Source organism: Sardina pilchardus, chromosome 23 (genome assembly GCF_963854185.1).
Source record: "Sardina pilchardus chromosome 23, fSarPil1.1, whole genome shotgun sequence".
Classification (NCBI taxonomy): Eukaryota; Metazoa; Chordata; class Actinopteri; order Clupeiformes; family Clupeidae; genus Sardina; species Sardina pilchardus.
The window spans coordinates 589,201-644,200 of record NC_085016.1 but is presented as its reverse complement, the minus strand read 5'-3'; the positions used below and the strand labels follow the sequence as shown (position 1 = coordinate 644,200).

The following is a 55,000-nucleotide window of genomic DNA, read 5'->3' as shown; positions in this document are numbered from 1 at the left end:
GAGAGGTGGGGCAGGTAGGGTGAGAGGGGAGAGATGCAGCACAAGAGAGGTGGTGCAGGTAGGGTGAGAGGGGAGAGATGCAGCACAAGAGAGGTGGTGCAGGTAGGGTGAGAGGGGAGAGATGCAGCACAAGAGAGGTGGGGCAGGTAGGGTGAGAGGGGAGAGATGCAGCACAAGAGAGGTGGGGCAGGTAGGGTGAGAGGGGAGAGATGCAGCACAAGAGAGGTGGTGCAGGTAGGGTGAGAGGGGAGAGATGCAGCACAAGAGAGGTGGGGCAGGTAGGGTGAGAGGGGAGAGATGCAGCACAAGAGAGGTGGTGCAGGTAGGGTGAGAGGGGAGAGATGCAGCACAAGAGAGGTGGTGCAGGTAGGGTGAGAGGGGAGAGATGCAGCACAAGAGAGGTGGTGCAGGTAGGGTGAGAGGGGAGCGATGCAGCACAAGAGAGGTGGGGCAGGTAGGGTGAGAGGGGAGCGATGCAGCACAAGAGAGGTGGGGCAGGTAGGGTGAGAGGGGAGCGATGCAGCACAAGAGAGGTGGGGCAGGTAGGGTGAGAGGGGAGCGATGCAGCACAAGAGAGGTGGGGCAGGTAGGGTGAGAGGATGGCTCCAGTGTTGCCAAGTCATTGCACCGCACATTTTAACCAGCAGGTTGTCCAGGGTCCTACATGCCCTGCTTGGGCAACTTGCTCGGCCCAGGGCTGACCCTGTCAGTGACACTAGGACGGTTATAAACTGGTCGATAGAGGTGGGGGACGGTCACAGCCAATCCGTTCAGCCCCGGTATCATTTGAAAACTAACTGCTGAAGCATAAATGGAAAAAAAAGTAAATTTATGTTCACACATTGTATAATAAGTATTTATTCATGAGTCTTGAGAACTATCAGACATTACCTCATTATCAGGGTCAATAAGTGGGAAGAGTGAGTCCATGCTCATATGATATTTTTAGGATTTGGTATAAGTTCATGTTCTCTGCAATTTGCGTGTCTGTTTATTCTATCCTAAGAGGTGATATGTCACATCCTCAGAAAAAGTAACGTGTGAGTGAGCAGGACATCTTATGACATTACTTGACTTATTTCTCATATCTATCCCTCCTTCATTCCTCCATCCTCCTATCGTTCCGTCCTCGTTTCATTCACTAAATGAATTATAAGGAAGGGTTGGGACAGGAGGAAGAAATGATTGGGACAGGAGGAAGGAAGGGAGGAAGGATGGACAAAAAGACAAATGATCTGTAGCCGAAGACTCATCTGCTTAGCACCATGGAAACCGGACATAAGCGCCGGCCCAATAGGCCTCCATGGCTCTGAATGGATTTACTTGGCAGCCTTCACACCTGGGCAGAGGGAGGTGTAAAACTATAGCTTATAGTGTTATGTAATGGATAAAGTCTTGTCCGCTGGTATGGTTAGACTGGCCGATCAGATTCCCGTTCTGGGAAAGATTCTGCAGTCCCTCCTGGTGCCCCCAGTCTGACCCTATCCCTGCACCCCAGGGCCAGTCTGACCCTATCCCTGCACCCCAGAGCCTATCCCTGCACCCCAGAGCCTATCCCTGCACCCCAGAGCCAGTCTGACCCTATCCCTGCACCCCAGGGCCAGTCTGACCCTATCCCTGTACCCCAGGGCCAGTCTGACCCTATCCCTGCACCCCATGACCCTATCCCTGCACCTGAGGGCCAGTCTGACCCTATCCCTGCACCCCAGAGCCAGTCTGACCCTATCCCTGCACCCCAGGGCCAGTCTGACCCTATCCCTGCACCCCAGAGCCAGTCTGACCCTATCCCTGCACCCCAGCCTGACCCTATCCCTGTACCCCAGGGCCAGGGGCCTGCTGAGATCCAGTTCCCTAATCCTGTGGAGTTGCAATTCTGGGGAACTAGGCTTGCCCACAAGCCTCCCTCCAGGGGACGTGGCTCCAAACTTCAGCCAGTTCCGTGGTCTGACTTTACGCCTCCTGCATGTCGCCAGTCCTGAGGTGCCTGCTCCTGTGCCCAGCCTCCGCCCGAGCTGGCCCCGCCTCCCAGTCACTGTTCCTGTCACTGTCTTAGTCACTGTCCCCATTACCTCCCCGTCTCTGTTCCTGTCTGTGTCTATGTTTTCACTCCCTGTGCCAGTTGTTGTCCCGGTCACTGTCCCTGTTACTGTCTTAGTCACTGTTCCCATTACTGTTCCATTACTGTCCCTGTTACTGTCTAGTCACTGTTCCCATTACTGTTCCATTACTGTCCCTGTTACTGTGCCCATAACTGTTTTTCTTTCCGTCTCTTCCCCTGCTCCTGCCGTGTCCGAGTCTGTCGTCCCCTTTCCTGCCTAACCCTGCCCAGTTTTCTGTCCGTCCTGCTCAAGACTGCAGTCATGGTTCCTGCTCCGCCTCGAAGGGTGTGGTTGTCCTGAGCCTGGCTGCTTGTCCCTGCCCGCCCGTTCCAGACACACGCACGCACGCAACTAGGCTACTTGTTGTCAGAGGTGGGCACAAATACATCAAAAACTATTTTGTTACAAAATACAAATACTGGCGTAGAAAATGTAACAAAATAAAATACAAAATACGGATGTGAAAAATGTATTTAATTAAAATACAAGTAATTAGTAATTAGAAAATACAAAAATACCCCCACAATAATCATGGTATACCAACTTTTAAAATAAACTACAAGAAATATTAGCTTTTTATTGGCGGACAGAGGCCTAAATTCTTTACTTTTGGCTGAAGTAGCCTGGTCCTACCATACTCTCGTACATTCATAATGTACAAAGAGTCTGGACACTTTCCATTGCCAAGCATGAATATCCTTGAATGCGGATACTCTGCTCAGAGCCTCTCAGATCTGCCATAGCCAATCGATAAACGTTTGGTCGTGAGGGGACATGCTCAAACTAGCGACCTCAACGTCATCGTTCTCAGCTACTCCCTCTGTTCGCTGATTGGACCTGCACATTTTTGTCTTGAGAAAACCTGTGAATATACCGCAGACCCAGACTACGTAGAGGAGTGAAATGAAAACTGAACGGAAGTACGTAGGAAGGCGGAGCCAGGCTACCCATGAAGTAGATCTAGTAAAAAAATGTAATCAGCATCCTATATCAATATACACGATGATTGAACTGACAACAAGCAGGCTTTGCAACAGTGGAATCAACTACCCACCATCATTTTCCGTATTCAATGAAAGTAGTACAACAGATTGAACAGGTTAGCCTTTTTAAATTGAAATGCATTTCCCTTTTTGTGCTATAAATGCATGCCTTTTGCCTTCATACATGACTGGCAACACGGGGGACAAATAAAGTAACATCCTGTAAGGTGTCTCAATATACAGAATTAATTAACTGGGAGGTGAAAACTCGAGACTGTTTCGCATTGTGGAGGTTTTTGCCTCAGTCTCCTCCATTATTTCTGCAGATCAGGACACCTTGGTTGATACAGTACCTTACATAAATCCTCATGTCATGGGGTTCATGTCCTAAAGATTCTGACCTTTGTCTCCCAGACTATGATCAGCATAGCATATTGTCATGGTTATACTAAGAGGTTATATTTAACTGTGTGATGAATTTTTGGCTAATTTGAGGGGGGAAATGATGAGATTTTTGTTAAGTATTTAAGTATTTTAAATACTCTAAATACAACCCCTCAAAGTATTTTGTTACAAAGTACTTTAGATTTTTTCCAATCCTGCAAAATACAAATTACAAAATACACTAAAGTAATTAAATACGTATTTAAAATACATATAATTGAAATACTGCCCATGTCTGCTTGTTGTTTTCTTTTACTTGGCTATTTATGGTTATCGGCACACAATGTGAAGCTAAATCACTAATTCAATACTCATGGTGGATATCGCGAGTTCTTTTAAAGGACGAAAAACAGAAAGAATGGAGGATGGAGGCAGCAAAACTAGAGGAGTTATTCCAGATGGGTAGTAACAAGGTAGACAATTGGTGTGTTTGTCTGAACGTTAGACTAGCATTACAACTGTTTAAAACCAGACGTTGATGGTACGCTAGAACGAAACTAAACGTAACTTAGCCTTACTAAGTGAAGGCTGTGTAACTTTGTCAAAATGAGTAGATGTTAGACTTTTTTGCTGAGCAATGCACAAACCTAAAACCGAGAAACGGACAAATATTGTCCAATATTAAAATATTTTTTTTTTCTTCTTTTTTGTACATACTAGATAGCCTACTTGACACGTGATACACTTGCCACTGTTCTTTTTGTATTGTATTGTATTTATTGTATGTATGTATTGTATGAATTTGTCTCTTATATATAACTTGCATCAGTGTGGTCAGCAATGAAAGAATCTCACTGCACAGAGAAGCTTGTTCTCCTTGCTGTACATGACAATAAACACTCTGAACTTATTCTTCAGTTAAATGCGCTGAGCATCTCTTTATGGATTTCAGTGGATCGTAAGTTTGTATTGCCGCCATTTTCTTTCAGTCTTCCTACACTCTCTTTTTAGCAAACACAGTAAACAAAAACAAATGACCTAATGTGCAATAATAATCATTTTAATAATGATTAACAATTTGGATGTAAATTTGGAGTTTCAGCAAACAGCACCTGTAATCCAAACAGCAGTGGCTTCACAACGGGCGGGTTGGAAATGCTGGCATGTGGTCTTCTCTAACCATTTCTAACCCTTTTGGCCCTCTCTGCCAATTATTGTCGTAGTCTGAAGCATGAGGGCAACCTTTCTTAACTGCGCATTTAAACTTGGTGATATATTTTAAATGCATGTATAATATCTCTCTATATAAGTGATCGTTTCTTGGCAGCGCTTATGGGCTTGATGATATTACATTATCGTCTTTAAAGGCTGGACTTGAGGAGTGTGTAGTAGTGCTTTCTCTGGGTTAAACCATTTATGACCACCAGAGGCCGCCAAAGACTGTGTAACTATCTGGAGTGTGACACTACAGTGAATTTGAAATAAAAGTTCTTAAACCTTTACACTTACAGCATATGCTCCCTTCCATATTTTCAATCAGGTGAGAGGTAACTAATGTAATCCAGCCTATAACATTTTTTTTTAGCCAAATCATTTGAATTTCATTGGTTTATTTTGAAAATGTGAACATTTCAGAATTATACAATCATGGTAAAAGCACCTGGCCTGGCCTGCCTTGCACCTGCACAGGTGCCCACAAATGTCCAGTGTGGGATAAACCCACCTGGCCTTGGCTGGCCTTGAACCGGCATACCCACAACCGACCAGTGGTATGAAAACACAGGTCTAGAACCTGCACAGGTACCCACCATAGTGTGGTCTATACAGTCGGTACCCACACATGTCCAGTGTGGGCTAGAATCACCTGAAACTGCCCACCAAACACCGACCATAGAAACCACTTGACCTTCACCTGCATAGATATACCACAAAAGTTTGGTTTACATTATTTTTGTCTCGCTCCTATTCACTGAAAGTGGCTCAGAAGTTTACCACCAGCTGCTCAGATGGCATGTAGTCTGGTCCGATTGTGTTGGTTTCTTACATCTGTCAGTTTCCTGTCAACTCTGCATGGTTTCGTGTGATGTCCTTGTAACCCTTTTTATGTAAAATCTGCACCGGCTCCTAACCTGATGAGCTGGCCCTATGAAAGGCGTGACACCAGAAGATGACATTGACTCACAAGCAGACCTGACGTCCAATTTCCTCATCAAAAATGCTCGCTGCAAAAGGAAGCCATTAATGAAGCAAATCTTTGTGAGTCTAGAGTGTATTGAGGAACGTGTAGGCAACAGCATCACTTCATGTCATATTATATCTGTATGTTTCAATGTGAAAAACTATTTTAGATGCATTAGAAATACAGGTCCAACAACTCAGGGTTGGAAAGTCAGTTACGGTGTGACGCATGTCAGCAGACCTTTATCATAGTTCCAGCCCAGCTCAGCAAACGCTCCTGGAAAGTCTGGAAAAGCACCCTACAGCAGCCTCCATTTGGCCTAAATTACAACCAACATGTTAGGCCTACAACAAAGCCCTCCAAACCATTGATCGCCATAGTCTTAGACGATTATGCTTTAAAATGTACCATAATGAGTGTCAAATGACTTACTTCTCTGTTTCCTCAATAAAAAGCGTGCGAAATAAATCTACAGAGAGGATCTGATTTGATGGGATCTATCTCCGAGGATTGCAGCTTCCAACCACCAGGGGGCAGTCAAATATATTTTAAAAAGCGAGGGCGCGTGAGCTTATGACGCATTTATGGGCGTGGTTTACAATAGCGTGACTGACGTTCTCGTGTGTCAGGTGACTTGTGCAAGGAAATGCAGTCCCCTGGAAAACTGCTAAGGATGAATCGCCCGTCGGTTTATATTTTGCTTGTTGTCTACGCAAGCATAATTAACGGTAAGATTTTGTGTTTTTTGTTACTACACAATGTTTGTGACTGGTGCTTATTCGGGCTGTATTAGCCTAGTATTCGATGCAGTATATTGTTGACCTGCGAAGGATGAAGCCTGCTAGCTAACTAGTTAGCTTGCTCTATTGAAATTATGCTACAAAGCCATACGAGTCACGGACATTAAGATAATGGTTTTCTGAGAGACGCATACATTTAACGTCAAAGTCTGTTCTGTGTGTTTATCGTTGACCTATCTATATTAGTGATCATACTGGCATTCACAGATGCGTATTGTCTGCTATTCATGCTGTGCGGTTCACGGTTGTGGTGGATGATGTCGAAAACTGAGTGTCATGTGACCGAGTCCTCCGTAGGATATGCGGGTTATTGTGTCATATGATATCGTAAACGTTTCGATGGACATTCTGTATTATTGCCATCCATCTCCGTGTTACTGTCGTTTACTTCAGTCCGTATTGCCACGCCACTATAATTTATCTAGCTGTCTAATTTGATTATTACATCCGCAACATCAGCATTCATATTCACAGTAGTGTTTAAGCCCCAAACCTCCACCTACCCCGAATAACTTGCTCAGTTGGCACCCCAGTGCCACGTGATGTCACCTGAGTAAAGTATCTTACACCCTCATGATAATTCTCCCGATGGCTTTTTGAAATGCCAGCCTGCTTTAAACATCACTTCTCCTTTAGAGCTGACATTACTGTTCTCTCTTTACTCCCCATCACCAGGAGCCCTGTTTTAAACATCACTTCTCCTTGACATTACTGTTCTCTCTCTTCCCCCTATCACCAGGAGCTTTGGGAGACCGGCTGACCGTGCTGCGGAGCCCTGACTATGTGAACTTCCGTGAGGGAGAATGGCCGGTATCAGGAGAGAAGATTCCGGACCTGGTGGCGCTCACCATGGGGTTCTCTGTCCAGGAGGTAGCGTCCCTGTTCCACAGATCGCACACATTCCACTACGTGTGTGCTGTTCTATTTGTGGCCGTCATGAAGGATGAGTAACTGTGTGTTGGTGTGTTCCAGGATCTGGACTGGCCGGGGCTGCAGGCCGGACCCTTGTTCCAGCGGCCCAGGGCCAACATGCTGGTGGTCATCCGGGGAGTGGACTCTCTGGACCTGCCCAAGAACATCACCTCTTACCCTCTAGAAAACGTACGCACTCCAGATGTGTAACAGTTAAACGATACCAGATGTGTAGCGGTTAAGCAATACCAGATGTGTAACGGTTAAACGATACCAGATGTGTAACGGTTAAACAATACCAGATGTGTAACAGTTAAACAATACCAGATGTGTAACGGTTAAACAATATTGCTAAAAGCAAAGAATGTGCGGACACGAGATGTGTAACGGTTAAACAATATGGCTAAATATAAAGAAGTGAAACATTATTGAAATGCCATTATTTACCAACCAAATCAGCGACTTGAAATTGACATTTAGTTGTTTCCATAAAGAAACATGCAGTTATCATTTTTTCCGTACTGTGTATGTGTGTATGTGTCCAGCTGTGTATGTGTGTATGTGTGTATGTGTCCAGCTGTGTATGTGTGTATGTGTCCAGCTGTGGGCGAACTTCCCCACTCGTAGCGGTCACGTGGTCATGATTTGAGCTCACGGTGTTCTCTTGCCCATCTGCCCGCAGCCGGTGCCCTTCACCCTGGACAGTGTGGCTAACACGGTCCACACCCTGTTTGCCGAGAGCACACCTGTGGTGCTGCAGCTTGCACCCAGCGAGGAGGTGAGGAGAGCCACACACACCATGCAGATCACACTCCGTGCAGATCACACACCATGCAGCCATGGAGACCACACGCCATGCAGCCATGGAGACCACACTCCATGGAGACCACACGCCATGCAGCCATGGAGACCACACTCCATGCAGATCACACTCCATGCAGACCACAGTCACAGTCACAGTCACAGGGCCCACTTGCCTCTGGAAGATGTGTCAGATGTGTCAGATGTGTGAAACCTGTCAGTTCAGCTGCAACGCAAACACTTTGTGTCTCTATGATGAGTGATGAACATGTAGACACCATATAGAGGATCTTCTTAATATGTATTATATTGTGTGTGTGTGTGTGTGTGTGTTCTCTCCTCAGCGCTTGTACATGATGGGCATGGCCAACACGGTGTTATTTATCTGTTATATTCTCTGTGTGTGTGTGTGTGTGTGTGTGTGTGTGTGTGTGTGTGTGTTCTCTCCTCAGCGCTTGTACATGATGGGCATGGCCAACACGGTGTTCGAGGACCTCCCGGTCACGCTGCAGCAGATCCGCGGCCGTCTCTCCCAGGAGGGCTCGGTGCTCAACTCACTGCCCCTCAACTCTCTCAGCAAGAACAACGAGGTGCGGCCCTCACCATAGATATATAACGCTTTATATATGCGGCCCTCACCATAGATATATAAAGCTTTATAACGAGGTGCGGCCCTCACCATAGATATATAAAGCTTTATATACAACGAGGTGCGGCCCTCACCATAGATATATAAAGCTTTATATATGCGGCCCTCACCATAGATATATAAAGCTTTATAACGAGGTGCGGCCCTCACCATAGATATATAAAGCTTTATAACGAGGTGCGGCCCTCACCATAGATATATAAAGCTTTATATATGCGGCCCTCACCATAGATATATAAAGCTTTATAACGAGGTGCGGCCCTCACCATAGATATATAAAGCTTTATATACCATACCATAGATATATACCATACCATAGATATATAAAGCTTTATAACGAGGTGCGGCCCTCACCATAGATATATACCATACCATACCATAGATATATAAAGCTTTATAACGAGGTGCGGCCCTCACCATAGATATATAAAGCTTTAGAACGAGGTGCGGCCCTCACCATAGATATATAAAGCTTTAGAACGAGGTGCGGCCCTCACCATAGATATATAAAGCTTTATAACGAGGTGCGGCCCTCACCATAGATATATAAAGCTTTATAACGAGGTGCGGCCCTCACCATAGATATATGAAGCTTTATAACGAGGTGCGGCCCTCACCATAGATATATGAAGCTTTATAACGAGGTGCGGCCCTCACCATAGATATATGAAGCTTTATAACGAGGTGCGGCCCTCACCATAGATATATAAAGCTTTATAACGAGGTGCGGCCCTCACCATAGATATATAAAGCTTTATAACGAGGTGCGGCCCTCACCATAGATATATAAAGCTTTATAACGAGGTGCGGCCCTCACCATAGATATATAAAGCTTTACAACGAGGTGCGGCCCTCACCATAGATATATAAAGCTTTACAACGAGGTGCGGCCCTCACCATAGATATATAAAGCTTTACAACGAGGTGCGGCCCTCACCATAGATATATAAAGCTTTACAACGAGGTGCGGCCCTCACCATAGATATATAAAGCTTTATAACGAGGTGCGGCCCTCACCATAGATATATAAAGCTTTATATACAACGAGGTGCGGCCCTCACCATAGATTTATAAAGCTTTATATACAACGAGGTGCGGCCCTCACCATAGATTTATAAAGCTTTATAACGAGGTGCGGCCCTCACCATAGATATATAAAGCTTTATATACAACGAGGTGCGGCCCTCACCATAGATTTATAAAGCTTTATATACAACGAGGTGCGGCCCTCACCATAGATTTATAAAGCTTTATAACGAGGTGCGGCCCTCACCATAGATATATAAAGCTTTATATACAACGAGGTGCGGCCCTCACCATAGATTTATAAAGCTTTATATACAACGAGGTGCGGCCCTCACCATAGATTTATAAAGCTTTATAACGAGGTGCGGCCCTCACCATAGATATATAAAGCTTTATATACAACGAGGTGCGGCCCTCACCATAGATTTATAAAGCTTTATATACAACGAGGTGCGGCCCTCACCATAGATTTATAAAGCTTTATAACGAGGTGCGGCCCTCACCATAGATATATAAAGCTTTATATACAACGAGGTGCGGCCCTCACCATAGATATATAAAGCTTTATATACAACGAGGTGCGGCCCTCACCATAGATTTATAAAGCTTTATAACGAGGTGCGGCCCTCACCATAGATATATAAAGCTTTATAACGAGGTGCGGCCCTCACCATAGATATATAAAGCTTTATATACAACGAGGTGCGGCCCTCACCATAGATATATAAAGCTTTATATACAACGAGGTGCGGCCCTCACCATAGATTTATAAAGCTTTATAACGAGGTGCGGCCCTCACCATAGATATATAAAGCTTTATAACGAGGTGCGGCCCTCACCATAGATATATAAAGCTTTATATACAACGAGGTGCGGCCCTCACCATAGATATATAAAGCTTTATAACGAGGTGCGGCCCTCACCATAGATATATAAAGCTTTATATATGCGGCCCTCACCATAGATATATAACGCTTTATAACGAGGTGCGGCCCTCACCATAGATATATAAAGCTTTATATACAACGAGGTGCGGCCCTCACCATAGATATATAAAGCTTTATAACGAGGTGCGGCCCTCACCATAGATATATAAAGCTTTATAACGAGGTGCGGCCCTCACCATAGATATATAAAGCTTTATAACGAGGTGCGGCCCTCACCATAGATATATAAAGCTTTATAACGAGGTGCGGCCCTCACCATAGATATATAAAGCTTTAAATACCATACCATAGATATATACCATACCATAGATATATAAAGCTTTATACAACGAGGTGCGGCCCTCACCATAGATATATAAAGCTTTATAACGAGGTGCGGCCCTCACCATAGATATATAAAGCTTTATAACGAGGTGCGGCCCTCACCATAGATATATAAAGCTTTATAACGAGGTGCGGCCCTCACCATAGATATATAAAGCTTTATATATCTATGGCCCTCACCTCACACGCTAGCGCTTCCTTCGCCTCTAACACATCTCTGTGTCCAGATAGGGCAGCACGATCGTGTTGTTTCCTTTAACACATCTCTGTGTCCAGATAGGGCAGCACGATCGTGTTGTTTCCTTTAACACATCTCTGTGTCCAGATAGGGCAGCACCGCACCGATCGTGTTATTTCCTTTAACACATCTCTGTGTCCAGATAGGGCAGCACCGAGCGTGTTATTTCCTTTAACACATCTCTGTGTCCAGATAGGGCAGCACCCATTGTGTTATTTCCTTTAACACATCTCTGTGTCCAGATAGGGCAGCACCGCACCGATCGTGTTATTTCCTTTAACACATCTCTGTGTCCAGATAGGGCAGCACCGCACCGATCGTGTTATTTCCTTTTGGTATTTGTTGCACAACATGTGTTGAAAAGAACACAACTTAGTTGTGTCCAGAAAGGGACAACACATTTTTCTTGAGAATGTGCCTACATTCACCACAGAGGGGAACCAGCCTCATGCACCTCAGAGGGGAACCACAGCCTCATGCAACGTTGTGCAACATTTTCCGCGTGCGTTCACACCAGACGATGAGTAGTCGGTGCGGAGGAGGCGTTTCCAACGCCTAATCACGGGGTGTTTCACCTCTGACCTTTTCCAATGAAACCTCAGGACTGATAGACCACAAGTCAACCCGGAACCCACGCCAATACACAGGCTTGCTTAAAAGTACTGTGTCCACACAGCTCTTGGTATTCAGTCTAAGATTGAACAGCTGTGATATGCACTTACTTCTACATTTTGTGCTCACATGCACATATTTCTCCATCGTGGTGTAGTAACCCCATCTATTTTAACACAATCTGTCAGCCAATAAGATAGGAGTATTTTCTGGTAAACCTCTGATTGGTCTGGACCACATTTACATTCACCGCCGCCGTGTTCTTTAACTTAAACTGCCGCTGAGGTAAAATAGTGGCGAACGCCGCAGAAGGGGAGAATTTCCCCTCCTTTTGAGAATAAACAAAACAGCAATAGCCCTTGCCATTTTGAGCACAGTAACAGCGTTGTGGCTTTCTAACTTGGAGATTCTGACAATGAAATGCTCATTCAGCACAGCTCAACATTTCCTGCCGAGAGTCCTTGTTTTTACTTCCTGGATTCTCTGTGTATCTATATAACAGCGCAACATGTAGGCAAAAGCACCAAGTGAAAGAGCTCCTGAGCTCTCACTCCAACGGCCCACTGCTGCTGAGAACAGCTGGCTAGTCTTGTGGGGACAGAACGGTCTGTGTTGTGCTTTGGCAGTTTCCTGTCAGGGAGCCCTCTCGTCAAATGCCCTCTCCTCTGACACGTGTGTCTGTCAAAGGGGGTGTGAAGACTGTTCACAATGAGTTTTTAGAGTGTGATCACAAGTGGTAAGCCTAGACGCAACACTTTGTAGGATATCTCGTCAAGTGCGTCTCCGAGCGTCTCAGCAGGTGCTTGGAGTGACCAGATGATTTACACTTGCATTTAGAGCTGACCACTTGTGACCAGGTTACCCAAGAGGTGTTTATAAAGCAAATGCAAAGTGTGTGTGTGTGTGTGTGTGTGTGTGTGTGTGTGTGTGTGTGTGTGTGTGTGTGTGTGTGTGTGTGTGTGTGTGTGTGTGTGTGTGTGTGTGTGTGTGTGTGTGTGTGTGTGTGTGTGTGTGTGTGTGTGTGTGTGTGTGTGTGTGTGTGTGTGTGTGTGTGTGTGTGTGTGTGTGTATCTATATCTCTCTATATATGTCTGTTATCTCTGTCCCTCTCCTCCCTGCAGGCCGATCTGCTCTTCCTGTCTGAGGTCCAAGTGCTGCACGACATCTCTGCACTGGTGAGTCCATCCTATAGACGTCTATACCATAGAGGCCCATCTCATAGCCTACAGTATATAAAGGTCCATCTCATAGAGGCCCATCTCATAGCCTACAGTATATAAAGGTCCATCCCATAGAGGCCCATCTCATAGCCTACAGTATATAAAGGTCCATCTCATAGAGGCCCATCTCATAGCCTACAGTATATAAAGGTCCATCCCATAGAGGCCCATCTCATAGCCTACAGTATATAAAGGTCCATCCCATAGAGGCCCATCTCATAGCCTACAGTATATAAAGGTCCATCTCATAGCCTACATAGAGGCCCATCCCATAGACTATATAGAGTCCATCCCATAGAGGCCCATCTTATAGCCTATATAAAGGTCCATCTCATAGCCTATATAAAGGTCCATCTCATAGAGGCCTATACCATAGAGGCCCATCTCATAGACTATTTAAAGGTCCATCTCTGCCCATTGTGGCCTGTATTCATAAGCAAGCCAGAGGCCAATTCTGTGCACTGTTCAGGTTGTTATTGTGGTTGCCGTGTGTGTGAATAGGAGCGTGCAGGCTGCACAGGTGTGATTTCTGGCGAAGTGTGGAGGTGTGATGTTCCTCCGTTTTACTGTGTTAAAGGCCAGCGATTTGCCTGAAATTTAAATTCCCCAAATGAATTAGTCCGACTAAAATATGATAAATATCATAATTTATGGTAAAAGATTAGTAGTTTACACCGCATACAGTATACAGTTTACATGTATACAGTAATCTAGTTAAATAGTAGACTTTTACCTGACAGCTATCCCTGACCGACCCGCGTAAAGTCTGTAAAAAAAAAAAAAAAAAAAAGGCCAAGTCAAGAGCCTAATCTACAGCTTAGAGGTAATGCACACAAATCACCATTGTTGCCTTTATTTTGAAAGTGACAGTGGAGTTTATGCAGCCGCGACACAATGTAACGATGTAGACACTCACTGATGTGCTGGTGAACCGAGTTTATGCTGCTTTGTGCAGTTGCCTTTATGTCGGCGGCGTAAACCTTTCGAGGTTTTGTGCTTCATGCGTCTGCATCGCTCACCACCGCAACGGTAGTCAGCATGTCTGCTACTGCTTCTGCTTACACAAAGTGCTCATTTCAAAACGTCTCTGACGAAGAGACAGTTTACCATCGGATGAGCCCCTCATGGTAACCAAAATATGTCTTGAGTTTATTTGCAAAGCTTGTGTCCGCCAACTAGTCTGTTGCTACTACCCACAAGTTGCTTAGCAGCCAGCTCAACACACAGGGCGAGTTGACCAATCACTGTCTTGTGTATAAAGTTAAAGTTAATTTAATGTTTTTTGGTCTTTGAATTATTGCAAAAACATAGCCTACATTTTCAAAATAAATTTCTTTGTGAATATTGATTAACCAGTGACAGCCTACTATTGCCTGCTCCACATTTTCATATATCAATTCAGTATAGAGTTTATATAGATATATAGATTTAATGACTGTCTTTGAATGTGTTGATCAAATGGTGGCACTGGCCTATGTACTAACACCTTCACATTTTCATGACCGAGCCTAATTATAGTTATTATACTTCTTATCTTTGAAAACTGAAAAAGAAAAAAAGGGGTTGAATTCCCAGGTCATGAGAATGTTAATCTGTCTTTTGCGTATAAAATGTTAAAAGCTTGAAAGTCAGTCCCTGTATTCAGCTTTACAATGCCCTGCTGAGTCAAGGTTCCTTAAATCTGTAATGTTTTACTTCTCCTTTTCCAGTGGTTTTCATCACACCACACTGTTAGCGTTACGCTCAGTCACATGTTGTAGCAGTCCTACTAAAACCAGCAATACTTTACTGAAGTTTATAGTGCCAACTTAACACTCTAGAAAGCATCATTTGAATGTCATCCAAATTAATTGTTTGGTCCTTATACAGTTAGGGTCATATCTTTTTGAGCCCATGCTAAAGTTGACTAAAAAGAGGAATATAAAATATTTGATTTGCATTGAGCTCAATGAGTTCAGACAGCTAATAGGCTAACTGGAAAAAAAAAACAAGGGTATGTGATGATGTTGGGCTATTTTGAAGGCCAAGGGGACTTTATCAGGATGCAAAGTATCCTGGATCCATGGAATAACTGGCCTTTAACTGTGTTAAATAAAAATCTGCCTGCCTCCATGGGAATTTAACATGTGGGCGAATACTTATGTACCGTATCTTAAGGAAGAATATTTATTTGTTTACCATACATTACTCATTCACAAAGAAAATTGAGAGATTTTCTCATTTTTAAGCGGACACCTGTACCGTATACAGTTCAATTTGTTTTTAAATGGACACCTGATCAGTACACAGTTAATTGGGTTTTTAATTGGACGCCTGTAAACTAGACAGTTAATTGGGTTTTTCATCATCATCATCATCATCAACCGTTTTTTATTCAGGGAAAATTGACAGAGCATCAAGCTCTTTTACAGCAATGCCCTGAGTCACAAAACATATAACAACAATAATCAAAATAATAAAACAAGAATAAGAAAAATAATACATAAACAATTTATAAAGCAATAATAATAAAAAACAGAGAGAAGAGAAGAGGAAAAAGTATGTATAAATAATAATACTAATAATAATAAAATAAAAGGTCTAAATATTAGTCAAAGCAAGAACATTTTACAACAGCCATATCATCAATCATACCTTTGAATTGGTCTAGTGACACAAACCTATCTAATTTGAATAATTCTTGGAATTTGTTCCATTTATTAGATGCAAAAAAATGTAAAAGCTAATTTACCAAATTCTGATTTAATTTGAGGAGTTTGAAGAGATATAAAACCCTGTGAACGTGTATTGTGGCAGATTGATTTCATATTCAGAAGAGAAGTTAGGTAAGTGTACTCATTTTTAATTGTACGGCTGTGACTGCGTTGCAGCTGCTGAGGCACCGGCACCTGGCGAAGGACCACGCGCCTGACCTGTACTCGCTGGAGCTGTCTGGGCTAGAGGAGCTCGGCCGTCGCTACGGTCAGGACTCGCCGCAGTTCCAGGACGCCGCCAGCATCATCGCCAGCGTCATGCAGAAGGTGAAGGGGCGGAGCTTGGCCTGAGGCGGGGTTGACGTTGCACGAGCAGGCGGCAGCGCTACGCTATGCTATGAAGCCCGTTATTTTCAGCAAAGCCCAGCGCAGGCAGCCATGTTGACCTGTGACCTTTGAACACGGCACATTGTATATTTTTGTAGGTGTTTTCAGCCGAGCCCGGCAGCAAGCACAACTAAACTAACACATACCCCATGCAATGTGAAGCCCCCTTAATATCTGACACTGAGCTGACAGTCTGAGCCTCATTTGTCTAAGGTCTTGCATATCCCACATCCTCTAAGATCTGAACCTACAGTCCAACTCTCATTTCTCTAAAGTTAATCATTGGCCGTTGTTTTGCTTTATCTTCACCTAGTGCATGTAGGCAAATCCTGCGCTATTGTAGTAGCCGTTGTTGTCCCAAATGACCTCTGTAACCTTGAGTGCACAATAGATCTCTTGCTGAATGTAACTTTGGTGTCTGTATCTCCCAGTGGGTGAACATTGGGTTTAGTTTTGTCCATGTTGAGTATTTTGATACGTTATTCATCTGTGTATTTACCCACACCTGTTCTCTCTGTTGCAGTTTGCTGACAGCGTCTATGGTGTCTACAGCAACAACGCGGTAATTGAGGTGGTTACGGTCAAGACCTTCGAAGCGCCTCTCACCAGGAAGTCTCGCTCCATTCTCGAGTCAAAGCAGATTGTGAGTAGATTATGCAAAACGTTGTTTCTTCATTGTGGTTTCCTCTCCAGATCTTGTGCCTCACCGTGTGTGTTTGATGTGCATCTACAGAGCAACCCAGGAAGTCCCTACAATCTGGCCTACAAATACAGCTTGGAGTACGCCGTGATCTTCAACATCGTGCTCTGGCTCATGATCGTACTGGCCCTGGCGGTCATCGCCATCTCGTACAACCTGTGGAACATGGACCCCGGCTACGACAGCATCATCTACAGGATGACCAATCAGAAGATCCGCATGGACTGAGCACTCTGTTCCCACTACCCTACATGTCCTCATTGTACTTCCTGTGCTGATGTTTGTTTAGTTTTCTCCTGTCGTTGTCGTCTCCTTCCCACTTCATTCATGACACTTCTCCCCTCTTGTGTATAGTGGGATTCCCTCCAAATCCAAAATATATTCTAAATAAGTGTAAAGTAATGAAAAGTATCAAGATATTGCAGCCACAGAGAATGTTGTTGAAACTTGATGTACGTCACTTGAAGAGTTGCAGAGTGGAAAATTAATTTATTGATGTCTTTGTTGGTGTAGATATTCCAGTGTGTTATTTCCTCTGAGGTATGTCTTTGACTGCTAAAGCGTTGAGCTTTGCTTTCCACAAACAGTTTGTTCTGTTTAAAACTAGATATGCAGAGTGTTTGATGTGAGTTTTGCAAACATATGTTTGCACATGTGTGACAGATGCTTGCTGATTGTATTTATTGTTTTGTTGTGTTTGCTCTTGTCTGATTTGGGCCTATTTTTCATGTGACATCAGATCATTCCAGTGTTTACTTTCTGACATCGTAAACAATATGCAGTGAGAAGATTTGTGAAACCTTAAATGTGTTGGTTTTCATGTGTACAGAAATCTTCAGAAGCAATGACTGGACGTTATTGTGTGTAGTTGCTATTGTTGATGTGTGTATGAGAAGAATGAAAGGAAATCAATGGTCATTTTCTCCCCAACTTAAACAATAAAACTAGGAAATGTGAATATTGATTTGTTTTTGTTTTTGTATTTGTATTTAACTGGTTTGTTTGCACAACTTCAAAAGACATTCATACAGATAGTCAGAGAGTCTGTAAGCACACAATTTTTGGCTATCATAAACTATGTCAGAGAACCGTCATTTCCCAACTATTAGCCGCAGGTTATACAGAGATTTTGCAAAATTTCTTCAGCTATGAGGTTAACATACGAGGGCAGTAAATATGGTATTAATATGGTTTTGTTTCTTTTAACTTGCACAAAACACTGTCCTGTGGCTCGTACACAATGTGGCTAATACACAGGAAATTACTGTAGACTAGTCAGAGTGTCTACTTACAACTAGGCCAGTGTGGTGTGTGTATGTTGACTACTATTCACATCTGAAGCAAAACAGATTAAATAGTAAGGTGGTGTTGTTAGAAAATGGTATTGCATGTATATATATATGGGTTTAAATATGGAGAGTGTAGTGTAGTAATGCTTGTTTTGTGTGACGTTTGCTTGTTGGTTGGAACTGAAAAAAATGTGTGAAACTGCCACATTCTAAATAGGCCGGTGGTTTTTCAGTTGAAAGCCACAAGTCAGTTTTAGCATGAGGTGGATCGGTGTTCTCATCTTTTCAGAGTTCCAGTCAACAAACAAGCATGGCAGGAAACAAGCACTACACCTGATTTTAGGAATCAAAGTCAATAATATTTAGCCATACTAAAAGTAAAGACTCGGAGCAGCACAGATTAACTATAAACTGGATTTTAATTAAGGTGCAAAAAGGGACTCGATTCGATTCGATTCGCTTCGTGCATCGAGTCCTCAATATGTAGCCATTTTGAACAGAAGTAAAGCTGTTGCGGTGCGTAGACCTAGCTGTAGGCCTACAGTACATCACAAGGCTGAGCAACTACAAACTAAACAGCCAAGACAGGTACAGAATGTTTAAGAGAACTGCAACACTTGAAGTTGGTTGGAACTAAGGTTAAGATGTGTAATTCATGTTATGAAGTTTGTAAAGACATATTCCACATATTCCAGTATGGAATATATTATGGGGTGAGGGTAACAGTTTTAACAAATAGGCCTATATTCCCAAAAATCCCTTAATGATTACTCACTGACACTGTAAGATAATACTTTTTTGTATTGCAAGTTTTCTGAAATACTTTAGTTTATATTTATGTAGATGAACCATTATCAAATGAAATATGCACGAATTTACATACATTTATAGCCTTGGGCTTGGGGGGCTTAAAGTGCACCTCTATCAACCAAACAAACTTTTGGTGAAAGGTCTAGCTATGCTGAATATAAAAATGAATGTTAACATGGAACAATTTTGGGTTACACTAACCTAAAGCTACATGGATGTACATTGAGAATCATGTAGGCCTATCCTAGGTGAACAGAGAGCCAGTAAGGGAAGCTAGAATGGGAGAAATGTGTTCTTGCTCACATGTGGCCAACACTTAAAAGGCGAGCTGCTGCATTTTAACTTAGCCTGACCAGCCAGACCCACATCAAGATGTAGCCTAGGGTCTGGGAACTCACCATAGTCAGGGCTCGAGCATTGATCAATCGGAGGGGTGGGATAAACAGTTGTCTTTCAAATTCCATCTCCGCAATAGGATAATGCTAAACGAATCATCTTCTTGTTTTCAAGTAGCAGGCTGCGTAACCTTCCTTCTCCACGCAATAGGATAACACTAAACGAATCATCTGCTTGTTTTCAAATAGCAGGATGCGTTACCGTCACAACTTCTGGTCGCATGTCAGTCACCATTATGTTAAGCCCGCCCACCGACTTTATACATGCTGTGATTGGATCGCTTGATTTTCCAGCTCTCAGCTCCTAAGCTCTATGGATCGTGCCTAGACTGCCCCGCCAGCCAAATTACATTTGTTGCCGCTAGGGGCGTGTAGATTTCTAGGCTATTTTTAACTAGCTGTAGGCAGGAAAGTGAGGCCTGGCTGAGACCAACATATAGGAAGTTACAGCAATCCAGTAGTTGTTATGAAGGCATGTATTACTTATTCAAAGTCCAAAAAGTCAGGAAAGGCTTGACTTTGGATCCCCATATGCACAATATGTGAAGGAACTGACGATTTCACTGCATTATCTCTTTACATTAGTAATCAGATGAATGTGACAAATAAACATCCTTGTATCCTTGTAGAATTTGTGCCCCTTAGTGTGAAGTTCTATTTGTTATTTTCTGTACAGTAGAGGTCAGAGGTGAGAGATGTTTCAAGATAGCCTGACCAGCCAGACCCACATCAAGATGTAGGTAGGGTCTGGGAACTCACCGTAGGCAGGGCTCAATCAGAGGGGTGGGATAAACAGTTGTCTTTCAAATTCCCTCTCCGCAATAGGATAACACTAAACAAATCATTGTCTTGTTTTCAAATAGCAGGATGCGCAACCTTCCCTCTCCACGCAATAGGATAACACTAAACGAATCATCTTCTTGTTTTCAAATAGCAGGATGTGTAACCGTCGCAACATCTGGTCGCATGTCAGTCACCGCCCGCCCACCGACTCTATACACGCCGTGATTGGTCTGGTGATTCTTCCATTTCTCAGCTCCCGAGCTCTTTGGATTGTTGCTAGACTGCCCCGGCAGCCCAATTAGATTTGCTGCCGCTATAGGAGCGTCTAGATTTCTAGGCTAGTTTCAAGGCACTTTGGGGGCGAAAGACAACGGGAATTGTTCCACAGATACTTTCATTCTCTTCCACTCCTGATCTCGCCTCTCTCAGCAGCACCCCAGTCTGCTCGGCTACACCATGAGGGTGGACTGCACAGGAAGCTCTTCTGCGTCTGCCCAGTGCGCCGGACACAAGCTGTGTGTTGAAGTTGTGAGCGAAGAGTGTGTGAGCTATTCAGCCGAGAAGAATGGGTGTGGAGATGGATGCAGAGCTGTACTCAAAATGTAAATATGCAAAACGCAAAGTTGTGGTCCTTGTAAAGACATTTTCTTCCCCGTCATCTAATGAAGGTTAAAAGGCCCACATGTATCATTTAGAAGTGTCCTGTAACTGAAGAGAAAGCAGACAATAATGTCCCCAGCCACACGGTCACACAAGTGTCCCCTTCATCTCTCTTCCGGATGCCTGGTGGCTGGAGGGGTGTTGCATCTGCTCTGCAGCCGGAGCAGGACAACATGTGTGGTTGAGTATAAAAAGTACACAGTCGACAAACAGTGCTAGTTACTGTAACATGTACATACATGATAACACACACATACACATACTCCTTTCATACTCACACATGTTTTATACAATAATACTGTATCAGTATATCTTTAGATGTACATAATGCATTTATCATACACATACACATACTCATTTAATATACTTCATTATGACCTAATATGGTAAGACAGAGAGAGGAGCCTGTTCTGTTCTGCACGTTGGCGTTTTGTGAGGGTCACTATTTGCAGTTGTGGTCTGGTCTGGATACATGCTGCACGACTCCTTCACAGCAGACCTGTGAAGTCATATCCTGTGTTCAAAGCCTCTCATCCCCACAGACCAACACTGGTAGCTCTGGCATGGACGTCTTCCTCTAGCACGCAGACTAACTGCCTCTAAAAGACTCAACAAATCTAACAAAAATGGGGCAATATCTCTTAACTATTACGATGATATGTTGCCCTGATTTTAAAGCAATAATAATAATAAAAAAGATAAATAATTTATAGCTTCAATACACAACTGTTTTTATGATACTGTGTTATTTACTTGGCTATTGGCATTCTCCGAGACACTCCATCAACCAGAAGCTGAAACCGCTCAAATGCCCTGTGATATCCTGTTGTGGTCTCCTCGCCACCGAGGCCCCTGACAGGCTGAGGCCCCACTGCAGTCACATGACCTGCTGGTTACGCCACCGCAATTTACGGCCAGTAAAGTGGAGAGAGATTCAGAACTCTAACGTTAGTGTCCAGTAAAGTAGAAAGAGATTCAGAACTCTAACGTTAGTGTCCAGTAAAGTAGAGAGAGATTCAGAACTCTAACGTTAGTGTCCAGTAGAGAGAGATTCAGAACTCTAACGTTAGTGTCCAGTAGAGAGAGATTCAGAACTCTAACGTTAGTGTCCAGTAGAGAGAGATTCAGAACTCTAACGTTAGTGTCCAGTAGAGAGAAATTCAGAACTCTAACGTTAGTGTCCAGTAGAGAGAGATTCAGAACTCTAACGTTAGTGTCCAGTAGAGAGAGATTCAGAACTCTAATGTTAGTGTTCAGTAGAGAGATTCAGAACTCTAACGTTAGTGTCCAGTAGAGAGAGATTCAGAACTCTAACGTTAGTGTCCAGTAGAGAGAGATTCAGAACTCTAACATTAGTGTCCAGTAAAGAGAGATTCAAAACTCTAACGTTATGTCCAGTAGAGAGAGATTCAGAACTCTAACATTACTGTTCAGTAGAGAGAGATTCAAAACTCTAACGTTAGTGTCCAGTAAAGAGAGATTCAGAACTCTAACATTACTGTTCAGTAAAGAGATTCAGAACTCTAACGTTAGTGTCCAGTAGAGAGAGATTCAGAACTCTAACGTTAGTGTCCAGTAAGGTGGAAAGAGATTCAGAGGTCTAACTTCCCGTCTAACTCCCGGTTTTGGCAAGTAGCCTACCTGGATACAGTGGGGATAAGTTAGCGGCGCTTGATATTAGTTTTAAAATATTCATCAAAAATCAACCAAAATACAATTTCTCATTAATATTGCTGAAGTAGTTGCCAATGGTAGGCGGCTACTGTACTTAGGTGAAGTTTTGCTGATATCTGCCATTATGGTGACACAGGCTATGCATTTAAATGTTCACCAAAAATCAACAAAAATATATGTTCTCATTCTGATTGCTGTATGGCTGCAGCTATGTTGGCTATTTTAAGGTGAGCTGCAGGCGCCTCATATAGGCAGACAGTGAGGGATCTAGCATTTCATATCTCATTTCACCATCAGAACCACAAACTAGAGCAGTGTCGATGAGATGGCCTTGACTGTAGGGGTGTACTGCATGTTGGCTATTTTTTGAAGGTGCGCTGCGGGCACCTCATAGGCGTCTGTGAGCACCGTGTTGGAGACCCCTGCACTATACTATTCAGAGTGTGGTTCTAAATGTATGCATATACATATACACACACACATACAGTACATATACTGTATGTGTGTGTGTGTGTGTGTGTGTGTGTGTGTCTGTGTGTGTGAGTGTGTGTGTGCGTGTGTGTGCATGCGTGCACACGAGTGAAACCCGCTACAGCTATATACAGTACAACCCCAAAACCTATCCTATTTCTATCACGTCTGAATGCAATCTCTTGTTTTCCATGGTAACGTTAACACTAGCATTTGTGAATTGAGTGTGAAACTGTGCTCATAGACAATGGTTATCAGAGGTTTACCTGAGCACATACAATAGTGTTCATTAGAGTAGCAGGTCTGGTTTTAATAGTGTCCGACATGCCACAACCTTCAATATTGTTTTTCAGTTCTGTCCCTTGTTTGCAAATATTTCTCTGGATTCTCTGAATGTGGTAATGATATTATGATGAGCAGAACTCACATTCTGTTTTTGTCTGTATTCTACACAACGTACAAACTTTTTCTGATTTGGGGATGTACAAAACAACAAAACCAAATCAGAAAACTACAAAAACTAACAGTTGTGCTTTTTAAAAAAGGGGGGCATTAATTTAGCATGAATATCCTATGGGGTAAGCAGAGTTAGCTAGCTGTGGATACCATGGATACAGTTAGCGAATCTTTCTTTTTGTCTTGAATTTCTAATGGTACATGAAGATCATTTTTGGAAACCTTACTAGAGACACGCTTACTCATTACATGTATTCACTCAATTCATTCAATTCATTTTAATATTAAAACTAACTTAACACTGTCCAAATTATATATTGACTGCAGATCATGTGTCATTGAAAAGCTGTCTTACAGAGAAGGCACTGAATTGACAAATATGTTCACTTTTTACTGCAGAAATGGGAAGTCGTCTGCTCTTTCATTTCCTAGCACTCACGTCAGTCTGACCAGGAACACACTCTTAGAGAATAAATTAGTTTATTGTAAAAACAATAGCTTATTTTAGTCATCAAAACATTATGGATTACAGTAAACAACATTGATATAAATCTGATTTGAGTAATGTACATTTTATAATGTGTATCATATTTCGTTTTGGTCACTCTCCTTCACATTTCGTTCTGATCATGCAGTACTACCAACGATTTTCTACACGTTTGCCTGAAAGCTTAGCATGCAGTGTCAGTCAGACCCGGGCTGGGAGCTGGATTAAAGCGTAAGTGCTGTTGATGTTACTGGGCTGAGATGGGCAAGTGCTGTTGATGTTTCTGGGCTGAGATGGTCTTGGGGGTGAGGGAAGGTCTAAAGCAGAATACTAGAGAAAACAACATGGAAATGATGTATCTGTCCACCATAATGAAAATATGAAGTTTAATTGCATCCAAATGGAAGTGTATAGTGATGTCTGCAGGGCTTGAGGTACATACTGTACATAATGTAATAAGGATTAACAGTACATACGTGAAGAGAGTCAGAGTCCTGAGGTGGCTCCACACTTGTGCTCTTCTTCTTCTGAGTTGAACATCTCTTGACCGCCAACACTGATGGGGTTTCATTTTGTAGTAAGTAAAGATTTAGAACATTCAGGCATCTTGCTGCTCTGTGTCATTTTTAAAATACTCACCTAAGAGAAGAATGATGAGGATACAGTTGAGAAGACACGATACAATAAAGGGCAAAGATGTCAATGATTTCAGAGAGTCCTGTGGCCATGGCCGAGGTTGCTGAGGCTCTATCCTTGTTACATTGCACACAGAATGATGGTCCTCTGTAAATACATGTTTATTCACATACAGTCGGAAAAATAAACATGCACAAAGTGAGGTTTGATGCAGGTTCCAAATAGTAGCTATAACTGACACAATATCAAGGCTTAGCAGCTTAGCAGCACATAGCAGCTGCTCGCACACTTGTGGCATTAGACTGTTGCAAACATGGTCATCAAATTCAAAAAAGTATAAACCTTCCATAACTCTTTCAAATACTGTATTAATGTATTCCTTCAAATGGCAATGATCTAAACATATGATGAACACTTACCTTCTACCATGAGTGTGGTGGCATTGCTGAATGTGAGCGGGTCCTTTAGTCCTCTACAGTAGTATGAACCAAGCTCAGAACTGGTTACATTGTGAATAACTAGCCTACCAAATGTTTGCAGTGAGTATTTCCTCTTAAATTCCCTCTGTTTTTGCTTGTTGAAGAGAGCGTGAGCATTAGTTCTCACTAAAGAGCGCAGTATGTACACAGGAGGCTCAGACTGGCGTTGTATGAACCAATAAATATCATCTTCAGCAAAAGAACAGTTAAGAGTCACATTTTGTCCAAACTCCACTGCTATCTTGGTCGAGCTCTCTGATACTCCATAGCTGAACAGCAAGCTCAGAATCCAGAGGAAATGCATACTGCAGTTATAGATATAACCTGCTGAAAATGAGCTGCTGTTGTGTTGTATTAGACTGAGTGTGACGGGTCACCACTGCTGTTCACGTCCTGTTCCATTGGCCTCCACTCTGCTCTGTGAAGCTCACGCTTGTCTTCTCTGCTTTGTGTTGTTCACACAGTGTGCCACCAGGGGGAGATGACAGTAGAGGAAGTTTAGAAAAAAATCACAAGGACCAGGAAATAACATGTAAATACTTCAGCTGATCATTTTAGTAACAGTTACAAAAAACCTCATGGTGAAAGAATGGTCCCCTTCAAAGCATTAAAAATCTGAAATACAGGAATCAATGTACAATCTTCCTTCGAATTGCTGGTGAATTCTCCCTAAACCTTATGTTATTCATTTCAATGCCTATACATTTGACACTGATTTTAGTAATATTTGGTATTGGCTTTGGTCATTCAAAGTCTCAGGAACAATATTTTTCTAAGGTGATGGAACTGCATGTCTTGCATAAACATATTTATTTCATGAGGTGCTCACTGAGGGGTCAAATGTTATGTGCATTAAGGCAACGTCCAAAATTTGCAAAATGACTTGGACAAAGGGTGACAAATTCCTTGCACCCTCACAATAACGTCCTGAGTGCATGTACCAAATTTGCTCTCAATATGGGAAAGTGTTCCTGAGATATGATCTGCCGATTTCGTCTGGCTGTGACAGACGATCAAAGCATGCACCTGTTTAAAGTGAGGATATAGTGCCACCTGGTGGTTTGAAGATTGAGAAATAACTAAGCTTGACTTACTTCCACGGGTTATGACCCCCTTTAACAACTCCACTCCCCATTTGTCCATATAGTCCTATAATACTATTGTTCTTCTTAAGCTCCCTATCTTGTTATTATTGGCTTGGTCTGAAGATCATGGCAAAATGTGTGACCTGTAAAAGTTTATTTATTAAAGTTTCGCTTTTGATACAATCTTGGCAGAAGAATGACAAAGGTCAGTGATGCCATCTTTGCAAGCAGGAACACGTTCCGGTCAGATATTTTAGAGTTGGAGCAAAGCCATCGATATCTCAAAGTTGCGACAGCCATTATTAGAGCGGTCACGTGGTTAGTGGGTAGCTTCAGTAGTTCCCTCGGTCCCTGTTTTCCTATGGGATTGACAGCAGCGATCACATTAATATTTACGGTAAATACTCAATGAAAATTACTATAAACTGCATTTCCACATACATATATTACTCAATGAAAATGCATTATTACACACGACCATAAGTCATGTAGAAAAGTCTTATTATAACACCTGAGATATCCATCCATTCTCAATGGAATAGTTCCTATCAACGACCGGATGTGCCGCCATTGTTTGTACACGGGAGTAGGTGCGTTTCCGATGAACTGCGGCTGACTTAGGCTGACTTAGGCTGGCTTCATACGTCAACGAGAGCTGCAGAGTCTTAGCAGGAGGGGCAACTAGCACACGCAGCTCATCCCGGACAGTAGGTGCACTCGACATGTCAAGTCGGCTGCAAACGCATGCAGTCGAAACGTAATTTGAGTCATATGCAGTGCATGCTGGTTAGACGTGTTGTTCGACTTGAAGAAAAGTTGTGATCATGTCACAAAAATGCGACCATGTCACGTCACTCAAAACTCGCGGGATGAAGACGCGAACAGTCACTTTGCGCAATTCTCCGCATCTAGTTTGAAACGCCTGCAACCGGCTGTATCCCACCCCATGACGTCAGTTCAAAGACTTGATAGGTCCGTTTGGAACAGGTTTGGAAGGAATCTCCCCATGACGATTATGACAGGGGTCTCGTTCTGCCTGCTTACCAAAGATTCTATAGCGGAGCAAGATGGATGCAGTTAACATTTTAGGATTTTAATCTGCGCAGATCTGACTTGATGTGATGCATGCTGGGTTAAACACAGTGCATACTGGGACAGACGAAATGCAAACTGTAGAAATCATGTCCGACTTCTTGCAGTCGCGGTGGGAGTTACCCCCGTGACATCATGTCACATGTCCTTACAAGATCTCGGGAGACTGCGTCTTAGCTCAGCCAGCGCAGTTCAGCGCAGTTGGTTTTTAAGCAACTGCGCTGGCCAAAACCCACCCCAATGACGTCAGTTCAAAGTTGTGATAGGGCCATTTGGAAGAATCTCCCCATGACGAGTATGACAGGTGTCTCGTTCTGCCTCCTTACCCAAGACACTAGAGCGGACCAAGACGGATCAGTTCAACTGCACTAAAACCAACGTCTGGGATGACGCTGGAGCTTATCCCTGTGATCCATCTTGCTCTGTTCTAGAATCTTTGCTCCTTACGTTAGAATCTGCTAAAATGAACAGAAATCGAACGGATACCTTCTTATTTGTGATTTCTGGAACAACGGTAGACTAGCCTACTGAAAACATGAGAATACTCTGCTATTTTATGCTGTTGGTTGAATATATACACACGGAAAACACTTGATATTTAATTAATGTGCAGCAATGCAGGCCTGTTAACTGTATGACAACAGTGGTTTATTTAAACACATCATATCAATTTATTTCGTCAGTCACCATGCTCATTTTAATGAGTAAGAATAAAAGTTTTACTGTATTTAATACAAAATCCCGCGATATCTACCGCGAGGTCTCCAGCGAGGTCTCTCGCGAGTGACTTCAGGTACGTAAGCTCAGTCAGACTAGGCTCGTTTGCGATGAGCTGCGGCTGACTTAGGCTGACTTAGGCTGGCTTCATACGTCAACGAGAGCTGCAGAGTCTTAGCAGGAGGGGCAACTAGCACACGCAGCTCATCCCGGACAGTCTGACTGAGCTTACGTACCTGAAGTTACTCGCGAGAGACCTGGCTGGAGACCTCGCGGTAGATATCGCGGGATTTTGTATTAAATACAGTAAAACTTTTATTCTTGCTCATTAAAATGAGCATGGTGACTGACGAAATAAATTGATATGATGTGTTTAAATAAACCACTGTTGTCATACAGTTAACAGGCCTGCATTGCAGCACATTAATTAAATATCAAGTGTTTTCCGTGTGTATATATTTAACCAACAGCATAAAATAGCAGAGTATCCTCACGTTTTCAGTAGATAGCCTACCGCTGTTCCAGAAATCACAAATAAGAAGGTATCCGTTCGATTTCTGTTCATTTTAGCAGATTCTAACGTAAGGAGCAAAGATTCTACAACAGAGCAAGATGGATCACAGGGATAAGCTCCAGCGTCATCCCAGACGTTGGTTTTAGTGCAGTTGAACTGATCCGTCTTGGTCCGCTCTAGTGTCTTGGGTAAGGAGGCAGAACGAGACACCTGTCATACTCGTCATCGGGAGATTCTTCCAAACGGCCCTATCACAACTTTGAACTGACGTCATTGGGGTGGGTTTTGGCCAGCGCAGTTGCTTAAAAACCAACTGCGCTGAACTGCGCTGGCTGAGCTAAGACGCAGTCTCCCGAGATCTTGTAAGGACATGTGACATGATGTCACGGTGGTAACTCCCACCGCGACTGCAAGAAGTCGGACATGATTTCTAACCAGTTTGCATTTCGTCTGTCCCAGTATGCACTCTGTTTAACCCAGCATGCATCACATCAAGTCAGATCTGCGCAGATTTTCGTCAAGTCAAACGCACCTACTGTCCGGGATGAGCTGCGTGTGCTAGTTGCCCCTCCTGCTAAGACTCTGCAGCTCTCGTTGACGTATGAAGCCAGCCTAAGTCAGCCTAAGTCAGCCGCAGCTCATCGCAAACGCACCTGGTCCCGAACACGATTTTGCAAATTTGACAGACGTGATTCGCGTGAGACCTCGCGGGAGATATCGCGGAATTTGTGTGCATTAAATACACTATTTAACTTTCATTCTTACTCATTAAAATGAGCATGATGACTGACGAAATAAATTGATATGAAGTAGTTTCAATAAACCACTGTTGTCATACAGTTAACAGGCCTGCATTGTAGCACATTAATTAAATATCAAGTGTTTTCCGTGTGTATATGTAACCAACAGCATAAATTAGCAGAATGTCAAAACATTTTCAGTACGCTCCAGAAATCACAAATAAGAAGGTATCCCTTCCATATCTGTTCATTTTAGTACATTCTAACGTAAGGGGCAAAGATTCTACAACAGAACAAGATGGATCACTTTTGACAAGCTCAGGTGTCATCCCAGACGCTGCCTGGCGATCAACCTAGAATGTTAACGGATCCATCTTGCTCCGCTATAGAATCTTTGAAGCCAGCCTAAGTCAGCCGCAGCTCATTGCAAACGCACCTAATGAAAGTTAAATACTGGATTTAATGCACACAAATTCCGCGATATCTCCCGCGAGGTCTCACGCAAATCACGTCTGTCAAATTTGCTAAATCGCGTTCGGGACCATCTGCACCTAAAACTTTCGCCCCTCCCGGTGACACTCAAGCTCTCGTTGACGTATGCAGTCAGCCGAAGTCAGCCGTTTCCGAACTCGAATGCGTTTGACTTGACGAAAATCTGCGCAGATCTGACTTGATGTGATGCATGCTGGGTTAAACACAGTGCATACTAGGACAGACGAAATGCAAACTGGTTAGAAATCATGTCCGACTTCTTGCAGTCGCGGTGGGAGTTACCCCCGTGACATCATGTCACATGTCCTTACAAGATCTCGGGAGACTGCGTCTTAGCTCAGCCAGCGCAGTTCAGCGCAGTTCGTTTTTGAGCAATAGGTGCGTTTGACTTGACGAAAATCTGCGCAGATCTGACTTGATGTGATGCATGCTGGGTTAAACAGAGTGCATACTGGGACAGACGAAATGCAAACTGGTTAGAAATCATGTCCGACTTCTTGCAGTCGCGGTGGGAGTTACCCTGCGATCCATTTGTATCGTAAGTCACCCGCCCGAGTTGTAAAGTGTAAATTACCCAGCTTTCTTGCGGCATTTTACGGAGGAACGCCCCCTTTACCTCGGAGTACTTGCGAGTACCCCGAGTTGGGTTTACGACCTGTAAACAAACATGGCTGCGCCCATAGTCGAGATGAGATGACATGTGTTTTCTTTGTATTTGTACCGTGTTGGTCGTTTTAATGACAATGGAATGCTCTAACACACTAGATTGCATTGCTGCTTCAATCCGGTCACCAATTCATACATTTAACGGTCTTGCTGTGCGTGCAATACAATGTAATGATTTGTTTTCCAGCTGATTTGCTAAAGAGGCTAGCACACAACAACTAGAAATGCAATTCCAAGGAATTACCAGTGCATGAAAATGCAAAAAAAATTATAGATAGATAATGTAGATATGGCTACTAAGGTGTAGCTAGGGTAAACATGGTGGTTGCATAGTTTAAACAGAGTTGATAGTGTTTAGGTAGACATTTTAAAGCTTAAACATTCCTGTTCTAACTTAACTAATGATTTCTAACAGGTATTCTAAAATGTTAACTATGCTAACAATGATAACCAGGTTGATTGGTTTACTTGGCTAATGATTTCTAGCAGTAATGCTAAAAATGCTAACTATGCTAACAATGCTAACTATGCTAACAATGCTAACCACGTTGATTAGCTAACTTAGCTAATCATTTTTAGCAGTTATGCTAAAAATGCTAACAATGCTAATAATGTTAACTATGCTAACAATGCTAACCAGGTTGATTAGCTAACGTAGCTAATCATTTTTAGCAGTTATGCTAAAAATGCTAACTATGCTAATAATGTTAACTATGCTAACCATGCTAACTAGCTAACTTGGTACTGAGGACTTTTATTTTGAAACATTTGTTGATGGGGTATCCATGGCTGCCACTATCAGGAGTAATGACGTTACTGTAGTAAAATCAGGTTGGTTGCTATGGAAACGGTCATAAACGCTTAATTTTGATGGTTGCTATGTTGGTTGCTAGGTGCATGGAGGTCTCATGTAGTTGACTGGAGGCATAGTTGATGATAACTGACAGTTGGAATGGTTGAACAGTTAAATAGTTGAGTAGTTTCAATGGTTAAATGATTTAATAGTGTATTATTGCAGTGAGGACTTTTATTTTGAAACAGTTGTGGAAAGAGGAAACAGTTAACAGGATATGTAGTCTTCACAGAGAGATGGTATGCTTAAAGCCTGAGAGAGAGAGGGCTGCTGCAGGTGGGGCTGGCCACCTGGCATAAGATTCTAATTGCTTAATGATCCGATTGTGATGTCATAGAGGCCAATGTTAAGTCTATGGGGAAATTTGTAATAGTTTTTAATTAATAGTTTAAAAAGTATAAAAGTTGCAAAGTTGAAAAATACTTAGCAGCATCCCCCTATTTAAGACCTACGTTGCGACGTTTGAATGAAGTTTCTAAGTTAAACGGTTCAAGCTGAATAGAAAAAATGAATTTGATCAGCGGAATAATAATAAGAAGAAGAAGAAGAAGTTTTGGAAGAACAGTACAGTGCATTTTCATGCACTGTAATAACAATGACTAGCTAGCCTGCTAATGCCCATCTAGCTCATTAGAAATGCGACAGCACTTGTTGAAATTGCCCAAAAATGTTTTTATTATTCATTCCCATTGACCATACCCAAAAAGGGAGAATGAGGGACATCTGCTTGTGTTCTAGACAAATGTCCAGCACTAAGAGACAGTTGCTGCCCTGGTGGCATCCATGTTCTTTCCCAAAAGACTACAAACTCCAGCGTTCACGCTAGCCACTAATTCTCACATGTCGGGCGGGTAAACATACGAGACTGCCAACACTAAATGGAATGCACCATTACCCCCGTGACATCATGTCACATGTCCATACAAGATCTTGGGAGACTGCGTCTTAGCTCAGCCAGCGCAGTTCAGCGCAGTTGGTTTTTAAGCAACTGCGCTGGCCAAAACCCACCCCAATGACGTCAGTTCAAAGTTGTGATAGGGCCGTTTGGAAGAATCTCCCCATGACGAGTATGACAGGTGTCTCGTTCTGCCTCCTTACCCAAGACACTAGAGCGGACCAAGACGGATCAGTTCAACTGCACTAAAACCAACGTCTGGGATGACGCTGGAGCTTATCCCTGTGATCCATCTTGCTCTGTTCTAGAATCTTTGCTCCTTACGTTAGAATCTGCTAAAATGAACAGAAATCGAACGGATACCTTCTTATTTGTGATTTCTGGAACAGCGGTAGGCTAGCCTACTGAAAACGTGAGGATACTCTGCTATTTTATGCTGTTGGTTAAATATATACACACGGAAAACACTTGATATTTGATTAATGTGCTGCAATGCAGGCCTGTTTAACTGTATGACAACAGTGGTTTATTTAAACACATCATATCAATTTATTTCGTCAGTCACCATGCACATTTTAATGAGTAAGAATAAAAGTTTTACTGTATTTAATACAAAATCCCGCGATATCTACCGCGAGGTCTCCAGCGAGGTCTCTCGCGAGTGACTTCAGGTACGTAAACTCAGTCAGACTGTCCGCGATGAGCTGCATGTGCTAGTTGCCCCTCCTGCTAAGACTCTGCAGCTCTCGTTGACGTATGAAGCCAGCCTAAGTCAGCCTAAGTCAGCCTAAGTCAGCCGCAGCTCATCGCAAACGCACCTAATGGTAGTGTCGCAACTTTGAGATATCGATGGCTTTGAGTTGGAGTAGTGTCGTTATCTCAAAAGCAATAGCAACAGCTGGCAAAAGATAAACAATTCAATTTTCAATTTAATTTCGCTTATAGAGCGCCAAAACATTACACGTCTCATGGCGCTTTACAGAGTGTTACACGTTCAAAGAGAGCCCATGAGTAACAGGGGCAAGGAAAAACTCCCTAGAATTGGAGATACATAGGAAGAAAGAAACCTCAGACAGATCCACGACTCAAGGGCCCAACCCATCTGCCTTGGGTCAGTTACAGTAGTCATTTGTAGTTTGAAGGTTACAATGACAATGAAAGTTCAAATAGTCCAGTGTAGGGAATAAATTGTCCATTAGTAGGCCTAATCCATTAGTTATTTCGGAAAGTGATGGGTCGCTGGGATGCGTGGGCCAAAGATTCGGGCAGGGAACCACAGCAGGCGATGGTAGGGCAGTCATAGGGATGGCGAAGGCAATGGCGATGGTAGGGCAGTCAGAGGGATGTGACTTCAGGTGTGATGAGGGACAGGCACAGAGATGGTTGATGGCTGGTAATGGTTTACCTCACAGGTGAGGTATAGGGGAAAGGGAAGAGAAATAGAGTGTGTTAGTATTACTGTAAGTCATGATGGTTGGTATTAATAAGTATATCAATGGTTATATAAATGATTATACTATAGAGGGTTTACAAAACGCTTTTACACACCTCTTTTGTGGGGACAGGTGCGTCGGAATAGGTTACCCAGTTAAACCCGAAGAGAGAACAAAAGGGAAGAATAAACAGGTGAAAGGGAATAACAGCTTTGGATCTTTTAAGAGGGGTCTTAAGGCATATTTGTTCAATATGCACTTAGTCCTTTGAGTTTGTGATGTGTTATGGTTTGTATAATAGTATTGTTTTGTTATAATTTGTCCATTGATAGAATTTGACATTTATTTTGCTATTGTCCTTAAATTTAGCCATACCATGCTTTAGTTATTATTATTATATTTAATTAACTGAGTGACTTATTTGATTGCTATTCTCATTTCACTGTTTTTATTTCTCATTAGGTTAGTGCTTAAAATTATTGTTTTACTGATAATATTACTATTCTCCCTATTGTAATTGTTCACTGTTAATTTAATTTGTACTGTTATTTATTTGTAGCCTATGTCGCTTTGGACAAAGGCGTCTGCTAAATAACCATAACCATAACCATAACCATAACCATAATAACAAGAACTGCATCTGAGTAGCTGCAAGAGTTGCCTTGCTCAGGTGCAGCTGTGATGTCACAATGCCTGAACATTCCGCCATTCATTTCAATGGGACCGAAAAACGGGAATACCGCAAAAACGACAACGTGCAGCCCTCCGAAATCTATAAGCAAGCTACACCGGTTCGGGCCTGAATTTTTAGTGTTGGAACCGCGTCGATAGCTCAAACGCTTTAGGAGCAGTATACATCTTCAAAAAGTGTGTAAACGGGAATAATAAAGAAGTTGAAGTAAACTTAGTTAAAATAGTGGGCTTGCTGGATCAAGCCTGGATCAAGATAGGGAGCTTAAGAAGAACAATATACTATATGGACAAATGGGGAGTGGAGTTGTTAAAGGGGGTCATAACCCATAGGCCACTTCAGCTTTTGACTATAGTGGAAGTAGTAAGTCAGGCTTATAAGTTATTTCTCAATCTTCAAACCACAAGGTGGCACTATATCCTCACTTTAAACAGGTGCACTGCAAAGTGGTCCTACTATTGTGCTATGATCTTGTATTATAAAACTAGAGATGGACAGTTTATAACTTTCATTTAGCTCAATGGTCAGTAGTTTGCAAGCTACTTCAGGAAATTTAAAATTGACTGCTGACATCAGGGTCCTTGCTCAGTTTTGGTAGGCTACCAAAATCATTACATAGCCTCATCTGAATAATAACCAAAACACATTCCTATCAACTGCATTCTGCATATAAAAATATTGTTGAAATGGCTATAATAAACTTGAACTTAAATGCATGAACGCATGGCACATGACATTAGGCTCATTTGACTTCTTGCAGCTCTGTGCAGATCTGGCTGAATGTGATGCAAGCTGGAGTTTAAAAAATGCATCTCTGTATTACGCACTGCATATTACACATGTGTGTATCTTTAAAGATCGGTGAGGGGATTAAAATGCTTAGATATGTGGAATCATGAGTGGTTGATCTTGTTTCTTGTTTGTTTGTCACAGTCCAGCAACCACAACAAGCAGTTATGTTGAAGCTGGGTGAGTACATGCCAGTCTCTTCAGTTTCCAATAAGTACAATACAGTGACACAGCTGAATGCATTTATCATCCTTAATTTTCCTTAAAAGGAGTGATCTTTGAAATATCCCAAACTAGAACATGAAAGTCAAACAACCTTGCAACCAATAATTCTGTGACGGTGTAACAAGTCAGAAGAGAACAATCAGGAGGAAGTCTCTAAGTGGAACTACAGTGTATTTCTGAAACGTAATAATACAGCAGGAGGTGATCATTAATTTAATTGAAACTTCAGGCCTTCATGCATCTGTTATACACTCAATACTTTTTCTGGAAATACTAAACTGACTGGCTCGACTCTCTCACGTCTCACGGCATCATTTGTAGTTCCTCCTCATGTCTCTTGTTCTGCATTCAGTGTTCTCAGTCATCAGACGAAACCAGAAAGTTAACTCAAGTAGCAACAAGTACTGTATGCCCACAGCTTTGCATAAGCTGTGATCGTAATCAAGTTGTGCCTCACGATCGCCCTGCGGGTATCACCATCGCCTGTGGAGCGCTGCTATAACAGGTAGGCCTGCTGGTTGTATTTACTGTATCATTCTGTGTTGCTGCTATTTATCATTCTGTGTTGTGTAGCCTACATCTCCTTCCACTGTGATGCTGCCATATCATTCATGTGAACATGTAAGTCAGCAGCAGCAACCCAGTTTAATCAGACGTGTGCAACTTATGTGTTGATATCTTTATAAGTGCTGACTGGTCATAATAAAATAACATGTTGAAGAATAAAGGGTACTGTGTTATCCAATAAGAGCAAGCAGGCAGCCTATTTAGCAGGATAACAACAAAACACACCAGTTTATGGGTGTGTTGCCTTACAGGTGTAAGTTTATCTACAAGCATGAGATCAGAATCAAATTCATAATATTGTACTGGCTTCATTGTTATTATTACTATTTTGATTAAAATTGGCTTTCAATCTTTCAAAAACGTATTAAATTTTAGGTAGCCTATTGTAAAGTTCTCATTCTGGAAGTCACTTCGGACAAAATCAACAAAGGCAAAAGTGTGTTTACACACAGGGAGCTTGGATCATGTCCTATTGTATACGTTTGATCACTCACTTCCTGTTTCATTATTCTCTCACCTCCACATGTCCGTGAAACTCAAGTGTATTTAGATTACAGGTGTGTATGTGCATCTCCAGAGAGGGAGGACCGCACAGAAGTCAAGACAACACACACACACAAAAATGGTCAATTGTTTATTTCAGTGATACTAGTAAGGCACTGCAAATGTAAGCCCTATGTTGCACTCCAAATGCAACAACTTGGCTCAACTCAAATTAACATTGGAAGAAGGGGTATGTTTAACTAGTGCTACACGGTAAGACAACAATGTCCTTTTATTCATTTTCATACTTCATTTTCTTTCTTTACAGATTTCCAATAACAACTGTAACTTTGAACATCTTTATAGCATATTTGATATTACTCTCCATAAATGAAGCGCCAATGGTCTGACCACACATGTAACAATTTTATCCTGTAACAACTTTATCCTGTAACAACTTGGTTATTAAGGCCTAACTGTACCTAAGGCACACAGTAATCTCTGATCATATCAGAAATTAAATGGTCATTCAGAGTGTGAGTGATGGTGAAATGAATATACATGTAGAGTGACACAGAGGAGATACAGAGGGACAAGGAATAAATAAAAGCAGTAACTCAACATAATAATAAATTCATATTTCAACAATGAAGCAAACACAACAAAACAGTGCAAACGCATATTCAGTCATAATATCTTCATCTAACCTGAACAGGGGGAAAGTGAACTCAATGTGTGTAATGAACAAGAGAGAGTGAAAGACTTTAATGTGTTTTAGAAAAGGTTTGATACTGATGATGGCAGAGAAAATATTCTGTGATCCTAATAAAGATAGTAAGTGTATGTGTGTGTGTGTGTGTGTGGGGGGGGGGGGGGGGGGGGGAGGGGGGGGATTAGTATGTGTGGGGTGGTGGGTTTTTTTTTTGGCTGTGTGGATGTTAAGTTAGCTTTTTATTTATATTTACATGTCTCTGTGGTATTGGTGTTGGTGTAATCTCACTCTCTCGATTGCCACAAAACTATACTGTGCGTGTGTGTGTGTGTGTGTGTGTGTGTGTGTCCAGTTTGGGCAGTTGAGGAGATATAAGATGGCTCTATTTGAGCAGCAGGCAGCTGTTATTGAGACAACATTTCTTCTTGACTTCATTGCATTATGGAAATCATACTGATTCACTCATGAAGACTCGTGAGAGCTATATAGGACAAGACAGATACAACTTCATATAGACAGGATCAACATCACAATCAATATGAAAACAGTTTTCTGTGGACCTATCTTGATGCTGCTGTTGCCAGGGTCTATCTTGGGCTTAGTTGTCGGTTGCACTGCTTAGGAAAAATACAAAACAATGTTAGCATATCTCTGTATTTGGACAAAGTCACTACACTGTAGTGTAACAGTATGTAAGTTATACACTGTGACTGATAGTTTATTAATGGATGAATAATCTGAGTGAAGACATAACCACATAATTGTGTGTGTGAGGGGTGTAGTGGTGCACATATTCCTACTGAACTGTTTAGGTACAGGACGTAAAGTTCAATTAGCTTGGGAAATCCACACCCTAATCTTATAGATTAAGGGTCTGGCTACGAATAATGATGACTGAATAATGATGACTTCGACACAACACTACGACCAACGATTACTGACTTTGAACGTTGCAGCACTGTCGTCATCAGTTTAGCTCGCCTCTGGCCCGCCTATATCAGATACTGTACACCAATGGGACTGGTTTCCCCCGAAGCAAGGGGCAAAAGTAACATTTACTTGATGAATAGATAAATGTCACCGAAAATTATTATGGTAAGATTATGAGATCATTAAGCTTTAGGCTATGGTGTTGGTGGGTTGCTGGCTAATGACATAATTAACTACGAAGCTAGTTACAAGTCTATTGTACAGTGGACCCCATTTAGAAGTGGCCATTTCACTCGCGCTTTCTTTGATTCATGCAGCTGCATGAAATGTATTGCAACTTATCGCCACAAGGTGGCAGTACAGTCGGCTGTAGTATTGCGGCAGTGTGATTGATAAAGTAACTACTGTAAGCTACAGAACGATAAAGATCACCTCGTTTAAATCATACAGTACACTAGGCTCAATCAGAACTCACTTTTGTTTTTATCAAGCTGGGGCCAAAGATGATGGCCTTTGGCGAACAGTTTAGTCCTACTCAAAATGAGTAAGCTAAAAACAAATTTGCCAAAATTCCGCATTTTTTCCCCCTTGGCGGACATTCGTTTCATCTGCAGAAAGTGAACATTCTGAACGGTTTCAGCACAAATATCTGTTCAAATTAAGTTTTAGATGGAAAGGTTGTGCTTTATTTTCATCATCTTTGTTCAGTGAACACATACAACCGCCAGTCTGTTAACCAAGAAACATTTTGTGAATGTGACGCTCAGTCCTATGAGGTATAACCACCTGTTATTAATGCAAAGAAGGTCTATAGGCAGCTCAGTGGTTAGCGTCTCGGAACTGTACGAGGTTCAATTCCCAGATGAGGCGTTTTGGCTATATAGCTTAGTGCACCCGTTTACAGTGCTATATAGGATGAACGTAACATTACAGTATATGTTATCTTCTAAGATGGAGAAAAAAAGCAAATAATAAATGGTAATAAAGCATATTTATCCTAGGCCTATTTGTGTAATTCTTTGCACAGCACTGTCTAAGCATTCAGTGAAAAGAGTAGGTCAGTATTTTCAACCTTTTTTGAGCCACAGTAAATTTTTTACATTAAAACAATTCCTACTACGGCACAGCACCAGCCAAAAATATAACAAAAACGGAGTAGATGAGGGAAACTAAGATCTACTGGATCTTAATGCCAGTTCTGCTGCTGGTCCAGATTGAACAGAAAAGTTGCTGAGAAAAGTGTCTTTATGATGACGTTCGGTTTCACTTGCGCAGACGCGCACACACATTGAATGAGCGCTCGCATTACTACCCCAATTGCAGGCTACGCCTCGTTATTTGACCACACACTATTAAGAAATATTTCCTAATTGGGAACGTTTAGTTTCCTTTTCTTTCGGCCACCGGTTGGACAATAATCAACCATCCATTTGTGCCGTAGTATAGCCTAATTTATCAGACATGTGACAGAAGGGCAGCCTGTAACACTTCGCTGCTCCGTGGACTAGCAATCTCATCGGAGAGGAGGCCCTAACGCTGTAGATAATATACAGAGAAAGGCTAGCTTATTCCCAGGCAACGGAGCACAGTTGCATGTCCAGCATCATGGGTCTTGAGAATATAGGCTATCGAATGTAGATGGCTAAAAGCTCATGCTTTGTCTGGTATAGACTAGAAGCATGTTTCAAAGATTCAGCCTAATGTAAGCATCTAAAAAATGTCGGGTGCACCCAAATAATGTGCTGTTGCGTCTAACTTAAAAACTGTTTCATATGGGAGCCATTAAGTGTTGGTACGCACAATGCATACAGCCTTACACCTACAGGCTCAATCAGACTACTCCACGAGAGAAACATGCTACATCTTTCAACATGACTGTGCACCAGTGCACAAAGAAAGGTCCATAAAGACATGGATCTCAGAGTCTGGTGTGGATGAACTTGACTGGCCTGCACAGAGTGCTGACCTTAACCCGATAGAACACCTAAATTGGGATGAATTAGAGCGGAAACTGAGAGCCAGTCACCTCGCCCAACATCAGTGTGACCTCACAAATGCACTTCTAGAAGAATGGACAAAAAATCCCATAAACACACTCCTAAACCTTATGGAAAGCCTTCCCAGCAAAGTCGAAGCTGTTATAGCTGCAAAGGGTGGACCAACGTCATAATAAACCCTATGGATTAAGAATAGGATGTCACTTAAGTCATTAGGGGGGTCAAGGCAAGTGACCCAATACTTTTGGCAATATAGTGTATTAAGTAGTGGACCATATGTCAGATTAGTCCATTAACATGAAAAACATATGACCCTTTTCACAATACTAGTCCAACTGCACATAAAAAATATTGTCAGAGAATTTTAGGGTAGCAGTTACCTACCAGGCTTACTGTACCGAAAATGAATTGAACCAAGGTACACACTAAACCTTGACTTTTGAGTAACGTAGTGTGTGTATGCAGCCAAATGTGTGTGGTTAAGATTTTACTGTAATGTATGAGTAATATAAATATTGCAGTATTTTCTAAGAACACATTATTCACATCAAAACAGGATTAACAACAAACCTTTGACAGTCAGCAGTACATCTTTTGAAAACTCAGGAAGAACATAGCATGTGTATCTCCCACCGTCACCCAAACTCAGATTTGTCAACTTGAGAGAGAAGTTGCCATTCTGGGGAGCTGAGAGAGTTGCTCTGTCTTTGAACTGTTCATCTTGGCCAGACGTGACCGGTTTCCCCTCAATAAACTTGTATACATTCTTGCTACCTTCAAACTCCCACACAAATGTATCACCACCGTGTGAACATGGCAGAACAACGTCACCTCCCACATATCCCTCAAAAGACACATCCAGGGTGACTACAAAAGATAAGAACAGACCAGAGTCAGCATTTCACCACTGAATAAACACACAAAACAATGCCAAAGGGCAGATTATGTGTACATGTCTACTCACCTTGTTCAATCAGGAACAACAGGAGTACTATGAAAAGGAGTCTGTTAAACAAAAAGAAAGAAAACAAACTTCAATGTCAAATTGGTCACATAGTAAAAGCATGCTGAAGATGTGGTTGAGCAACTTGTAGTTTCACTTCTACAGAACTTGTTGCACCACAAGCCCTGGGGCCTTCTTTTCCAGCATTCATAACGTGACATGCTGCAGTTATAACGTGACGTGACCTGCTGCACATAGCAGACTTGAGGGAGCACCTTTGACCTACTGCAAGAGAGATACACACCTGAGCTTATCAAACCCTGTGATAACGGTTCATAACAACTCGGATTGCATCTAGCATAGGCCTACTGTACATTCCTCTCTTTAACTAATCACGGGCTTGCTGCTCACACTCATACTGTAAATCAGCTGTTATCGGTGGTGTGCCGTGGGGCAAAGTGACGTGTTCATAAGAATGAACACCCATGTTACAGCCTATAATCATGTATGTGACATAACATTACTTTATAATCAGTAACCGAGCCTGGGTGGTTTTCGTTTGACCTTTGGTGTGTTTTAGCCCCAAAAAGGCAGAGAAACCCTGCCGTACACTAGGCCATCATTCTCTTTATAATCAGTAACCAAGTCAATGTGTCTGGTAGGTTTTTAGGCTGATCAAACATGGACCACGACGTTAGCCGCCAAATACTCAAGTCTGCTACTTTATGAATAGGCTAATGCTACAGTAATATGCCTATGTAACGGACTTTTAGAAATGTTCAATCTCAACATATTTTGTCAAATAAAAAGTACACAAACAACTAAATGAGATAACAGGCTGGCCATCAAAACAGCTAGCTAGCTAGCTACCACTTACGCCCATTACTTCCGCCATAGGGCGGCTAGAGGACTCTCTCATTAAACTATTCCAATTAGATGTACACAGTTTAATTTTTAAACCGCCAAAAACATTACCTCACATCCATACGCATAATTGTGGGAAAATGTGGGATGAATTGTAATTGTTTAAGGCTACTGATGAGCAGTGCCGCCTGGTGACGTAGCTTTAGTTAGTGCGTACGTAGCTACGGAGGCCGCATAGAGGACCAGGCGGGGCGCTACCCTACTGTCTGTGGTGCTACCCAAACTCTGCCAGTTTGAAGGGTAGCCTACACCTAAAAACTCAAAATACCAATAGCTAACAATAGCAATTCAGGACCTTTTAAAAAAAAATTGGCCTAAAACAAGGAGGGGGTCCTAACTCCCCCTCAGCTGTTTCAAAATGTGTAGATGGATAGATAGATAGATAGATAGATAGATAGATACTTTATTGAAATTCAAGGTCCCAGCAGCTTAAGACACCACACACAACATACAATACAATGTAAACAGGAAAATACAAAGCAAATCAACAAATCAAATCAACATGACTAAAGGAGCAGTAAAATGCTATGGATAAGGTGTGCATGAATGTACTGAGGATTGGTACTGTGATCCAGTATGAGGTGTGTGTCAAGTTGGTTGTGCAAATAAGTCCAACAGTGCAACAGTGCAAGATTAAATTCTAGTGACCAGCAATAAATATGTAGGCCTACAGTACAAAATGTAAGCATAGTAAATCAAAAACTCCACAGTGCAACAGTGCAATATTACATTCTAGTGACCAGCAATACATATGTACAGTACAAAATGTAAGCATTGATAACAATAACAGTACTAGTATAAATATATGGACAATTAAAATAGACCTAACATAGTAATAATACAAGAGTTATAGCAGCAGTGCAAGCATAGTTAGATATGGGTGCAGACATTAGTCATTGGTCAAATATATGGACAAAAAGAGGGTAGACATGTTAGCCATGCCATGTAAGTGTATAAGAGGGTGGAGGTGCAGATATATATGCATAGAGGTCCAACTCTCCTTTTCCCTTCAGTGAAGCATTGTACAGTTGTATGGCCCTGGGTACAAATGACTTCCTTAGTCTGTCTGTTGTGCATGTCATGGAGCGTAGTCTCCAGCTGATCAAGCTCTTCTGCTGTATGATAGTGCTGTAGAGTGGATGACAGTCATTGTCCAGGATGCTGTGTAGCTTGTTCAGGGTCCTTTTGTCTGATACTGAAGTGATGCACTCCAGATCAGCTCCCACAACAGAGCCAGCCTTCCTTACCAGCCTGTCTAGTTGCCCAGGCTCCTGTATTCCTCCTCCTGCCCATCCCTGATACATCCCACAATTGCAGTGTCATCTGAAAACTTCTGCATGTGGCATGACTCCGTGTTGTAGCAGAAGTCAGACGTGTACAGGGTGAACAGGACTGGAGAGAGCACCTGCTGCTGATTACAGTGTTGGAGAGGCAGTCCTTCAGTCTGACAAACTGTGGCCGCTCAGTCAGGTAGTCTGCAATCCAGGATAGGTGAGCATCCACACCCATTTGCAGGAGCTGTCACTCAGTCTGGGGGGTTGGATGGTGTTAAAAGCACTAGAGAAGTCAAAGAACATGATTCTCACAGCACTTTTCCCCTTGTCCAGGTGAGAGTGTGTCCTGTGTAGGAGGTATGAGATGGCATCGTCGACGCCCACTTTCTCCTGGTATGCAAACTGTAACGGATCTAGTGCATGGCGCACCTGTGGCCTAAGTATCCCCAGAACCAGTCTCTCCAGGGTCTTCATCAGGTGTGATGTGAGAGCGACTGGCCTGAAGTCATTCAGCTCACGTGGATGTGGTTTCTTGGGGACGGGGATGAGACATGATGTCTTCCACAGTGTTGGGACTCTCCCGAGACGTAGACTTTGGTTGAAAATATGCTCCAGTGGCTCTCCCAGTTCAGCAGCACAGGCCTTGAGCAGTCTTGGACACAGTCCGTCAGGCCCGGCTGCTTTCCTGGGATGGAGTTTCTTCAGCTGTCCTCTAACTTGATCTGCCGTTATGATGAGGGGGGAGGGGAGGGGAGGTGGTGCGGTGTAACCATGGTCTTGGTCAGGCCGGTGATGGTTTTCATTCCATCCCAGACCTCCTTCATGTTGTTCTCCTGCAGCTTCTGTTCCACCTTCTTCCTGTAATCCTCCTTGGCCTCTTTCAGCCTGACTTTCAGTTCCCCCTGCACTTGCCTCAGCTCTGCCTGGTTCCCCTCTTTGAAAGCCATCTTTTTCCTATTTCGAAGGGCCTTGACATTGCTGGTTATCCAAGGCTTGTTGTTTGGAAAGCAGCGCACAGTTCTTGTGGGAACAACAACATCCATACAGAAGTTCAGGTAGACAGTCATGCAATGTGTGGCCTCCTCCAAATCACCATTCTGTAGTACATTCCAGTCAGTGGACTCAAAACAGTCTCTCAAAGCCTCATCTGCTCCTGATGTCCACTTCCTGAAAGTGCGTGTGTCACATGGAAGCCTCTGCACTTTTGGTATGTACATTGGTTGCAGGTGAACAAGGTTGTGATCTGATTTTCCGAGTGGGGGTAGGGGGGTGGCTGTGTAGGCTATTTTGGCTTTTTGAGTTTTTAGTCTGTGACTTAGTATCACCCCCACCCGGTCCTCTCATGGACACACTCTTAAGGAAAACTACTTTCTAAACGTCATAGAATTTGCATTGCAAATAGCCACCACTGGCGCAAAACAAATGTGATTGCATGGTGGACACACAGCCTATACCTCTCTGAAAAAGAAAAAACACAGAGGATATAAAAATGGCCTAGGCTATTCGAATAGGCCCATGGCTGCATGGCTCCTGAAGGCACAGTTGGCCTACATGCCTGGCATTGAATCAAGTTTTATTCTGGTTTAAATAGGCCTAATAGGCTAGATTCTCAAAGCATGACGTCGTCACCTGGGTAAACAGGAAATGGTTAATAACACCGGCCGATGCCTAGCCTCAAGCATAGGCTACATACTGCACAAGTAGGCCTAACTCTTACTCTGAGCATATATATTTTTAAACATTTAGAGGGTAGGGACACACATGTTCGCCTCTTATTTATTGATTTTATGTCGGCTTTTAACTCCATTCAGCCACATGTCCTAGTAGAAAGGCTTGTGGAACAATTCAACTTAAGTAACAACCTTGTAGGATGGATTCTTCATTTTTTAACAAACCGAACACAGAGAGTGAGAGTCAATGGCACCTTTTCTGACCAGACCTGCAGTTCCACAGGGTCCCCGCAGGGCTGTGTCCTGTCTCCTCTCTTTTTCATTTTATACACAAATATGTGCCGCAGCAACAGAGATGATAGGCACATTCTCAAATATACTGATGACACCGTGATTGTCAGCCTATTAAAGGGGAAAGAGGCTAGTCATGGTCCAATTGTTGCTGAATTCACAGACTGGTGTGACAAGTCATACCTGCAGCTGAATGTCACAAAAACTAAAGACATGACAATAGACTTCAGGAAACACCACCAGGTCCAGATGCCTACAGACATAAAAGGTCAGACAGTGGAGATGGTAGACAAATACAAATACCTGGGCACTATCATAGACAACAAGCTCACATTTGAGGCTAACTGTGAAGCTGTTTTTAAAAAGGCCAATCAACGTCTGTACTGTCTTAGGAAACTGTCCTACCTACACATAGACCGAACCCTGCTGACCCTTTTTTACCGTGCTTTTATTGAATCAATCATATCCTTCTGTCTGGCATGTTGGTTTAGCAACTTGTCTCTTAAAAGCAAAAACTCCCTTAGCCAAATAGTTAGGTGGTCTAGCAGGCTAATTGGTGAGCCACAACTTAGCCCTGATACCCTCTACACCAGGCAGTTGCTGAGGATAGCAGGCTCCATCCTGGATCACAGTTCCCATCCGCTACATACAGAATTTCAGCTCCTCCCATCCGGCCTTAGATTTAAACTGCCCGCCTGCAAAACCAAACGATTTAGAGGGAGTTTTATCCCCTCTGCAATCAGGGAAGTTAACAAAACCGACCTGAAACTAAGGCCATAAGTTTTTACCAATGAGATGCACTGGCGCACTTTATACGTCTTCTTCCAAGTGGTTACTATTAGTCCTGTCTGTGGTGTCATAATGTCTGTGTTCTTAATTGCCTGTCCTGTGGTTTGATGTGTTTTAATGTCTATTATGTTGTATGTTCCTTAATGTGCCAACTCACTTGTCTGCACACCAAATCTACCTCCGGGTATAAATAAAGTTATCTAATCTAATCTAATCTAATCTATATGCACAGGTAGGCTGCACATTTCTTTTTGCCATTCATGCGTCTGTCTTCACAGAAAATGACACTCTTGGTGCACATCCCTGCTGAAAAAAACAGCCTGACCAGCTAAAGGTGGTTTGCTGGTTGACCAGCTTGTTAACCAGCTTATTTGACCACCCTATGATGGTTAACCAGCAAGACCAGCAAAACTCTCGCGAAAACACACCTTCAGCTGGTTTAACCAGCTTATGATGGTAATTCAGCTGGTTTTGATTGTCGTACCACCTCAAGCTGGTCATTTTAGTTGGTGTTGCTGGTCTACATTGCTGGTTTTTACTGGCCACGCCAGCTTATGTTGGTCATTCTAGAAAACCAGCTTGACCATCTTTGTCAAGCTTGACAGGCTGGTCACCAGCATGACCATCTTAAACCAGCTGTATCCCAAACGAGAGGCTGGTCACACCAGCACGACCAGCTTCCTCAGATGGTCACGCCAGCATGTCTAGCTGGTGGCCTAACCAGCTACACCAGCAAAGACCAGCAATAGCTGGAAGAAAACCAGCAAAGACCAACTAAAACCAGCTAAAACCAGCTACCAGCATAAGCTGGTTTCTTGCTGTTTTTTTCAGCAGGGATATTTTTAAATGAGATATAAACCATTATTTTCCTGGGGGTGCTACGAATGTGCTATGGCCAATCCAGGGGGAGCTGTAGCACCCCCCAGTTGGTGTCGCGTGTGTGTGTGTATGTGTGTGTGTGGAGTTGTGGGGAACGTTGAGTTGTGGGAAACTCCGGGTTTCCAATTGCAGTAAGACACCTAACTCAAAACTTTGGGCCTGTTATCTTGTATTAAGTTGCCAAGTAGATTATGTCACCATTTTTTCCACATATACAGTACCCTCATAGTTGGTGTTGCTGGTCTACATTGCTGTTTTTTACTGGCCACGCCAGCTTATGTTAGTCCTTCTAGAAAACCAGCTTGACCATCTTTGTCAAGCTTGACAGGCTGGTCACCAGCATGACCATCTTAAACCAGCTGTATCCCAAACGACAGGCTATTCACACCAGCACGACCAGCTTCCTCAGATGGTCATGCCAGCATGTCTAGCTAGTGGCCTAACCAGCTACACCAGCAAAGACCAACAATAGCTGGAAGAAAACCAGCTAAAACCAGCTAAAACCAGCTACCAGCGTAAGCTGGTTTCTTGCTGGGTTTTTTTCAGCAGGGATATCTTAAGTGCTCTCTCTCTCTCTCTCTCTCTCTCTCTCTCTCTCTCTCTCTCTCTCTCTCTCTATCTCTCTCTATCTCTCTCTCTGTTATTATATTTGGGCGGTTGAGGAAATGTAATGTGCAGCTGTTAGTGACACAACAATTCTTCTTTGCTGCATTGCATTATGGAAATAATTTACCATTCACTTGTGAAGATAAGTTAGATAGCACAAGACAGATAAAACTTCACACACACAGGATCGTAATCAACATTACAATCAATAAGAAAAGAGATTTCTGTGGACCTACAGTATCATGATGCTGCTGCTGTTGCCAGGGTCTATCTTGGGCTTAGGTGACTCTGCTTCTGAAAAAGATAAAACATGTTAGCATATCTCAAAAGGACATTGTGTAATGCAGGATCTTAATGAGAGTTCTGAGTGAACACATAAACAGCCAAATGATTGCTTGTGTTAGAGGTGTAATGGTGCACATATTCCTACTGAACCGTTTATGAAGAGGACGTTCAATACAGATGTGTACCGAATATACCAAATGGAGTCTTTAACAGTAATCAATAGTAATCAACGGTAAGTTTTCTTTGCTTGCAGACCATGTTTCAAATTTGAGCATCCACACAAACATATTAAGTAGTGAACCAGTGGATGTCAGTTTAGTCATTAACGTCAAAAAACATTTGACCCCTTTTCAAAATACTATTTCCATTGCGCATTAAAAATATTGTCAGTGAATTTTAGGGTAGCAGTACCTACAGGCTTACTGTGCCGAAAATGAATTAAACCAAGGTACACACAAAACTGTAACTTTTGTTGAATGTGTGGAAAATATTTTACTGTCATATTTTTTATATAAATACAAATATTGCAGTGTTTTGCAAGAAAACATGACTCACATCCAAATATAAGATCAACAACAAACCTTTGACAGTTAGCCGTACATGTTGATTGTGAAACTCGTTTCGAACAGGAGGAACAGAGCATGTGTATTTCCCATTGTCAGCCTCACTCAGATTTGTCAACTTGAGAGAGAAGTCGCCTTTCTGAGGAGCTGAGAGGCTTGTCCTGTTTATGAACTGTTTGTCTTGGTCAAACAAGACGGGTTTCGCCTTCATAAACTTGTACACATTCTTGCTACCTTTAAAATGCCACAGAAATGTCATGTTTTGGTTGGGTAAAGTAACAGGGGCATCAGGGCCACCGTGTGAACATGGCAGAGCAGCGTCACCTCCCACATATCCCTCTACAGACTCTTCCAAGGTGACTACAAAAGATAAGAACAGACCAGAGTCAGCATTTCACCTGAACAGACACATAAAACAATGCAAAAGGGAAGATTATCCTTAGCTTTACTGAAATTAGTACAGGCTTACTCACCTGGCTCAACCAGGAGAAAGAGGAGACATATTAGATCGAGTCTGTTAAACAGAAGAAAAGAAAACTAGGTCGACACAAGGTACACACCAAACTGTAACTTTTGTTGAATGTGTGGAAAATATTTTACTGTCAAATATAAGATCAACTTCGCGTCGTGCCTAACAACGCCCCTTAGCTGTTCGATTATACAGTATAACCCACGGCCTCTCGGGGCTTATTGCTTAACTAACTGCCTATGGCAAGACGTTGCTGACATTAGGCGAGATGCACTAAAAATCTGTCCACGATGGTCAAGATGGGTGTGTTTTCGACTCGGCAGTCGGTATCACATGGCCTCAACTTATCGCGGGAGCAAGGCGTGGCAAGGCGGCTGCTGAGCAGCGGCGCAGCAGCCCTCTAAGTACTGTGGAGCGCTGCGGAGCCTAGAGCCTGCCTTCATGACGTCAGGTCTTTGCCCTAATTGGCTTTTACATCCCTGACGTATGTGTAGGTGTTTAGATGCCTCTTCATATCCACAAGGGTCCATGCGGGTCCGTGCCTCATGTTTCGTCACATGGTCAAGTCTAGACTACGGGAAGTAGAGAGTGTACAACTTCATAGCAGCGTTTGTATCCCCTCCCCTGCTGTCACCGGCAGCTCTCCCTGCTGCAAGAGGTCATTTGGAGTTGAACTTGAACGCGCCTATTTGCACCATGCACGTGTGTTGTGCTGTTGTTTACCAATAGGCGAGTTCGTGATGGCGCAACATCGAGCAGCGCTGTGCAGCACAATATGCACGTGGTTAAAAATCTGTCCATGATGGTCTAGATGGGCGTGTTTACGACTCTGCAGTCGATATATCACATGGACTTAACTTATTGCGGGAGCAAGGCGGCTGCTGCGCAGCAGCGCAGTATCTCTCCTGGTACTGCGGAGCCTAGACCAGCCTAGACCCTGCCTTCATGACGTCGGGACTTTGCCCTAATTGGCTTTTACATCTCTGACGTATGTGCTGGCGTTTAGATGCCTCTTCATATCCACACGGGCCTGTTTCGTCACATGGTCACGTCTAGACTACGGGAAGTAGAAAGTGTCCAACTTTATAGCAGCGTTTGTATCCCCGCCCCTGCTGTCACCGGCAGATCTCGCTACTGCAAGAAGTTGGGGTTGAACTTGAACGCGCCTATTGTAATTTCTGGATTTTTCTGTCTCTGCGGTAAACGTCACAACACTTTGAACTGTGGGTATATCCCTTAGGTGAAGTCTGCAGCGATGCAGACTCACAGAAAGGGTTCGGTAAGTGTGTAGCCTACTGAAATTGATTGAACAAACTGTTGAAATTCAACATTGGGACAGCCCTAAGCCCTTACCAATTTCGCAAGAACGTGTGCTACGTACATCACCAGATGGAACCACTCGGCATCCCCCCGGCCTGCTTATCAGCTACTGGGCTGCCTTCATACAGCGGCGCTCGACGAGCAGTGAGGGGTTAGGTGCCTTGCTCAAGGGCGCTTCAGCCGTGGACTGGTCGGAAATCGAATAAGCTTGAAGCCCTAACCAGTAGGCCACGGCTGCCCCTTATTTATTTGCGTGTGTCCTTTTTTTCAAAATAGGCTGAGGTTGAACATTTCTAAAAGTGCATAACATACTGTATGAACATTACTGTAACGTTAGCCTATTCATAAAGACAAGTATCAGGCCTGAGTACATTTGGCTAATGTGATGTTAGCTGGTGACTTGTGGCCCCATGTTTGATTAGCCTAACCTTAACCTAACACCACGACACACTGACTTGGTTACTGATTATAAAGTAAAGTTAATGTATAGCAATCTTTAGAGCTACAGTTGAATCAACCTAGGCTAAAACATACCAAAGGTCAAACCAAAACCACCAAGGCTTGTTTACTGATTATAAAGTAACGTTATGTCACACACATTATCATAGGCTTTAACATGGGTGTTCATTCTTATCTTATTAGACTGTGAACTGCTACTCTCGCAGTAGGTCAGAGGTTTTCCTCAAGTCTGCTATGTGCAGCATGTCATGTCAAGTTATAGTATAACTGCCGCATGTCACGTTATGAGTGCTGGAAAAGGAGGCCCCAGAGCGTGTGGTGCACCAAGTTTTAAAGAAGTGAGAGTAGAGCTACGAGTTGGTCTACATTTGTAGCATGCTTTACAATGTGACCTATTAGACACTGGAGTTAGTTTTCTTTCTTTTTGTTTAACAGACTCCATTTAATATGTCTCCTATTGTCCCTGTTTGGTGAGTAGGCCAGTACACATTTCAAAGCCTGTACAAATTCTCAAAGCTAGCTAATCAGAATCTACCCTTTTGTGTTGTTTTATGTGTCCGTTCGTTCAGTAGTAAAATATTGACTCTGTTCTGTTCTTTCTTTTTGAAGTCACCTTTGCAGACCTACAGGTAGAGGGAGATGTGGGAGGTGATGTTGTTCTGCCATGCTCACACAGTGGCCCTAATGTCAGTGTTAATTTAACCAAGCAGGCCATGACAATTCTGTGGGGTTTTCAAGACAGCAAGAATGTATCAGGTTTACTGATGGGAAACCTGTCTTGTCTAACCGTTCAAAAACAGGGCAACTCACTCAGCTCCCAGAAAGGCGACTTCTCTCTCACGTTGACAGATGTGACTGAGGCTGACAGTGGGAAATACACATGCTCTGTTCCTCCTGTTTTTCACAGATTTTCACATTCAACATTTATTGCTGTCAAAAGTTTGTTGCTAGTCTTATATTTGGATGTGAGACATGTTTTCTTGCAAAACACTGCTATAATTATATTTATCTCATAAAATACTACAGTAAAATCTTATCCACACACATTTGGTTGCATATACACACACACATTGGGTAAAGGTACAGAAAGATTATGGTTTTGTCTGCTACCCTAATTTACTGACAATATTTTTGATGTGCAATGGCAATAGTATTTTGAAAAAGGGTCAAATGTTTTTTGATGTTAATTGACTAAACAGACATATATGGTCCACTACCTAATGTGCGGTAAATTTTTCCAGCCAAAAAAATCCTATTACTGTTAAAGATTTGGTACATTCTGTACACATCTGTATTGAACGTCCTGTACCTAAACAGTTCAGTATAGGAATATGTGGACCTTTACAACACCCTAACACACACATTCATTTGGTTGTTTACATGTTAACTCAGATTTAATTTTATTTGTAAGTTACTCAAAATATGCCATACTTTTGTGCTACATTACTATTACTACAGAGTTACTTTGTCCAAAGACAGTGATATGCTAACATGTTTTATCTTTTTTAGAAGCAGTGAATCCGTCACCAAAGCCCAAAATATACCCTGGCAACAGCAGCATCACGATAAGTCCACTTAAAACTCTTTTCAGATTGATGTTGATTACGATCCTGGATATGAAGTTTTGCCTGTCCTGTCCTTACTTACAGTACACAAGTCAATCAGTATGATTTCTATAATGCAATGAAGAAAAAAATACTAACAGCTTCCTTCTGCTCGAATAGAGCCATCTTACATCTTACACACACAGCATTTTGGCAGGACCGGTTATCTGTAAATTCTGAAAATTGATATTGTGACTTTGAATATGTGTTTGCATTGTTTTGCTGTGTTTGTTTCATTGTTGGAATGTTATTTTCTTATTGTGTTGAGTTTGTTCTGTTGCATTGGCATTGATGCTTTTATGCTTTAATGCTTTTGTCCCTCTGTATCCCCCGTGTCCCTCCACGTGTCTATACATTTCACCACTCAGACTCTGAAGGATCATTTCATTTCTGACATAATCGGAGATTACTGGTACAGGTACTCCACAACAACAGCCATCTGATCTTTATGTACAATAGTGGAAAGGAAAAAAACCTTCATCATCCAGGATGTCTCCCACCCCCTCCACCAAAGCTTTGAACTATTACCATCAGGAAGAAGGTTCATCCCCAATGCAAAACATACAAAACTCATGCTACTGTCACATCACACACAACTCATACTGTCACATCACACACACTCTGCCTTTAATCAAAATAAAATGTTGTAACATGGCAACATATTAGACAATAAAGCTTTATGAATCTTGAATCTTTGTAAACTGTAATGAGTAAAGAATTTGAGAGAAAATGACGTTAAAATGACATTATTATCTTACCGTGTAGCTCTAGTTAAACATATCCCTTCCTCCTGTTTATTTTCTCTGACCAAACTGACCAAACTGGTGTTACTGGAAATATTCACAACAAACAGTGGCCTGTGTGGGTGAAGAACTATGTTAGTTTGAGTGTCAGCTCTGATGTTGTTTCATTCAGGATAACTTTTGTGAAGTTTAAGTTTTTGCACTTGGTGTATTGAGATTAAAGTATTTATAGCTTATGTAGCTCACATTTGCAGTGCCTTATACTATCACCACTGAAATAAACAATTGAAGTAAAACTTATTGAGTCATTCCTTGCTTTTATGTGTGTGTGAGTATTTAATGTATATATATATAATACAGTACAGTACAGTATCCCTGTCCCGTCTTCCCCCTAGTTCTGAAGATTCACACACAAATCACGCAGGGTGATCATGAGGCACAACTTGATCACGATCAGACCTTATGTAACCTGTGGGTAAGCATTGACTTCCTGAGTTGCTCTGATGTCTGAGAACACACTAAATGCAGACCAAGAGACGTGAGGAGGAAACCACAGACAGACAAGTCTGCTTGGAGGCGTAAGACCGCTGAGTGAGTTCAGCTGAAGTTGACCATTTCAGACTAAATATAAGAAACACATGAGGCTGCATGAAGTTTCAATCTAATTTGAGCTGCTGGAAAATATCACAAAATACCAGAAACAGTTCCACTTAGACTTCCTCGTGACTGTCCTGTTCTGACTTGTTACATTGTCACAAAGGTATTGGCTGCAAGGTTGTTTGACTTGCTCTAGTTTGGAATTTTTTAAAGTTGGATGTAATTCGTTCCGAAAATAAGGTGATCAGTGCATTCAGCTGTGTCAATGTATTGTAGTTACTGGAAACTGAGAGACTGACATACACTCACCCAGCTTTAACATATTGTAACTGCTTTGTGTTGTGGTTGCTAGACAATGACATTCAAGGTCAAGGAAAAACCCTGAACAATTGCAGCATGAAGGTTTGGCCGATAAACACATATCCAAGAAGTGTCAGACAGAACTACGTAGAAAACTAAAAAAAAAAAACCATCGACGATTCCAAATATGTAATGACTATCTTAGTCCCCTCAAACACACCACCTCAGTCCCTCACTGATCCTTAAAGATATTCACATGTTTCACCTCACTAGAATAGAATAGAATATATACTTTTTTGATCCCGTGAGGGAAATTCAGTTCTCTGCATTTAACCCAATTTAACCGAATAAGTGAACACACAGCACACAGTGAGGTGAATCACACAACGCAGAGCAGTGAGCTGCCTGCCCAACCAGCGGCGCTCGGGGAGCAGTGAGGGGTTAGGTGCCTTGCTCAAGGGCACTTCAGCTGTGGTGGACTGGTCGGGGATCGAACCGGCAACCCTCCGGTTACAAGTCCGATGCGCTAACCAGTACACCACGGCTGCCCCACTACTGATGATAAGTGAAGTCACAACCAGGATTAGCAGTTATGCTCATGTCAGTGTCAGCAGGACATGGAACATTGTAGTCTATCTAGTGAAGGGTTGTGATAACTGTGGCTATGTGCCACATGAGCCTGATGTCATGTGATCTTGTTCATGTGTTGGAGAAGATGATACTGTAATACTAAAACTGAGCACCAAAGACCATAGTGTCAGCTAGCCTGGCTAGCGCTACCACTTCTCAATGAGAGGTGGTCTGGCAAACAAAAGTACATTTTCTCATATTTGAAAAAATGCCAAGATCCGTTCATTGGGCGCCACGGATGTTTATCAAATGTGTCTGTGCATAGCTCATCATCGTCTTGCTTTCCCTCCTGTTCTGTGATTGGTCCTATCTGAGGCAAAAATTAGGGCGGTAGTTTCCAGACTGCCTTAGCAACGTGAATCAAATCGTGCGCAAAGCAGTATGGCAACACCCAGGCTAGGTGTCAGCAGTAAGATTCAATCTTCCTCAAGTAGCTTGCAAAATAATGAATGAATGGAGGTAGCAACACTTGCAGTGCACCTGTTCATGTGGGATATAGTGCCACCTGGTGGTTTGAAGATTGAGAACTAACCATAAGCATGACTTATGACATTTTCTCTAGAGTCAAGAGCTGGTTATGAGGAAAGCACCCCCGCCCCTCCCCCCCTCCCATGTGTCCCTGAGCCTGCATCAGATACAGATCTACAGGACAGTGAATTACAGGAAGCTAGATGAGGCA

At 42.6% G+C, this 55,000-nt stretch overlaps 3 protein-coding genes across 3 annotated transcripts; 1 reads left to right on the top strand and 2 right to left on the bottom strand.

The window, feature by feature from the left end:
- Positions 1-6,238: 6,238 nt before the first annotated feature.
- Positions 6,239-17,918, top strand: atp6ap2 (ATPase H+ transporting accessory protein 2). Its single transcript, XM_062527786.1, has 9 exons — positions 6,239-6,373; positions 7,185-7,315; positions 7,418-7,546; positions 8,040-8,135; positions 8,611-8,748; positions 13,076-13,129; positions 16,045-16,194; positions 16,778-16,897; positions 16,988-17,918. Exons 1-9 carry the CDS (start codon positions 6,292-6,294, stop codon positions 17,180-17,182), a joined length of 1,095 nt encoding a protein of 364 aa, XP_062383770.1. The 5' UTR covers positions 6,239-6,291; the 3' UTR covers positions 17,183-17,918.
- A 6,043-nt stretch (positions 17,919-23,961) lies between these two features.
- LOC134071334 (uncharacterized) lies at positions 23,962-25,495 on the bottom strand. The gene is made up of 4 exons (XM_062528011.1): positions 25,035-25,495; positions 24,619-24,762; positions 24,456-24,535; positions 23,962-24,309 (listed from the first exon to the last, which is right to left on the bottom strand). Exons 1-4 carry the CDS (start codon positions 25,396-25,398, stop codon positions 24,181-24,183), a joined length of 717 nt encoding a protein of 238 aa, XP_062383995.1. The 5' UTR covers positions 25,399-25,495; the 3' UTR covers positions 23,962-24,180.
- Positions 25,496-36,484: 10,989 nt separating this feature from the next.
- Positions 36,485-52,901, bottom strand: LOC134071333 (uncharacterized). Its single transcript, XM_062528010.1, has 7 exons — positions 52,810-52,901; positions 48,673-48,713; positions 48,218-48,559; positions 47,588-47,645; positions 40,940-40,980; positions 40,546-40,842; positions 36,485-37,662 (listed from the first exon to the last, which is right to left on the bottom strand). Exons 3-7 carry the CDS (start codon positions 48,456-48,458, stop codon positions 37,556-37,558), a joined length of 744 nt encoding a protein of 247 aa, XP_062383994.1. The 5' UTR covers positions 48,459-48,559; positions 48,673-48,713; positions 52,810-52,901; the 3' UTR covers positions 36,485-37,555.
- Positions 52,902-55,000: the final 2,099 nt, after the last annotated feature.

Excerpts from the sequence above, each read along its gene's own strand:
- atp6ap2 (XM_062527786.1), top strand. The coding sequence starts at position 6,292 with ATGCAGTCCCCTGGAAAACTGCTAAGGATGAATCGCCCGTCGGTTTAT. Across the intron at positions 13,130-16,044 it reads TGCACGACATCTCTGCACTG|CTGCTGAGGCACCGGCACCT; the intron begins GTGAGTCCATCC and ends ACTGCGTTGCAG. Across the intron at positions 16,898-16,987 it reads TTCTCGAGTCAAAGCAGATT|AGCAACCCAGGAAGTCCCTA; the intron begins GTGAGTAGATTA and ends GTGCATCTACAG.
- LOC134071334 (XM_062528011.1), bottom strand. The coding sequence starts at position 25,398 with ATGCATTTCCTCTGGATTCTGAGCTTGCTGTTCAGCTATGGAGTATCA. Across the intron at positions 24,763-25,034 it reads CACCACACTCATGGTAGAAG|AGGACCATCATTCTGTGTGC; the intron begins GTAAGTGTTCAT and ends ATGTATTTACAG. Across the intron at positions 24,536-24,618 it reads CCTCATCATTCTTCTCTTAG|TGTTGGCGGTCAAGAGATGT; the intron begins GTGAGTATTTTA and ends AAACCCCATCAG.
- LOC134071333 (XM_062528010.1), bottom strand. The coding sequence starts at position 48,458 with ATGACATTTCTGTGGCATTTTAAAGGTAGCAAGAATGTGTACAAGTTT. Across the intron at positions 40,981-47,587 it reads AGCAGCAGCATCATGATACT|ACTCCTTTTCATAGTACTCC; the intron begins GTAGGTCCACAG and ends TTTGTTTAACAG. Across the intron at positions 37,663-40,545 it reads TGTACTGCTGACTGTCAAAG|TGCAACCGACAACTAAGCCC; the intron begins GTTTGTTGTTAA and ends TTTCCTAAGCAG.